A 69,306-nucleotide genomic window follows, 5' to 3' on the forward strand; every position below is an offset into this window, starting at 1 on the left:
CAGGAACAACCATATCAGAATTTTGAAACCGATTCCAATGGTGGCTTTCTTGGTTCCAAAACTAACAATCTTCCATACACGGTCAATTCAATAGGTCAAAACTTAGGTTTTCACTCTAGCCAAGTTGGACAAGTGGATGGTAGCATGAGTTTTGAGGGTCTGTCATCACATCTTGATGGCAATGATGCTATGTCATTAGAACATTCAAATACTGCTGAAAGCATTGGACATGACAAAGAACATTTGTCTGAGCTGAACCATAATCATCACTCAAATGAAGCTGTAAAGGTTAACTCCATGACAGGACCAAGCATTCCTCAAATTCTTCATATGGTGAGTTTAAAATTATTAAAAGAGTTACAGTTGTCTTTACAATTTTGTATTTTGGAATGAAGAAGATTTGATTTTGAGAGTTTGGTTATGAGGTAAGATAACTGTTTTAAGAACAGAAAAATACAGAAAATATAGAAAGTGAAAGTATCTATCAACGAAATCCCTTTTCAGAACATATGAAGAAATAAAGGTCATGTGCTTTAACCCATATGGTGGCCAAGAGCGCATGTTGAAGACATAATCAGAATCGTTGTTTAGAACTATAGCATCATGCTGCACCTAACTACACCAGCTAGAAGTGCTTATTTCATAAGCTTTCGGGAGTCTCATGCACTGGGATGCTGTTTCTATACTTATATTTCCCTGCTTTTAAAACGATATTTTATTTCTTTTGTGTAGATATGCAGTGGGGATGATGGTAGTTCTGTTTCAAGTAAGCAGACTGCACTTCAACAGCTCGTTGAAGCATCTATAGTAAATGATCCTTCTGTTTGGACACAGGTATGATTTGATAATACTTCCTTCATGGCCCCAAGTTATATGATTAATGGAATGGAAGTTTAGTTCATTGAACTTCATAATCATACCAGTGTTATTTTCCTGTTATCGTCTAAGGCTCAGTTTGGATAACCAACTTAATTAAGCTCCTTTTGATAAAATAACTTAAACAATAAATGACTCTGTTAAAAGTAACTTATAAATAAGTTATTTTGTGTTTGGATTTTTAACTCTAAAAGTGCTTATTTTATAGAAATACGATGAAAAGTAGAAGTATTATGAGAGAAGTCAATTTTTTTAACTTCTCTATAAGCTCCTAAATAGCTTCTTAGAAAGTTGCAATTTTTTAATACTACTACTTTTCATAAGTCAAAAGTTAAAAAAAGTTACTTCTAAAGTTTTCCAAACGGGCCCTAAGTGTTTTTGAATTCATTATGAATATTACTATTAAGTAATAATATATACATTTTCTATATTTGAAAACATATTGCATCTAAAGCTGGATATAATGATCATTTTTAATTCTTTGATTGCTGTATCAGCTATGACATTAGAAGTTACAGAAGTTTTGCTTGTGAAAAGTTTAAGTCCTAATTTTTTCATCATGTTAACCACCATTGCGGCATAGCACAGTATATTAGATTTTTCTTTTTTGTCTTTTGTGATGTTTGTTTCATCGTCATTGCAGTACTTCAATCAGATTCTGACAGTTGTGCTTGAGGTGCTGGATGATTCAGATTCCTCAATCAGAGAGCTTGCTCTTTCAATGCTTGTTGAAATGCTTAAAAACCAGGTTCTTACCCCCTTTTATGCACTCCACTTTGTTTTATTGCCCTTGCCTATATTGGTACATGCAACCATACATATTTCTTTTATGGGCTTTTTGGAATATAATAAGAGGTTGTTCTATCTTTCTGTTTATTCTTTCCAGAAAGATGCCATGGAAAGTTCAGTCGAAATTGTTATTGAAAAGCTGCTTAATGTAACAAAGGATAGAGTTCCTAAGGTATGCAACATTGCGATGTTCTTGTTTGTCTTCTTGTTAATTCTTCTCCTAATTTCAGCAAATTTCGTCCTTTTTTCAGGTCTCAAATGAAGCAGAGCACTGCCTGACTATTGTTTTATCCCAGCATGATCCATTCAGATGTTTAAGTGTATGTATTTCTTGAATTTTTCACTTGTTGGCTCTTCTTGCTTGTAAATGTATTTCAGATGAATGGGACTTGGGTTACTTTATTAACTTAATAATGATATCAATAATTAAAATATTTCAGGTTATTGTCCCCCTATTGGTTACTGAGGATGAGAAAACTCTTGTTACTTGCATAAATTGCTTGACAAAGGTAATGATCAAGTTTTGCTGCAAATGATGGTTTCCTATCAGTGATGTCTTAAATGAATTCTACTTTGGCATACTTATTTTTTAAAGCTTCTTTCTGCTTGGACTCTTAGTAGGAGCTAGGAAGTATCCCCATCCCTATGAAATGATGATGCTTCAAAATTGGGAAAAGTCCCCATTAAACTCATATCCAATGTCAATATGCTGGTGATACTTATAGAAAGGTTATCTTTGGACCGGGTTGATCTTATTTTTAATAAAAACATTATTTTAACCCTTTTTCTTTTATATTTATATATATTTGAAATTTTAAATCATGGATAAGTTAAACCAATACGTCATTGGTTTGACTTTGTCAAGAACGGCTGGATCAATATACTCACACAAGTTCCTGGATTCTTTTGTATGCGTCGAATTAAATATGTCCCGGTTTTAAATTTACGAAGGAAAAGATACATAATGTATCATTTAGTGATAGTAAGCAGAATTGTAGGTGGGTATCATATCACTAATACTAAAAAGTAATTCCCTTTTTCTTTCGAATTTGGATCCTCTAAATTTTAAATTTGTACTTTAGAGAGTAAAGTGTGATCTTCTACCCTTGAATGGTTTCTTTCTCTCTATTGTTGTATTGTGCTTGCTGCCCACTATTATTACATTTCATATTTTTCTAGAACTAGGTGGGTGCATATCGCGGACCCCACCTAGTGAGATAAGGCTTTGTTGTTGTTGCTATTTAGGTGGGTCCATATCAGACTAGCCAGTGACCTATCTTTTTGTGTGCATGAGCTAAATTTTCATAATGAACATATATATTGATTACCTGGACATCATTTTCATCAGCTTGTAGGCCAACTTTCTCAGGAGGAACTGATGGCTCAGTTACCCTCATTTTTGCCTTCTCTGTTTGAAGCTTTTGGAAACCAGAGTGCAGATGTTCGTAAGGTACCTCAATGTTTAATAGTATACGAAATGGATGGTAAACGTGACTATAAATGATTTCTTTGAATTAGAGGAATTGGTGTTACTTCTCTTGCTATTTATTTTTGGCACGTTTTCACGTGCCATTCTCTATCTAACTGTCTTTTTCATTGTTCTCATTTTTTTGTCTATGTTGATTGGTGCAGACTGTTGTTTTCTGTCTAGTTGATATCTATATCATGCTTGGCAAAGCATTCTTGCCATATTTGGAAGGGCTCAACAGCACGCAGTTGAAGTTGGTCACCATTTATGCAAATCGAATCTCGCAGGCTAGAACAGGAAAAGCAATTGATGCCATTCATGATTAGCTGGTTCGTCTGGAAGAAAATTGTGGGGCTTGGAGTGTTTTCTTATTCTTTGTGTTGTCTATTCTGTATATCTGCATTCGTGAAAATTTTTTGGTGTGTTTTCATTGTCTTTCCTTTCCTCATCTTTGTCTGATATAAATGTATTTTTGGTCTTCCGTTTTCCCTGCCATTGTTTGACTTGGAGAGTACTGGCGGGGGAATACAAAGCGCAAACTGTAATCAGCATTGAATTGATTGATTGTATTATATGGCTTTGGATAATGGATATGATCTCTTTTTCTTTGGTTCGGCTGCTTCAATATTTTGGTTTTGGTTTCTCATTTCCCAAGATTCAAGTTGCAATTCTTACATGAATGTTGTTGCATCTTTGCCTAATTGCCTGTAGCCCTAATCCGGGACTGGGTGTGTTACGCCTTTGACATGTAAAGATACAGCATAGTAATAGTTAACTTTTCTTAAATGGCTCATAGTTAAAGGTTTCAGCAGTTAGGACCTAATTTCTCCTAAGTCCTAATATTGAGTGGGTGGGTATGCTTTGCTGAAGAGCTATTCTTCGAATTGGGGTATGTTTAAAATCAGTCCAACCATTTTGTGCGCATTAAATGCGTCATTTTTTATGAACCATTAGATTTTATTAAATGAAAATCAAAGAATGTTATGAAAGGAGTACTGATAGACTTTATAAATAAAATCTAATGGTTCATAAAAAATAGCGTATCTAATATGCACAAAATGATTGGGCTGATTTTAGACATACCCTTTAAATTGCCTTATAAAATTCTTAATTTTAAGTACCAAGAAAAGAAAAGTTTATTTTTTTTTGTTGATAAAAGTTTAGTTTTTTATTACTGAAATATTTGAATTAACTTTACAAAAATCTTTTAACCCCTATATTATGGCAAATCTGTACCCCGACAAAATCAAAGGCACATTTATTTAAAAACGAACTAGATTTTAGGTTTTAATAAAATTTTACATCCAAGCAAAATACTTAATTAAGTTTAATTAAATTGTTATAACAACTTTTTAAATTATGTGTCTCCTTTCTCAAAGAATCATCTGAATAGATTGTGCATCATTGAACAGAGTGATAATATTTGTGTTATGTGTAACAAGAAAGTTGAATTAGTTCAACATCTGTTTGTTATGTGTGAGTTTACTTGACAGGTGTGGTGCGCATAGATTAATCATATGGGTCGGGTTTGGAGCATCCCAGGCTCCATAAAAAAGCACTTTGAGAGTTGGAGGACGATGCCTTTGACAAAAAACATGCAAAAAAATTGGTTAGTGAGTTTCTTATCAGTTATATGGAAATATCTAGCTGTATAGAAATGATTTCAATTTTTAGAACAAGACAACGGATGTGGTGGAGTGTGTTGGTAGGTCGTTTTGTTGCTCTAGGGAGTGGTGTGAAAGTTGACTCATGTTGTTGATGGCTATGCCGGAGATGACATAGGAGTTGCTTGGCTATAATTCTGTCTTTGTGCGCTCCACCGAGTGTGTTGAACTTGTTTTCTCTTTCAAAAAAAAAAAAAATCACGCGTCTCCTTCTCCTTATCCATCTCTGTTTCTTTCTCCTTCTCCTCCTCTTCCTCTTCCTCCTCTTCCTCTTCCTTCTTTTTCGCGCACGCAGGTTCTTCTTCTTCCTCCTTTTCCTCCTCCTCCTCCGCCCAATGTTGTGTCTTCTTCTTTTTCTTTTTCATTTTTGTTATCGTCATCACCAATAACACCAACATTTTGCTAAAATCTCTATTAGTTCTGATTTTCTCTGATGCCATCATTAAATAATTTCAATTCATTTTTTAGTTTGTTTCGGTTCATTTGTGTGTTAATTGAAATTCACTTGATGCTGCTGATAAGTATTGACTAAATTTTTTATTCTTTAAGTAATTTCGGTTTATTTTTTAGTTTAATTGAGGTTCTTTTGGATCTAAAAATGAATTTGATGTATTTTTGTTAATGATTGAGTCTTTTTAACTGTTTGTTCAAATTTAAACTAATTTCGGTTTATTTGTATACTAATTGAAGTTCACTTGATGCTATTGATAAGTATTGACCAAAATTTTTTAGTAAAAAAGAATAAAATTATTTATTATCACTTTATTCAATTGCATTAGATTCCATTACATTCCATTCAATTAGTTCAGTTTTGAACAAGCAGCCAAAAAGACTCAATCATAAACAAAAACACATCGAATTCATTTATGGATCCAAATGAAACTCAAATAAACTAAGAAATGAATCAAAATTATTTAAGAACTAAAAAATTTGGTTAATACTTATCAGTAATATCAAGTGAACATCAATTAATACACAAATAAATCCAAATTAATTCAGTTTTGAACAAGCAGTAAAAAAGACTCAATAATCAACAAAAACACATATAATTTATTTTTGGATCCAAATGAACCTCAATTAAACTAAAAAATAAACCGAAATTACTTAAGGAATAAAAAATTTAGTCAATACTTATCAGCAACATCAAGTAAACCTAATTTCAAGTCACAAATGAATTGAAATTAGTTTAATTTTAAATAAGCAGTTGTTACGTTGGGTAACCGGAGATTGATGGATTGGAAACGCGAGGTTGGCCCAATCGTCTTGGGAAGAAGGCCTTCAGGCTTGGTCCTGCGTTTGAGACCTTCGTCCGACTTGTATTCAAAGGAAGGAGAAGGGGGTGGTACCTGCAAAGACACTTCGATGCCTAAGTCAGTAAGGGTCTAAGCAAGTTTAGAGAGTATGGGAACTTAGAGATACCTGAGGGTTGTCAGTGTACTTATAGTGGTGAACCCATAACCACCGTTGGAGTGGTTCCACCTTTTAAGGATGATAACCGTCCCTTTATCTTAGGGAGGTTAAGATTTGACTCCTGGAAGTGGGTTGAGAGATTTTAGGGGCAGTTACTTATTTGAATAAGTGTTATCTGCCAACTAACCTTCGTCCTCGAGTTCTTTGTGGTAGAACCTATGTCGAACCCGACCTCTTACAAGGAGGTCAGTTTGCGGGGGTGGTGCACGAAATTGCAATCACACTTGCAATTCTGCACAACTAACCAGCAAGTGCACTAGGTCGTCCAAATAATATCTTACGTGAGTAAGGATCGATCCCACGGAGATTGTCGGCTTGAAGCAAGTCATGGTTACCTTGTAACTCTTAGTCAGGAGATTATCAATGAAAAGGATTTTGTTTGCAATAAAAATAAAAGAGCATGAAATAAAAGGTACTTGTGATTCAATAATGGAGAACAGGTTGGAGTTTTAGAGATGCTCTGTCATCTAAATCTCTGCTTTCATACTGTCTTCTTCTTCACGCACGCAAGGCTCCTTCCATGGCAAGCTGTGTGTAGGGTGTCACCGTTGTCAATGGCTACTTCCCATCATCTCAGTGAAAATGGTCCATGTGCGCTGTCCCCGCACGGCTAATCATCTGTTTGTTCTCAATCATGTTGGAATAGAATCCAGTGATCCTTTTGCGTCTGTCACTACACCCAACACTCGCGAGTTTGAAGCTCGTCACAGTCATCCCTTCCCAGATCCTACTCAGAATACCACAGACAAGGTTTAGACTTTCTGGATCCCAGGAATGGCCACCAATAATCCTAGCTTATACCACGAAGACTTCGATCTTTCGGAATGGAGGCTAAGAGATATACATTGAATCTAAGATAGAACGGAGGTGGTTGTCAGGCACGCGTTCATAAGTTGAGAATGGTGATGAGTGTCACGGATAATCACATTCATCATGTTTAAGTGCGAATGAATATCTTAGAACGGAAGCAAGCGTGATTGAATAGAAAACAGTGGTAATTGCATTAATTTATCGAGACACAGCAGAGCTCCTCACCCCCAACAATGGGGTTTAGAGACTCATGCCGTAGAGATACAATGTAAAACGTGAAAATGTCATGAGGTACAAAATAAATCTCTAAAAGTACTATTTATAATGAAACTAGTTACTAGGGTTTACAAAAATAGGTAAATGATGCAGAAATCCACTTCTGAGCCCACTTGGTGTGTGCTTGGGCTGAGCATTGAGCTTTACACGTGTAGAGGTCTTCCTTGGAGTTAAACACCAGCTTTGGTGCCAGTTTGGGCGTTTAACTCCAACTTTTATGCCAGTTTTGGCGTTTTGACGCTAGAAAAGGGGAGAGAGCTGGCATTTTGACGCCATTTTACGTCGTCAAAACTCATGCAAAGTATGAACTATTATATATTGCTGGAAAGCTCTGGATGTCTACTTTCTAACGCTATTAAGAGCGCGCCATTTGGAGTTTTGTAGCTCTAGAAAATATACTTCGAGTGCAGGAAGGTCAGAATCCAACAGTATCTGCAGTCCTTTGTCAGCCTCTGAATCAGATTTTTGCTCAGGTCTTTCAATTTCAGCCAGAAAATACCTGAAATCATAGAAAAACACACAAACTCATAGTAAAGTCCAGAAATATGAATTTTGCATAAAAACGAATAAAAACATCTCAAAAAGTAGCTAAATTCTACTAAAAACTACCTGAAAATAATGCCAAAAAGCGTATAAATTATCCGCTCATCACAACACCAAACTTAAATTGTTGCTTGTCCCCAAGCAACTGAAAAGAAAATCGGATAAAAAGAAGATAATAAACAATGAATCCCACAATATCAATGAAACTTAGTCCCAATCATATGAGCGGGGCTTGTAGCTTTTTACTTCTGAACAGTTTTGGCATCTCACTTTTTCCTTTGAAGTTCATAATGATTGGCATCTATAGGAACTCAAAATTTTAGATAGTGTTATTGATTCTCCTAGTTAAGTATGTTGATTCTTGAACACAGCTACTTTATGAGTCTTGGCCGTGGCCCTAAGCACTTTGTTTTCCAGTATTACCACCGGATACATAAATGCCACAGACACATAACTGGGTGAACTTTTTCAGATTGTGACTCAGCTTTCCTAAAGTCCCCAGTTAGAGGTGTCCAGAGTTCTTAAGCACACTCTTTTGCTTTGGATCACGACTTTAACCACTCAGTCTCAAGTTTTTCACTTGGACCTGCATGCCACAAGCACATAGTTAGAGACAACTTGATTTAGCCGCTTAGGCCTGGATTTTATTTCCTTGGGCCCTCTTATCCATTAATGCTCAAAGCCTTGGATCCTCTTTACCCTTGCCTTTTGGTTTTAAGGGCTATTGGCTTTTTCTGCTTGCTTTTTCTTTTTCTTTTCTCTTTTTTTTTGCCATTTTTTTTCACTAAATTTTTCTATTTTTTTTGCTTTTTCCTGCTTCAAGAACCAATTTCATGATTTTTCAGATTATCAATAACATTTCTCTTTGTTCATCATTCTTTCAGGAGCCAAAAATTTTAACATTCATAAACAACAAGATAAAAAATATGCACCGTTCAAGCATTCATTCAGAAAATAGAAAGTATTGCCACCTCATCAAAATAATTAAACTAATTTCAAGATAAAATTTGAAATCCAAGTACTTCTTGTTCTTTTGTAATTAAGCGCATTTTTCATTTAAGAGAGGCGAATGAGTCATGGAGTTATTCATAACTTTAAGACATAGACACTAGACACTAATGATCATGTAGTGAAGACACAAACATAGATAGAACATACAACATAAAGCCGAAAAACAGAAAAATAAATAGACAAGGAGATTAAGGAATGAGTCCACCTTAGTAAGGGTGGTGTCTTCCTCCTCTTGAAGAACCAATGGTGCTCTTGAGCTTCTCTATGTCTCTTCTTTGCCTCTGTTTTTTCATCCCTAGTAATTTTGGTGCTCCTATCCTTAGTTTCTCCCAATAGTTGTGTGGGAGAAAATGTATCCCTTGAGGTATCTCAGGGATTTCTTGATGAGGGAATTCCTCATGCTCTTGTTGAGGTCCATGAGTGGGCTCTCTTGATGTGCCGTCAAATGCTCTACTACTGAGCTATGGACCCTTGAGATGAATCTCTCCATCTCCCATGACTTGGAGGTGGAAGCTTTTGTCTTCCCTTTCCTCTTTCTAGAGGTTTCTCTGGCCTTAGGTGTCATAAATGGTTATAGAAAAACAAAAAGCAATGCTTTTACCACACCAAACTTAAAATATTTGCTCGTCCTTGAGCAAAAGAAGAAGAAAAGATATAGAAGAAGAAGAAAATGGAGGAGATGGATGGTGTATAAGGTTTGGCCAATGGTAGAAGAAGGTGTTTGTGATGTGTGAAAATGAAGGGGTGAAGCGGGGTATTTATAGGGAGAGTGGCCGAATGGTTTGGGTGGGTTTTTTTTGGGGAAGAGTTAAGGAAGTGATTGGTGAAGGGTATTTGGGGAAGAGTGTTGTAGAAAGGTGTGAAGAGAAAGGAGAGTGAGTTGAGGTTGGTGGGGATCCTGTGGGGTCTACAGATCTTGAGGGGTCAAGGAATTCTTCATCCCTGCTCCAATTGGGCGTTCACAACGCCTTAGAGTGCAATTCTGGCGTTTAAACGCCAGTCTGCTACCCTGTTCTAGTGTTTAAACGCCAGCTTTCCTTCCTGTTCTAGCGTCTAGACGCCAGTTTGTTGCCCTGTTCTGGCGTTTAAACGCCAGTCTGGTGCCCTATTCTGGCATTTAAACGCCCAAAAAGGTGCCAGATTGGGCGTTTAAATGCCCATTTTGCTACCCTTACTGGCATTTAAATGCCAGTAAGTCTTTCCTCTAGGGTGTGCTGTTTTCAATGCTGTTTTTGATTTTTTCCTTTATTTTTGTAATTGTCTTTGTGACTTCACATGATCATCAACCTAAAAAAAACAAAATAATATAGATAACATTAAAATAAAATTGGGTTGCCTCCCAATAAGTGCTTCTTTAATGTCAATAGCTTGACAGTGAGCTCTCATGGAGCCTCACAGATGATCAGAGTATGGTTGAGATCTCTCAACACCAAACTTAGAGTTTGGCTATGGCCTCCCAACACCAAACTCATAGTTTGAATGTGGGGGCTCTGTTTTACTCTGTATTGGGAGAATCTCTTCATGCTTACTCTCCATGGTTACAGATGGAGAATGTTGAGTCTTTACTACAAGGCATTCTTCATTCACATGAAGGATCAAGTCTCTTCTGTCAATATCAATTACAGCTCTTGCTGTGGCTAGTGAAAGGATCCTCTGCGCTTCTTCCCTAGACACACATCTACGGATTATTCCGTCTGCGCATCTCTTAAAGAGATATGGTTCATCCCACAAGTAGTACTTTGCATCAGAAATTAATTTTTTCGTTTGCTGCCTGCTGTACTCTTTGGGTATGAACCTTGCAGCCTTATAGTTTGCAATGTCTGCAAACCATGGTACTTCCTGAATGGCAAAGAGTTGCTCATCCGGAAAGGTTTTAGAGATCTCAGTGATGGGGAGGGACGCCCCTTCTACTGGTTCTATCCAGGACAGATGATCTGCCACTTAGTTTTCTGTCCCTTTTCTGTCTCTTATTTCTATATCAAACTCTTGCAGAAGCAGCACCCACCTTATGAGCCTGGGTTTTGAATCCTGCTTTGTGAGTAGATATTTAAGAGCAGCATGGTCAGTGTACACAATCACCTTTGATCCTACCAAATAGGATCTGAACTTGTCAATGGCATAAACCACTGTAAGCAATTCCTTTTCTGTGGTTGTGTAATTCTTCTGCGCATCATTTAGGACACGGCTGGCATAGTAAATGACATGCAGAAGTTTGTCATGCCTCTGTCCCAATATTGCACCAATTGCATGGTCACTGGCATCACACATAAGTTCGAATGGTAATATCCAGTTTGGTGTAGAAATGACTGGTACTGTGACTAGCTTAGCCTTCAGAGTCTCAAACGCCTGCAGACACTGTGTCAAATATAAATGGCGTGTCAGCAGCTAAAAGATTACTTAGAGGTTTTGCGATTTTTGAAAAATCCTTTATAAACCTCCTATAGAATCCTGCATGCCCCGGAAGGCTTCTGATTGCCTTAACATTGGCAGGTGGTGGTAATTTTTCAATTACCTCTACGTTAGCTTGATCCAACTCTATTCTCTTGTTTAAAATTTTGTGTCCAAGGATATTTCCTTCAGTCATCATAAAGTGACATTTCTCCCAGTTTAAAACCAGGTTGGTCTCTTGGCACCTTTTCAGAACAAGTGTTAGATGATCAAGACAGGAGCTGAATGAGTCTCCATATACTGAGAAGTCATCCATGAAGAATTCCAGAAATATTTTCACCATATCAGAGAAAATAGAAAGCATGCATCTCTGAAAGGTTGCAAGTGCATTACACAGACCAAATGGCATTTTCTGTAGGTAAATACCCTAGATGGACATGTGAATGCTGTTTTCTCTTGATCCTGAGGATCTACTGCAATTTGGTTGTAGCCTGAATAGCCATCCAAAAAGCAGTAATAGTCATGACCTGCTAGTCTTTCTAGCATCTGGTCTATGAATGGTAAGGGAAAATGATCCTTTCTGGTGGCTGTATTGAGTCTTCTATAGTCAATACACATGCGCCACCCTGTAACTGTTCTTGTAGGAACCAGTTTATTCTTTTCATTATGCACTACTATCATTCCTCCCTTCTTTGGGACGACTTGGATAGGGCTCACCCAGGGGCTATCAGAAATAGGATAAATAATTCCAGCCTCTAGTAGTTTAATGACCTCTTTATACACCACTTCCTTCATGGCTGGATTCAGCCGCTGATGAGCGGATAATTTATACGCTTTTTGGCATTGTTTTTAGGTAGTTTTTAGTAAGTTCAAGCTACTTTTAGGGATGTTTTCAATAGTTTTTATGTTAAATTTACATTTCTGGACTTTACTATGAGTTTGTATGTTTTTCTGTAATTTCAGGTAATTTCTGGCTGAAATTGAGGGACCTGAGCAAAACTCTGAAAAAGGCTGACAAAAGGAGTGCTGATGCTGTTGGAATCTGACCTCCCTGCACTCAAAATAGATTTTCTGGAGCTACAGAACTCCAAATGGCGCGATCTCAACGGCTTTGGAAAGTAGACACCCAGAGCTTTCCATCAATATATAATAGTTTATACTTTATTCGGAAATTGACGACGTAACTTGGCGTTGAACGCCAAGTACATGCTGTTGTCTGGAGTTAAACGCCAGAAACACGTCATGATCTGGAGTTGAACGCCCAAAACATGTTATAACTCGGTGTTCAACCCCAAGAAAAGCCTCAGCTCGTGGATAGATCAAGCTCAGCCCAAACATACACCAAGTGGGCCCTGGAAGTGGATTTATGCATCAATTACTTACTCATGTAAACCCTAGTAGCTAGTCTAGTATAAATAGGATAATTTACTATTGTATTAGACATCTTTTGACAGTTTAATCTTTAGACTGTTTAGTCTTTGATCATTCGGTCTTTTGATCATTCAGGGGGCTGGCCATTCGGCCATGCCTGAACCTTTCACTTATGTATTTTGAACGGTGGAGTTTCTGCACACCATAGATTAAGGGTGTGGAGCTCTGCTGTACCTCAAGTTTCAATACAATTATTATTACTTTCTATTCAATTCTCTTTTATTCTTATTCCAAGATATACGTTGCACAACACTTTGATGAATGTGATGATCCGTGACACTCATCATCATTCTCACCTATGAACGTGCGTGACTGACAACCACTTCCGTTCTACCTTAGGCCGGGCGCATATCTCGTAGATTCCCCAACAGAATCTTCTTGGTATAAGCTAGATAGATGGCGGCATTCATGGGGATCCGGAAAGTCTAACCTTGTTTGTGGTATTCCGAGTAGGATCCTGGGAATCCGGAAAGTCTAACCTTGTCTGTGGTATTTCGAGTAGGATTCCGGTATTGGATGACTGTGAGGAGCTTCAAACTCCTGAAGGCTGGGCGTTAGTGACAAACACAAAAGAATCAATGGATTCTACTCCAACCTGATTGAGAACCGACAGATGATTAGCCATGCTGTGACAGAGCATTTGGACCATTTTCACTGAGAGGATGGGATGTAGCTATCAACAAGGGTGATGCCTCCAGACGATTAGCCGTGCAGTGACAGCGCATAGGACCATTTTCCCGAGAGGATTAAAAGTAGCCATTGATGATGGTGATGCCCTACATACAGCTTGCCATGGAAAGGAGTAAGAAGGATTGGATGAAAGCAATAAGAAAGTAGAGATTCGAAAGAATTTTAGCATCTCCACACGCCTATCTGAAATTCCCACTATTGATTTACATAAGTATTTCTATCCCTTTTTTATTTTCTATTTATTATTAACTTTCGAAATCTATAACCATTTAATCTGCCTAACTGAGATTTACAAGGTGACCATAGCTTGCTTCATACCAACAATCTCTGTGGGATCGACCCTTACTCATGTAAGGTATTACTTGGATGACCCAGTACACTTGCTGGTTAAGTTGAACGGAGTTGTGGAAAGAAAGTGCTGAGTTAGTTTTTAGGCACATGCCAAAGAGCCATTATTGTTGATCACAATTTTGTCCACCAGCCGCCTTTGTGGTTGTACCATTGGCTTAGCATATACTCAAAGAGAATCTTGTGCATGTATCTAGCTGGGCTAATGCCCTTAAGATCACTTATGGACCACCCAAGAGCTGTCTTGTGTGTCCTTAGCACTTGAATCAGTGCCTCCTCTTCCTATGGCTTTAAGGTAGAGCTTATGATCACAGGAAAAGTGTTGTCTTCTCCCAGAAATATATATTTCATGGATGGTGGTAATGGTTTGAGCTCGGGTTTGGGGTGCTTTTCCTCTAATTGTGGAATTTTCAGAGGTTCCTCTATTTCCTCTGGCTCCTCCAGATCAGGCTGAACATCTTTAAATATGTTCTCTAGCTCTGATTCGAGACTCTCAGTCATATTGACTTCTTCTACCAGAGAGTCAATAAGATCCACTTCCATGCAGTCTTTTGGTGTGTCTAGATACTGCATAGCTTTGACAGCATTCAACTTAAACTCATCCTCATTGACTCTCAGGGTCACTTCCCCCTTTTGGACATCAAGGAGGGTGCGTCCAGTTGCTAGGAAAGGTCTTCCTAGAATGAGAGTTGCACTCTTGTGCTCCTCTATTTCCAGCACTACAAAGTCAGTGGGAAAGGAAAATGGCCCAACCTTGACAATCATGTCCTCGATTATGCCTGATGGGTATTTAATTGAGCCATCAGCAAGTTAAAAACAGATCCGGGTTGGTTTGATCTCTTCGGTCAAACCAAGCTTTCTGATAGTGGATGCAGGGATTAGGTTGATACTTGCCCCAAGATCACATAGAGCTGTCTTGGTGCAAATTCCTTCTAATGTGCATGGTATCATAAAGCTTCAGGGATCCTTAAGCTTCTCTGGTAAGCTTTTTAGAATGACTGCACTGCATTCCTCAGTGAGAAAAACTTTTTCAGTTTCTCTCTGATGCCAAGGCATCTTAGGCTAGTTTCACTAGCATTTTTCTGTTAGTTTTAGTTGTTTTATGCATTTTCTTGAGCTTAAAGTAACCAAGAATGGTTAAATGAACAACAAAGCAATGAACCATCCAAACAGTATGATTTTGATGCAAATTCCATGAGTTTTTAGTTATATTACTTGAATGCTATGAATGGATGATTTCTCATGAAATTTTGCAAGACTTTGATGCAATTGTTTGGATGATTTCAGGGAAGAAGAGGCTAGGCAAGGAAGTAACAAAATCAATAAAGGAAGCTTGAATATCAAATGTGGAGTTTAAGCTCCAGTTTAAGCCTAAACTGGAGCTTAAACGCCAGAATCATGAGAAAAGAGGAAATGCTGTAACTGGCGTTTAACCTCCAGTTTAACCTTAAACTGGAAGTTAAACGCCAGAATGAGAATTGAACTAAAGGAGCATTTCCACGTTTAACCTCCAGTTTAACCTTAAACTGGAGGTTAAACGTGTTCGACACTTTTTCTCACCAAGGAGCAATTCCACGTTTAACCTCCAGTTTAACCTTAAACTGGAGGTTAAACGCCAGAAGCAAGAGAGGCACCAGGAGCATTTCCACGTTTAACCTCCAGTTTAACCTTAAACTGGAGGTTAAACGTGTTCGACTATTTCTCTCCTCCAGGGTTGCCTTCTCATTTTCCACGTTTAACCTCCAGTTTAACCTTAAACTGGAGGTTAAACGTGTTCGACCCATTCACACTCCTGGGCTACTTTCTTCATTCCCACGTTTAACCTCCAGTTTAACCTTAAACTGGAGGTTAAACGTGTTCGACTCAAATTGCCTCCAGGGTTGCTTTCTTCAATTCCACGTTTAAGCTTTAGTTTAACCTTAAACTAAAGCTTAAACGTGTTCGACCATACCACAACCCATAGTTGCTTTCTTCCATTTCCACGTTTAAGTTTCAGTTTAACCTTAAACTAAAACTTAAACTTCAACTTAAACGCCACTTTTTGAAAGGGTTTCTGGGCCAAATATATTGAAGTTTAAGTTAGCTTTTGAGCACAAAGTTCAACTTAAACGTATTATGGTATGAAACCCAATTGAATATCATGGTTTATGGGATTGGGCCTGAAGAATTGATGAGTCTGGAACTTCAAATTGTTGAGTCTTGTGTCATTACTTGTTTATCACTAAGTTTGCTCAATGAATGTTACAGAATGGGATCACAGCCTCATCAGGATTATGGACCATAAACCCAAAGCAAAAGGAAATCAAGGAAAAGCCTCAAAGCCCAAGAAACACAACAGAAGCTCAATTTAGAAAGTGTATAAATAGGATAGAATTGAAGTTAGTTGGCACTTTTTTTGACACTTTGGAACTTTTGATCATTTTGCTATTTTTCATACTTTGTAATTGAATTCAGAGCTGTGACTCACTAAACCCCCTTCATTGGGTTAGGGAGCTCTATTGTAATTCAATGAATCAATAATAGTTTTATCTTCTTCTTCAATCTTTTCTCTTGAATTTTGTTAGAAAGCTTCTCGATCTAACTCCATTGGGTAGTTGTCTTGGGAAAGAAACTACCCATAATTGGAATCCTTCGGAACCTTGGGAAAGGAATGATGGATTCATGCTAGAGAAGCTTTCTCACAGTGAATTGGATTGGGGTTTGGATGGATATTGTGACATGTAATCCTACCAAATTGTGGTTCATGAAACTGTGTGGTATAATCAGTGATCGAGCATCATCTCTTCTTATGAACATTTAAACCAAGGGATTGGGAATTTGTTTGTTTTTAGAGAGAATTGGTGAGCCAAGGAATTGGGATCCAATCATATAAGATTGCCAAGCAAGATTCAATGAATGCATTGGTTGAGGAAGAGATGAAAATGTTTTGATTCGGAGATTTCAATATCTCCTGACCCCAATGAACCCCTCTTTCTGATCTACACTTTCTATTTACATTCTGCAAATTTCAATTCATGCAATCACCCCAATTCCCTTTTAATTTCAGCAATTTACTTTCTCGCACCTTAATTCTCGCAATTTAAGTTTATGCAATTTCAATTCCTTGCAATTTACGTTTCCTGCCACATTTACTTTATGCAATTCACATACAAAAGTTGATTCCACTCAACTAAACAAACTTCTAATTCGAATTGCTCATTCAACCAATCCTTGTGGGATTCGACCTCACTCTATTGTGAGTTTTTACTTGACGATAACCGGTGCACTTGCCGGAAGGAATTTTGCCGTTCGTGCAATTTCCTAAAATCGTAGCATAACAAGTTTATGCGCATCACTCTCCAATCCTTCTTATAGCTTAAGATTTCTTTCATGAACTTAGCATAAAAGGGTATTTGCTCAAGTGCTTCTGCAAACGAAATCTTTATTTCAAGTGTCCTGAGATAGTCTGCAAAGCGGGCAAATTGCTTATTCTATTCCGCTTGGCAGAGTTTCTGAGGATAAGGTATTTTGGCTTTATATTCTTTAACCTTGGTTGCTGCAGGTTTATTTCCTACAGAAGCAGGCTGAGATGCCTTCTTGAGGGAGTTATTATCAGCACTTGTGGGTGTCTGATCCCTTACTGGCATTTGAACGCCAAGATTGGGCGCTAGATTGGCATTTAACACCAGATTCCTACCCTATTCAGGCATTTGTACGCCAGAATTGAACATGGAATTGGCGTTTGACGCCAAATTTTCACCCTTATCTGGCCTTTGAACGCCAGAATTGGGCGTCCACTGGGCGTTTAACGCCAGTTTGTCACCCTTTTCTGGCGTTTGGACGCCAGAATCATTCCTCTCTGGGCTCTTACTGTCCTCAAAGGGATTTTGGGTAGTATTCTGTTCATCCTCTCTCAGCTGTTCTTTCCTTGGCTTTCTGCTGCTTTGAGTTGATGTATTTAATGTTTTTCCACTCCTTAATTGAACAGCTTGACATTCTTCTGTTATTTGTTTAGATAACTGTTGTCTTGTCTGGTCAAGTTATGCTTCCATATTCTTATTAGCATTCCGAGTATCTTGTAACATTTCTTTAAATTCTGCTAATTGTTTTGTCAGAGCAAGTAATTGCTGGTTGAGTTCAGCAACTCTTTCTGGAGGACTAAGGTCAGTAGATACTGCTTTAGCCTCTTCCTTCATGGAGGACTCACTGCTCAAGTACAGATGCTGATTTCTAGCAACAGTATCTATAAGCTATTGAGCCTCTTCAATTGTCTTTCTCATGTGTATAGATCCACCAGCTGAGTGATCTAGAGATATCTGAGCTTTTTCTGTAAGCCCATAGTAGAAGATGTCTAACTGCACCCATTCTGAAAACATTTCAGAGGGGCATTTCCTTAGCATCTCTCTGTACCTCTCCCAGGCGTTGTAAAGGGATTCATTATCCTCTTGTTTAAAGCCTTGGATGTCCAGCCTTAGCTGTGTCATCCTCTTGGGAGGGAAATATTGATTCAGAAATTTTTCTGATAGCTGTTTCCATGTCCTTATGCTGGCCTTAGGTTGATTATTTAACCACATCTTAGCTTGATCTTTTACAGCAAATGGAAACAGTAATAATCTGTAGACATCTTGGTCTACTTTCTTATCTTGTACTGTGTCAGTAATCTGTAAGAACTGTGCCAGAAAGTCAGTAGGTTCTTCCTGTGGAAGACCGGAATACTAGTAATTTTGCTGCACCATGATAATGAGCTGATGATTCAACTCAAAACTACTGACTCCGATGGAGGGTATACAGATACTATTCCCATATGAAGCAGTAGCGGGGTTAGCATATGACCCCAGAGTCCTTCTGGACTGCTCATTTCTACTTAGTTCCATGATGGAGAAAGGGAGATGATGTGGATTTATTTTATTTATTTTATTATATATATATATATATTTTGAAATAATAATAATGGTAAAAAAATTAGAAAATAAAAAATTAAAGTAAAAAAAGATTTGAAAAATTTTTGATGAGGATTTTCGAAAAAAATGAAGAAAGAGAAAGTGGTTAGGAAGTTTTGAAAAAAAAGATATGATTGAAAAACAATTTTAAAAGATTTGATTTTTAAAATTGATGACTAATTTAATGCAAAATTTTCGAAAATTTGAGAAAAAACACCAAGGAACACCAAACTTAAAATTTTTAAGATCAAAACACAAGAAGGACTCAAGAATATATAAAGAACACCAAACTTAAAATTTTTAGAAAAACAAAAATAAATTTTCAGAATTTAAATAAAAACTAACATGAAAACACCAAACTTAAAACATGCAACTAGACTCAAACAGAAAAATCTAAAAGCAAAATAATAATTATTTTTTGAAAAATTTTGAAAAGAAAATAAAAGACTCAGACCCAAAAGACAAAATTTTCCTAATCTAGGCAAAAAGATGGACCGTCAGTTGTTCAAACTCGAACAATCCCCGGCAACGGCGCCAAAAACTTGGTGTACGAAATTGCAATTACACTTGCGATTCCGCACAACTAATCAGCAAGTGCACTAGGTCGTCCAAGTAATACCTTACGTGAGTAACGGTCGATCCCACGGAGATTGTCGGCTTTAAACAAGCTATGGTTACCTTGTAACTCTTAGTCAGGAGATTATCAATGAAAAGGGTTTTGTTTGCAATAAAAATAAAAGAGCATGAAATAAAAGGTACTTGTGATTCAATAATGGAGAACAGGTTGGAGTTCTGGAGATGCTCTGTCATCTAAATCTCTGCTTTCCTATTGTCTTCTTCTTCACGCACGCAAGGCTCCTTCCATGGCAAGCTGTGTGTAGGGTGTCATCGTTGTCAATGGCTACTTCCCATCCTCTCAGTGAAAATGGTCCATGTGCACTGTCACCGCACGGCTAATCATCTGTTGGTTCTTGATCATGTTGGAATAGAATCCAGTGATCCTTTTGCGTATGTCACTACGCCCAACACTCACGAGTTTGAAGCTCGTCACAGTCATCCCTTCTCAGATCCTACTCGGAATACCACAAACAAGGTTTAAACTTTCCGGATCCCAGGAATGGCCGCCAATAATCCTAGCTTATACCATGAAGACTCCGATCTTTCGGAATGGAGGCTAAGAGATATACATTCAATCTAAGATAGAACGGAGGTGGTTGTCAGGCACGTGTTCATAAGTTGAGAATGGTGATGAGTGTCACAGATCATCACATTCATCATGTTTAAGTGCGAATGAATATCTTAGAACGGAAGCAAGCGTGATTGAATAGAAAATAGTGGTAATTGCATTAATCCATCGAGACACAGCAGAGCTCCTCACCCCCAACAATGGGGTTTAGAGATTCATGCCATAGAGATACAATGTAAAACGTGAAAATTTCATGAGGTACAAAATAAATCTCTAAAAGTACTATTTATAATGAAACTAGCTACTAGGGTTTACAGAAATATGTAAATGATGCAGGAATCCACTTCCGGGCCCACTTGGTGTGTGCTTGGGCTGAGCATTGAGCTTTACATGTGTAGAGGTCTTCCTTGGAGTTAAACACCAGCTTTGGTGCCAGTTTGGGCGTTTAACTCCAACTTTTATGCCAGTTCTGGCGTTTTGACGCCAGAAAATGGCAGAGAGCTGGCGTTTTGACACTATTTTACATCATCAAAACTCGCGCAAAATATGGACTATTATATATTGCTGGAAATCCCTGGATATATAATTTCTAACGCAATTGAGAGCACGCCATTTGGAGTTTTGTAGCTCTAGAAAATATACTTCGAGTGCAGGGAGGTCAGAATCCAACAGCATCTGCAGTCCTTTGTCAGCCTCTAAATTAGATTTTTGCTCAGGTCCCTCAAGTTCAGCCAGAAAATACCTGAAATCATAAAAAAATACACAAACTCATAGTAAAGTCTAGAAATATGAATTTTGCATAAAAACGAATAAAAACATCCCAAAAAGTAGCTAGATCCTACTAAAAACTACCTAAAAACAATGCCAAAAAGCGTATAAATTATCCGCTCATCAGGGGGAAGGCCAATCTTATAGATTGGGCCTTTACGTACTATTGGATCTGGGCCTTGTCATTGGGCCAGGATATGAACAGTGCCCCTACTCGAGTCCAAGTTCCTTTGCGAGTTGGGCTCGAGTATTCAACTCGGGGTTGTAGCCGACTTGGTGAAGAACCGACGTGATTCTTCAGAACTGATGTGATACGCAAATTTCTCAACAGTCGCGTCTAATCAAACGTCGTGTCGGTTAGGAATTTGCGTATTTACACATGGGGATCAGTTACCTTGGTAACAGCGCGCCCATTAATGACTGCCTCCGTTTTTACCATTATGCCCTTAACGTGTTTATAAATGCTTTCCCTCTTTTTCTTTGTTTCGTTTCTGAAAACTTTTCTCACTCACATACTCTGTTTTGGAGAAAGCTTTCTTTGGTCGACTGCTGTTGCACCCCTTAATTCGAAAGTAAAGGTCAGTTCTTTTCTCTTCTCCTCTTTTACAAATGCTTTTATTTGCATGTTTTTGCTTTGAGAGGAGTGTTGGTTGTAGGCTTAGTGATTCTGTTTTGTCGAGGATCTAACCCCAGGCCCCTTAGAGACCCTGTTTTTTATCCTTTTTCTTTTCCCTTTGTAGGTTTCGCAATCCTTTTCCTTTTTGAAAAAAGATGTCTTCTATAGAGTCCCTTACTCAGTGGGTGGATGTTACGGTTCTTGGGGAAGAACCTTTTGTGGATACTGACTATATTACTGACCTTCGTACGCATCATAGGATTTGTGCTTCTGATGAGGATGAGCCGAAGTATGAACTGGTGGCCCTGGGTCCGGAAGACCGTGTTTGTTTTGGGAGGGCTTCTGATGCGGACCCTCATTTCTTTTTTATGTATGACAGTCTGTTCACCCGTTTGGGTGTTTTTCTTCATTTTTCTGACTTCGAGATAGCCGTTTTATCTCATTGTCGCGTTGCCCCTACCCAGCTTCACCCCAATTCTTGGGGTTTTCTAAAAATTTATCAATTTGTCAGCCATGCACTAGATTTTCCGACCTCTTTGAAGATCTTCTTTTATCTTTTTCACATGACCAAGCCCTTTAGTGGGCAAAATAACAAACAGCAATGGGTGTCTTTCCGGGCCATACAAGGCTGGAGAGTTTTCACCCTCTTTGACGAATCCTTCCATGATTTCAAAAATTTCTTTTTTAAAGTGCAATCTGTAGAGGGTCACCACCCCTTTTTTCTGGACCAAAATTCTTCTCCTCGCTTTCCTTTGTACTGGTCGGCGTCTTCTCCCTGTGAAAAATATGGGTTGGATGACCTGGATGAGGTAAAGGCGGCCGTCGTGGGGTTCTTCCGAGAAGCATGGGGAAGAGCCCCTTATTTAGAGATGAAAAAGTTCCTGCAGGGGTCTTCGACCTTTGTGCAAGCCCAATTAGATAGCATTATATTTTTAGGTCTTTTTTGGCTAAAATTGAGGGGTTTGAGCAAAAGTCTGATTCAGAGACAGAGAAAGGACTACAGACGCTGTCAAGATCTGACCTTCGTGCACTTGAAAGAGCTTTCCTAGAGCTCAGAAGTCCAAATGGCGCGCTCTCAATGGCTATGGAAAGCTAACATTTAGGGCTTTCCAGAAATATATAATAGTTCATACTTTGCTTCGAAAATGAAGGCCCAAAACTCGCGTTCAAAGCAAGCCACCAGCCTCATTCTTGGCATCCAACACCCAGGATGAAGTCCCTAGACAGTGTTCAACGCTCTCAAAGGGTACTAGCTCATAGGAAACACTCAAGCTCAGCCCAAACACTCACCAAGTAGGCCTCAGAAGTGATTTTTGCACTACAAGACTAGTTTATCTTATTTTCTGTAATCCTTAGTTACTAGACTAGTATAAATATAATAAAGATCACGATTGTTGAGAACTTTTAGATCTTTGCCCATTCGAATATTTCATTGTATTTTTCTATCAGTATGAGTCACTAACCTCCTAAGGTTAAGGTTAGGAGCTCTGCTGAGTTTCATGGAGAAATAATATTACTGTTTTCTCTTATGCAACTTCGTTCTTTATCTTATGAATTAAAGGTGACCCGTGATAATTACCCTTGTTCTACATGGGTTCCGTGTGATTCCTGACCCGGATAGCATTGAACTAAAGCTAGAGATTGCATTGCAGATTCCAATAGAGCATCTGAGCAACTTTGGATATGTGACATATAATCCCGTTGACTATGGGTGCGTGAGGTCTCTGTGGCATTAAGGCTAGAGTCAAAGAAGCAGCACTTTCTAATCCAGAAGATCTGCCTTGTCTATTCTACAAGGTATCCACTGCTTGCTCAAACCAACAATCTCCGTGGGATCGACCTTCACTCACCTGAGGTATTACTTGGACGACCTGGTATACTTGCCGGTATATCTGTGCGAATTCTATAGAGCCAATTTTGTGCACCAGTAATAGTGTCTAATAATGTAAGATATAAAACCCCGGGATGCCAGAAGGATTCCTAGAGCTTCATATCAATAATAAGATTCAATTTAAAGCATAACTAAAAATTAAAACCATAACTTTAAAACCTTTATGAAACGGGGTAAACTAACTTAAGGAATTTCTAACTATCAGTTTACCGCTGTCCCACAGCCTTCACCAGCCTAACCGCCATGCGATCCTATCGCCACCGCCTTCCAAACCTCCTCAATCCCAATAGAAAACACAAGTAATAACAATGCAAGTAAAGCACAAGTATAGCATGTATATCAAGAAAGTAAAAAAACAATTAATCATGTTATACATTTAGGCATGCAATTCAAGTTGGCAAAGCAAACAAACATATAGAAGATGCACATGATGAATGCCTATCCTATTTGGCTGTGATATCACATTGTCGGTTCAACTGTCAACCCGACACATCTCGATGGAGATGTTGCCCTTCGGTCTAAGAATAGGAACCCCTGAGATATCGTGCCTGGAACACGGTCCAGGATATAATGCCTGCATACTCTAGTGATTCCGAAGGAATGTGAGCGGGATAATCTTGCCATAGACCTTACATCTCAACGTAAGCGGGATAAACCAATCGTCTTTATGCCGCCGCTGCGACCTCAACAAGCGGGATTAACCAACCATCCTTGCCAGGTGTATAGCGTCTCAATAATCTCAGCATAAATCAATAGTTTAGTAGTTTTTAGAAATCATTTTCATTATTTAGTCCACTCCGAGTCCCAAACTCCTCTCGAGCATCATAAATTCTTACTTCCACAGTTTACAATAATCATCATCAACATAATACTCCAATGGTTCACTCGCAAGCTTCAGAAACCTAAGCCTCCATCTTCTAAGCTTTTTACTAGAAAATACCTAATCAAACTTACCTAAAGCATCCTCTATGTTTTGACGCCTAAAAACAAGCTAAAAAAATCTTAGATAAGTGTTACGGAAGTTTACAAGCTTGTCGGGAAGGTAAAATAGTTAAAAATAAGGTTTTCATTGAAAAACAGGGCAATGTGCATACACATAGGGTTGTGCGTATTCACTTCCAGAAAAATTTTTGAGAAGTGTGCGTACGCATAGAGGTGTGGGTACACAGAAGGTAAAATTTTTTATTTTGAACACGCGCACAGATATGTGCAAATGCCCTCAATAGAATACACTTTCCAGCGTGTGCGTGCGCACGATGTTGTGCATATGCATAACTTGCACATTTCGCAGGGTGTGTGTGTGCGCACCAGAGTGTGTTAGCGCTCTCAATAGAATGCATCTCCCTATGTGTGCGTGCGCACAAGTGTATGCGTACACACGGTTTCAAAATTTTACAGGATGTGCGTGCACACAAATCTATGCGTACGCACAAGTCAAAACATAACCACTATTCAGAGCACGCGCACAGTAGTGTGCGTGCGCACACAAACCAGAAATCACAAATTCTTCAACATCACAGAATTTAGATTTTTGACACTAACTTCTAACGATCATATCTTTCTCTACAAAATTTAGATTTCTACAAAATCTATATCTTTTTAAAGCTATCTGAATTATCTTTAATTTGATATAAAATTCAAGCAATTTCAAAAATCGTAACTCAAGATATGATTCGTCGAAGTTCACCAAAAATCTATTTTTATGAAAAATCTCTAAACCTCAATTTTACCAAAATCTCAATCCAAAATCACCTATTGCACATTCAAAACAGTCATAATGAAGTCACAAAAAAAAAAACAGTCCTAATATGCCTAGATCATATTCACATATCCTCCAAGTCATTCCACAACCTAAAATTCACATTTTCAACTTTTTCATACCAAATCATCAATCAATTCATTAATCTCTCAAAAAATACACAACAACATCACACCTCAATAATTCCTCATGCACAAATCCATCACTTACTACCCATTATTATCATAATAGTTACCTAACACCAATCTTAACACGACATCAATAATCTAACATCATGCAACATAAACTCAAAGTCATCATACATCATAATCATCCACATTCAATTTTAATCTTATCCTATAATCCACTAGCCTAAGTGTCCAGAGATATTATGTAACACCCTACCATACAGAGTCTTATGCTTAAGTCATAATTCAGAGATGGCAAGGTATTACGACCTCTAAAATAAAAATTTAGAACGTATAGTAGTATGAATGATTGATTATAACTAGGAGCCTTTGTAGAAAAAGGGGTAAACAAAAACCGCAACTCAAAAGCGCAACACTCCGATCGTTAACGTAACGAACAAGGATAAACCAACGCGAGATTATATATATACAAAGGAGTGTCAAAAACAGGAATATCAAGACTCAAAATCCGGCTGCGAAGATAACCGGTCCGAGCATAGCAATATATACATATGATAAAATAAGGAAAACCCCAAAGGAAACCCAAAGGGACACAAATACATAAAACCTATTCTCCAAAATCTCCCATAAGAGGAGTCATCATAGTTTGTATTATTTAATGGAGATAAAAGTATCTAAGCAAAACATATAAACTAAACAGAGTCCCCAAGAACAAGGAATCTTCGCAAATCTAGAAGTCTCCAGCATGCCTCAGCGGGAAACCTCACGTCCTGCATCTGAAAACCACAAAATCCGCATGGGTGAGAACCAGAGGTCCCCAGCATGGTAACAGCTTCCACATATATAATACATAATAATGGAGGAAAGCCAAAGGCAATCCTAGAACTTCCTCTAGATAATTCAAAGCTTATAAACAAGCTAAACCATATAAGGGCATCTGACTAAAGATTCTTCAGTCTAACTAATACTTCCCTTTCCAATTCCTTCAAACCTCCCAACCACCAGCAGGAGTATATTGTAGCAAACACAGTTATATCAGACAAAGAATATACAAATAGGAGCGGTTAAGACATTTAGACAATTAGCAAGTAATATGCAGTCAAATAAGCAATCTCAAACAATTCACATAGTATGCATATGATGAATGCCTATCCCTAGTGGCTGATGATATCATCTGTCGGTTATAGAGCCAACCCGACAAGTCCTGGCAGCTAACCATTGGACTGTCCCTCTGTCGCGCATCCCCAACTCGAGTTATACTCATCATAAACTTGATCATAATCAAGATCCATATCCATCACCCTCACTAGTGAATATTTACGGGGGCGAGCTCATCCGGGCCTTTCACAGTGCCCGGCCACACTTACGACATAGGGTTAGCAGAGCTTCGAGTCTCAACCTGGAGCACGTGGTGGCTAGCCACTGCTACTACCCAGGGAAACCCTCATCTCCGATGGTGGAAGTGCAAACATTCACAATTCATTCAACAGCATATATGCATTTATACTTAGCCATAAACATGGCTCCGCCGTCACACGGCAATAATCTAGCCATCCGGCTCATGGTTAAATCCATAACCAGCCAATTCATAAACATTTACGGCACTTCGGCCCATGGCATAACAAGCACCTCCACCGCCATTCTCCGCATCTCACATAATCATCTTTGATCCTCAATGATCATACATATTTCCCCCTTGCTTCACTCGCAAGTTACCACATTCACTAGCCCTTTTTCTCATGCTATGTATATCATAATGATTTAAGACATAAATGGTGAGATCGGAGGCTTAGAAGTATGAGATTTGGCTTTTAAAACTCAAAAATCAGCTTTGGGATGAAAACAGGGCCACGCGTACGCGCACTCCACGCGTACGCGTGGATGGCCTCAAAAACTCATCGACGCGCAAGCGTCATGCACGCTAACGCGTGGATTCAAAATTTGCCAATCGACGCGCACGCGTCAACCGCGCGTACGCGTGGGTGTTCTCGTGCCCCAGGCACAACACTGGCACAGTTCTGGCATAACTCTCTGGAAAATAACTGGGCATTAGGTGCAGCACAATCGGCGCGCCCGCGCACATCACGCGCACGCGTGGATGGCGCTTTCTGGAAGATCGGCGCGTACGCGCCAGGTGCGCCCACGCGCAAGGGGTCATTCTGCTAAAAATTTTCTAAGTTAAAAGCTGCAGAATTCACAGACTCAAACCCCTATCTTCCAATGGACATAACTTCCTCATTTTAAATCATTTTTCATCCGTTCTTCGAACGGCATGGACATCCCGGATCCAATTTCATTTCTAAACAAATTTGGCACAAAATGGAGATCCGTAGTTCAAGTTATGTCCCACCAAATTATGCCCAAAAACCATGTTTTTCATAAAACCACAAAGTGCCATTTTCAAAACAAGCCATTTCCAACTCTTTTCAAAATCTATCAAAACATGCCAATCTCATCCCTTTTCTTTGAAATCAATCAAAATATATCAAATTCAACATCAAGCCTCCTCAACTCACACATTGACACTTTACCACAATTTACAAAATCACTATCTCATCATTTTAACCCACTTCACCCAAGTGGCTCAAACTCAAACATATTGACATATCATATACTATTCCTCATGCCAATTCTCAACAACACCAATCCCAATAAATCATTATTGTACACAACCAACATCATATTCACCATCAACATGGTTCAACCCACAATTCAACCATAACCAATCATCAAGCATATATCACAACATGCATATTTCTCATACATCATTCCACCAAGGCATCAAATATCATCATCACATATATGACCACATCATATATCTCAATCATTCAATAACATCAACAATTCAATGCCTATCTTAGGGCCTCTAGCCTAAGTATTTCCTACCACATTACATATTAGATACGGGAAACCGAAACCATACCTTAGCCGATTTCCCAAGCTCAATCGGAGCACTTCCAAACCACTTATCCACAAGCTCTCAAGGCCTCAAAACCTCCAAGAACATATTTTTCACCACCAAACCCTTTCCAAGCTTTTCAAAATCACCTATCAAGCTTCAATATTCACATATACACAACTTAAGCCACAATCATCACACCCATACACAACATCTCAAAACCCAAACATCATAGAACAATAAATCACACTAGGGTTGAGAATCTTACCACACCCTAGGTCCAAGGAGACAAGTTTAACCTTCTCCTTCAAGAGAGTTGGGTCCTATAACATCAAAGAACCCAAAATCTCAACATTTTACCCATGAAACTCGAAAATAGGGGCTGGAATTTCGAACAGAAACGCGTGGCTTACCTCAAGATTGATTGTATGGGTTTCGTAGAGCTCTCCGCGGTGAACGCGTGGCCACAAACGGAGCGGCAATCGGAGCTCTAGATCAAAAGTTATGGTGGTTTGAAGATCAAGTGAGAGAAAGAACTTGAGAGAGTGTTCTTCCTCCCCTCCCTTCAACTTTCAGCGTGTGTGTGTGTTGTGTGAGGAGAGAGAGTGCTGAAAACTAGGGTTTTGGTTTAGTTATGTTGGGCCAAGGGCCCACTTTGGGTCTGGTTGGCCCGGTTTGGCCCGTTCGGTCCAATCTTGGTCCGAATTCCATAAAATTGGTACCGAAATTCTTGTCTCAGTCTCCTCTATCACATATAGCCATAAAAATCACATTTTAGGCTTTCTAGAATAAATTCTCATTTGTGGGTTAATTAGCCGTTAATTAACCGGGTTTTACATTCTACCCACCTAATTGGGAATTTTGCCCACAAAATTCAAATGCAATTACCTGAGAATAAATGTGGATAATCCGTTCGCATCTCCGACTCAAGTTTCCAAGTGTGTTCCTCAGCACCGCCTCGACTCCAAGCCACTTTGACTAATGAAACCTCTTTTCTACGCAACCGTTTGATACTAGTGTCATCAATTCTAACTGGAGCCACTGGAAGCGTCAAATCTTCCCTTAACTGAACCGACTCAGGTTCTAACACATGGCTAGCATCAGGAGTGTACTTCTGAAGCTGCGACACGTGAAACACGTTGTGCAGGTTCGAAAGATGAGGTGGTAGAGCCATCCAATACGCCACCGGTCCAATCCTCTCTAGGATCTGAAATGGACCAATGTATCGAGGATTCAACTTCTTTGCTTTAATCGCCTTACCTACTCCCGTGGTCGGAGTAACCTTAAGGAAAACATGGTCTCCTTCCTCAAATTCTAAGGGCTTTCGCCTCTGATCGGCGTAACTCTTTTGACGACTCTGCGCCGTAAGCATTCTATCACGGATTTTCTTGACTTGTTCAGTAGTCTCAGCTATCATTTCCGCCCCCAACAAGCCTTTCTCTCCAGCTTCATACCAACATAGTGGAGATTGACATTTCCTCCCATATAAGGCCTCATACGGAGCCATTTCGATGCTCGCATGATAACTATTATTGTATGCAAACTCCACTAATGGCATATATCGATCCCAACTCGCCGGTTGGTCCAAAACACAAGCTCTCAACATATCCTCTAGTGTTTGGATCGTCCTCTCAGATTGACCATCTGTTTGAGGATGGTAAGCTGTGCTCAAGCATAGTCGGGTCCCAAAAGCTTTTTGAAATGCACCCCAAAACCTTGAAGTGAAACGAGGATCTCTATCAGAGATTATAGTAGCAGGTACACCATGGAGTCTCACAATCTCCTTTATGTATAACTGTGCTAGCTCCTCAAGGGTGTAAGTCATACGAATGGGTAAAAAGTGAGCTGACTTCGTCAGTTGGTCCACAATGACCTAAATAGCATCAAAACCAGCCCTAGTCCTTGGCAATCCTGACACAAAGTCCATTGCAATACTTTCCCACTTCCATTGTGGAATCTCTAAAGGTTTCAACATCCCGGAAGGTCTTTGATGTTCAATCTTTACTTTTTGACAAGTTAAGCACTTTGAAACATATTCCGCCACATCATTCTTCATACCCGGCCACCAGAACATCGCCCTTAGATCATGGTACATCTTAGTACTTCCCGGGTGAATGGAGAATCCACTTTTGTGTGCCTCCTTTAAAATATCTTGCCTCAAAGTACCAACATCCGGCACAATGATCCTACCCTTGAATCTCCATAACCCATCTTTTTCTTCCAACACTCTCCACTGTTTTCCTTGCTCAATGGCCGGTAACACCTTCCATAACGCTTCATCATTTTGATGAGCCTTTAGGAGTTCGGACTTAAAGTCACTTGAGATTTCTAATCGGCTCAAACACAAAGCTCCGGATACTTCTCGAGCACCAATTTTCAGACTCTCGAATCCCTTGAGCAACTTCTCCTCTTAGAGCATCATCCAAGCCGCATATAATGACTTCCGACTTAACGCATCCGCCACTACGTTCGCCTTTCCCGGATGGTAATGCAACTCAAAGTCATAGTCCTTCAACAATTCCATCCACCTTCTCTGCCTCATATTAAGCTCTTTCTGATCAAAGAGATACTTCAAGCTCTTATGATCGGAGAAAACTTGGAACTTAACCCCATAGAGATAAGGCCTTCACACCTTCAAGGCAAACACAACCGCAGCGAGTTCCAAATCGTGCGTAGGGTAACTAACTTCATGAAGTCTCAACGGTCGTGAGGCATACGCCACCACATTATGGTGCTGCATCAGCACGCACCCTAAACCCTTTAATGAGGCATCACAGTACACCTCAAACGGTTCGTTCGGCTCAGGTAACACCAACACAGGTACAGTTGTCAACTTTTTCTTCAATGTCTGAAAGCTCTCCTCGCACTCAGGAGTCCAAACAAACGAAGTGTCTTTGCGGGTTAACTTTGTCATTGGCAAAGCTATCTGTGAAAAGCCCTTGATAAACCTTCGGTAATAGCCAGCTAAGCCCAGAAAACTCCTTATCTCCGTTATGGTGGTTGGTTGTTTCCAATCCATCACCGCCTCCACCTTAGTTGGATCTACTGCTATTCCCTTCTTACTCACCACATGGCCCAAAAACTTCACCTCACTCTTCCAAAACTCACACTTAGACAGTTTTGCATAGAGTTTCTTCTCCTTTAGAATCTGCAATACGGTCCTCAAGTGTTCCGCATGCTCTTCTTCAGTCTTGGAATAAATTAGTATGTCATCAATGAAGACAACAACGAATTTATCCAGAAACAGACAGAAAACTCTATTCATGTAATCCATGAATACCGCAGGAGCGTTCGTCAACCCAAAAGACATTACAGTGTACTCGTAATGACCATAACGAGTCCTAAAAGTGGTCTTAGGGATATCCTCACCCCTCACCCTTATCTGGTGATAACCGGATCGCAAATCGATCTTGGAGAAAACTCCAGCTCCTTGCAACTGATCCATGAGATCATCAATTCTCGGCAATGGGTACTTGTTCTTTATTATAACCTTGTTCAGCTGCCTGTAATCCACACAGAGCCACATACTCCCATCCTTCTTCTTCACCAGTAACACTGGAGCACCCCATGGAGAGACACTTGGTCGTATAAAATTCTTCCCCAACAAATCCTCTAACTGAGACTTTAGCTCGTTCATTTCTAATGGTGACATCCTATAAGGAGCACTTGCGATTGGGCCTGTCCCAGGCACCAATTCAATAGCAAACTCAACCTCTCGGTTAGGTGAAAACTTATCAATATCATCGGGAATTACTTCTGGAAACTCACACACAACCGGAATCTGTTCTAACCTTTGATCATCACCCGAAACACCCGCGGTTAACAACAGGATACCCTGACATTCGGTTCCGGAATAGTTCACCATCATCAAATTCAAGTAATAATTATTCACCACGACCGGCCCTTCTGTATCTTCCGGCATAAAGTACACCGACTTTGTAGAACAATCTAGCAGAACATGGTTCTTAGATAACCAGTCCAATCCCAAGATAAGATCAAGACCGATCATCGGCAAACAGATTACATTATGAACAAAATCACGCTGCTTGAACCTAAAGGAAACTTTCGGGCATCCTAGCCTAGTTACCATAGCCTCATGGGTAGCATTATACACTCTTAGATCATAACCTAAAGTTACAATCTTCAATCCTAACTCATGGGCTTTCTCAAATACAATAAATGAACGCGATGCTCCCGAATCAAATAAAGCATTTAAAGTTTGACCAGCTATTTCACAGTTACCTCGAATGAGTGTTTCGGATCCCTCTGCACCCACAGCTGAGGTGGTGAACACCCGACCAGTTTGTTGTGCTTTCCCAGCACCTTGCTTCTGCCGCTCCGGACACCATGGGAGCTTATGTCCTGCCTTTCCACAATTGTAGCACAAACCCCATCCGGCCTTGCATGGTGTTCCCGGATGGTGACTTCCACACCTAGTACAAACTTGATCATTCTGAGGTTGCTTCCCCAACCTTTTCCCTTGGGAGTTGTTGTTGTTGGGCCTCCTAAAGGAACCTCTCCTCTTGAAAGGCGGACCTCTAGGTTCAATGCTCTTCCCTCGGTTCTGTGGGAATGATCCTTTGTGACTTCCCTTCTTAGCGGCTGCCCTCTTCACACACTCTTCAGCAACCCCACACTTGTTCACTAACACAACGAAAGTTCTAATCTCCATTGGTCCCTGAGCTCCATTTCTGTCGTTGCCATGTGGTGCGCGAAATTGTGATCACTACAACTTCGCACAACTAACCAACAAGTGCACTGGGTCGTCCAAGTAATACCTTACGTGAGTAAGGGTCGATCCCACGGAGATTGTTGGTATGAAGCAAGCTATGGTCATCTTGTAAATCTTAGTCAGGCAGACTCAAATGGATATGATGATGAACGAAAATAGCATAAAGATAAAGATAGAGATACTTATGTAATTCATTGGTAGGAACTTCAGATAAGCGCATGAAGATGCTTTCCCTTCCGTCTATCTGCTTTCCTACTGTCTTCATCCAATCCTTCTTACTCCTTTCCATGGCAAGCTCGTGTAGGGTTTCACCGTTGTCAATGGCTACCTCCCATCCTCTCAGTGAAAGCGATTGCATATGCCCTGTCACGGCACGCGGAATTCAGCTGTCGGTTCTCGGTCAGGCCGGAATAATATCCATTGATACTTTTGCGTCTGTCACTAACGCCCCGCCTGCTAGGAGTTTGAAGCACGTCACAGTCATTCAATCATTGAATCCTACTCAGAATACCACAGACAAGGTTTAGACCTTCCGGATTCTCTTGAATGCCGCCATCAGGTCCTGCCTATACCACGAAGATTCCGATTAAAGAATCCAAGAGATATTCACTAGAGCCTTGGTTGCTTGTAGAACAAAAGTGGTTGTCAGTCACCTTGTTCATGAGTGAGAATGATGATGAGTGTCACGGATCATCACATTCATCAAGTTGAAGAACAAGTGATATCTTAGAACAAGAACAAGCGGAATTGAATGGAAGAACAATAGTAATTGCATTAATACTCGAGGTACAGCAGAGCTCCACACCTTAATCTATGGTGTGTAGAAACTCCACCGTTGAAAATACATAAGCATAAGGTCTAGGCATGGCCGTGAGGCCAGCCTCCCAATGATCTAAGAACTAGATGTCCGAAGATGATCAAAGGATCAAAAACAATCCAAAGATGAAAATACAATAGTAAAAGGTCCTATTTATAAGAAACTAGTAGCCTAGGGTGTACAGAAATGAGTAAATGACATAAAAATCCACTTTCGGGCCCACTTGGTGTGTGCTTGGGCTGAGCAATGAAGCAATTTCGTGTAGAGACTCTTCTTGGAGTTAAACGCCAGCTTTTATGCCAGTTTGGGCGTTTAACTCCCATTTGGGTGCCAGTTCCGGCGTTTAACGCTGGAATTTCTGTAGGTGACTTTGAACGCCGGTTTGGGCCATCAAATCTTGGGCAAAGTATGAACTATCATATATTGCTGGAAAGCCCAGGATGTCTACTTTCCAACGCCGTTGAGAGCGCGCCAATTGGGCTTCTATAGCTCCAGAAAATCCACTTCGAGTACAGGGAGGTCAGAATCCAACAGCATCTGCAGTCCTTTTGAGTCTCTGAATCAGATTTTTGCTCAGATCCCTCAATTTCAGCCAAAAAATACCTGAAATCACAGAAAAACACACAAACTCATAGTAAAGTCCAGAAAAGTGAATCTTAACTAAAAACTAATAAAAATATAATAAAAACTCAACTAAAACTACCAAAAACACACTAAAAACAATGCCAAAAAGCGTACAAATTATCCGCTCATCACAACACCAAACTTAAATTGTTGCTTGTCCTCAAGCAACTGAAAATCAAATAAGATAAAAAGAAGAGAATATACTATAGACTCCAAATTATCAATGAAACTAAGCTCCAAATTAGATGAGCGGGACTAGTAGCTTTTTGCCTCCGAACAGTTTTGGCATCTCACTTTATCCTTTGAAATTCAGAATGAGTGGCTTCTTTAGGAACTCAGAATCCAGATAGTGTTATTGATTCTCCTAGTTAAGTATGATGATTCTTGAACACAGCTACTTATTGAGTCTTGGCCGTGGCCCAAAGCACTATGTCTTCCAGTATTACCACCGGATACATATATGCCACAGGCACATAATTGGGTGAACCTTTTCAGATTGTGACTCAGCTTTGCTAAAGTCCCCAATTAGAGGTGTCCAGGGTTCTTAAGCACACTCTTTTTGCCTTGGATCACAACTTTATTTCTTTCTTTTTCTTTTTCTTTCTCCCCTTTTTTTTTTCGTTTTTCTCCTTCTTTTTTTTTTTTTTGTATTCACTGCTTTTTCTTGCTTCAAGAATCATTTTTATGATTTTTCAGATCCTCAGTAACATGTCTCCTTTTTCATCATTCTTTCAAGAGCCAACAATTTTAACATTCATGAATCACAAATTCAAAAGACATATGCACTGTTTAAGCATACATTCAGAAAACAAAAAGTATTGTCACCACATCAAACTAATTAAGCTAGTTTTAAAGATGAATTTGAAATCCTGTACTTCTTGTTCTTTTGTGACAAAAACAGTTTTCATTTAAGAAGGGTGATGGATTCATATTCATAGCTTTAAGGCATAGACACTAAGACACTAATGATCATAAGACACAAACATGGATAAACATAAAGCATAATTTTCGAAAAAAACAGAAAATTAAAGAACAAGGAGATTAAAGAACGGGTCCACCTTAGTGATGGCGGCTCTTTCTTCTTCTTGAAGATCCTATGGAGTGCTTGAGCTCCTCAATGTCTCTTCCTTGTCTTTGTTGCTCCTCTCTCATGATTCTTTGATCTTCTCTAATTTCATGGAGGATGATGGAGTGTTCTTGGTGCTCCACCCTTAGTTGTCCCATGTTGGAACTTAATTCTCCTAGGGAGGTGTTCAGTTGCTCCCAATAGTCTTGTGGAGGAAAGTGCATCCCTTGAGGTATCTCAGGGATCTCTTGATGAGAGGGGTCTCTTGTTTGCTCCATCTTCTTCTTAGTGATGGGCTTGAGGTCATGCCTTCTCAGTTGAACCGGCTTTGGATGCCATAAATGGTTATGGAAAAACAAAGAGCAATGCTTTTACCACACCAAACTTAAAAGGTTTGCTCGTCCTCGAGCAAAAAAAAAGAAAGAAGAGAGTAGAAGAAGAAGTAATGGAGGAGAGGGAGATGGCTTTGTGGTTAGGCCAAAAGGGTAAGAAGTAGTGGTTTGAATTTGGATGGTGAGGTAAGTGGGGTTTTATGGAGTTGAGTGGTGAAGAGAGAGATGGGATTTGATAGGTGAGGGGTTTGTGGGGATCCTGTGGGGTCCACAGATCCTTAGGTGTCAAGGAAAAGTCATCCCTGCACCAAATGGCATCAAAAATCACGTTTTGAGCCAATTCTGGCGTTAAACGCCGGGCTGGTGCCCATTTCTGGCGTTTAACGCCAGGTTCTAGCCCTTTCCTGGCGTTTAACGCCAGTCTGGTGCCCCTTTCTGGCGTTAAACGCCCAGAATGGTGCCAGACTGGGCGTTAAACGCCCAACTGCTAGCCTCACTGGCGTTTAAACGCCAGTGAGTTCTTCCTCCAGGGTGTGCTGTTTTTCTTCCTGTTTTTCATTCTGTTTTTGCTTTTTCAATTGATTTTGTGACTTCTTATGATCATCAACCTAAAAAAAACATAAAATAACAAAAGAAAATATATAAAATGTAATCATTGGGTTGCCTCCCAACAAGCCCTTCTTTAATGTCAGTAGCTTGACGGATGGCTCTCATGGAGCCTCACAGATACTCAGAGCAATGTGGGAACCTCCCAACACCAAACTTAGAGTTTGAATGTGGGGGTTCAACACCAAACTTAGAGTTTGGTTGTGGCCTCCCAACACCAAACTTAGAGTTTGTCTGTGGGGGCTCTATTTGTCTCTGATTTGAGAGAAGCTCTTCAAGCTTCCTCTCCATGGTGACAGAGGGATATCCTTGAGCCTTAAACACAAAGGATTCTTCATTCACTTGAATGATTAGTTCACCTCTATCAACATCAATCACAGCCTTTGCTGTGGCTAGGAAGGGTCTGCCAAGGATGATGGATTCATCCATGTACTTCCCAGTCTCTAGGACTATGAAATCAGTAGGGATGTAATGGTCTTCAACTTTTACCAAAACATTCTCTACAAGTCCATGAGCTTGTTTTCTTGAGTTGTCTGCCATCTCCAATGAGATTCTTGCAGCTTGTACCTCAAAGATCCCTAGCTTCTCCATTACAGAGAGAGGCATGAGGTTCACACTTGACCCTAAGTCACACAGGGCCTTCTTGAAGGTCATGGTGCCTATGGTACAAGGTATGGAAAACTTTCCAGGATCTTGTCTCTTTTGAGGTAATTTCTGCCTAGACAAGTCATCCAGTTCTTTGGTGAGCAAGGGAGGTTCATCTTCCCAAGTCTCATTTCCAAATAACTTGTCATTTAGCTTCATGATTGCTCCAAGATATTTAGCAACTTGCTCTTCAGTGACATACTCATCCTCTTCAGAGGAAGAATACTCATCAGAGCTCATGAAAGGCAGAAGTAAGTCCAATGAAATCTCTATGGTCTCATTTTGAGCCTTAGATTCCCATGGTTCCTCATTGGGGAACTCAGAGGAGGTTGGTGCACGCCTATTGAGGTCTTCCTCAGTGGCGTCCATCTCCTCTCTTTCCTCTCCACATTCGGCCATGGTTATGGCTTTGCACTCTCCTTTTGGATTTTCTTCTGTATTACTTTGGAGAGTACTAGGAGGGAGTTCAGTAATTTTCTTGCTCAGCTGACCCACTTGTCCTTCCAAATTTCTGATGGAGGACCTTGTTTCATTCATGAAACTTTGAGTGGTTTTAATTAGATCAGAGACCATTGTTGCTAAGTCAGAAGTATTCTGCTTAGAACTCTCTGTCTGTTGCTGAGAAGATGATGGAAAAGGCTTGTTATTGCCAAGCCTGTTTCTTCCACCATTATTATTAGTGAAACCTTGTTGAGGTCTCTCTTGATTCTTCCATGAGAAATTTGGGTGATTTCTCCATGAAGAATTATAGGTGTTTCCATAGGGTTCTCCTAGGTAATTCACCTCTTCCATTGAAGGGTTCTCAGGATCATAAGCTTCTTCCTCAGATGAAGCTTCCTTAGTACTGCCAGGTGCATTTTGCATTCCAGACAGACTTTGAGAAATCATATTAACTTGTTGAGTCAATATCTTGTTCTGAGCCAGTATGACGTTCAGAGTGTCAATCTCAAGGACTCCTTTCTTCTGATTAGTCCCATTGTTCACAGGATTCCTTTCAGAAGTGTACATGAATTGGTTATTTGCAACCATTTCAATTAGCTCTTGAGCTTCTGTAGGCGTCTTCTTCAAATGAAGAGATCCTCCAGCAGAGCTATCCAAAGACATCTTGGATAGTTCAGAGAGACCATCATAGAAAATACCTATGATGCTCCATTCAGAAAGCATGTCAGAAGGACACTTTCTGATTAATTGTTTGTATCTTTCCCAAGCTTCAAAGAGGGATTCTCCATCCTTCTGTCTGAAGGTTTGGACTTCCACTCTAAACTTACTCAATTTTTGAGGTGGAAAGAACTTTGCCAAGAAGGCATTGACTAGCTTTTCCCAAGAGTCCAGGCTATCTTTAGGTTGTGAGTCCAACCATATTCTAGCTCTGTCTCTTACAGCAAAAGGGAATAGCTTCAGTCTGTAGACCTCAGGGTCAACCCCATTAGTCTTGACTGTGTCACAGATTTGCAAGAACTCAGCTAAAAACTGATGAGGATCTTCCATTGGAAGTCCATGGAACTTGCAATTCTGTTGCATTAGAGAAACTAATTGAGGCTTAAGCTCAAAGTTGTTTGCTCCAATGGCAGGGATAGAGATGCTTCTCCCATAGAAATTGGGAGTAGGTGCAGTAAAGTCACCCAGCACCTTCCTTGCATTGTTGGCATTGTTGTTTTTGGCTGCCATGTGTTCTTCTTCTTTGGAGAATTCGGTTAGGTCCTTTAAAGAGAGTTGTGCTTTGGCTTCTCTTAGCTTTCTCTTCAAGGTCTTCTCAGGTTCAGGGTCAGCTTCAACAAGAATGCCTTTGTCTCTGCTCCTGCTCATATGAAAGAGAAGAGAACAAGAAAATGTGGAATCCTCTATGTCACAGTATAGAGATTCCTTGAAGTGTCAGAGGAAAAGAAAAGTAGAAGAAAGAAGGTAGAAGAATTCGAACTTGATAAAGTTCGAATTGTGCTTTAAGAAGGAGTAGTACTCCGTAAATAGAAGGATGTGAGAAGGAGGGAAGAGGATTTTCGAAAATTAATTAAAAAGATGTCAAAACATTTTAAAAATTGATTGATAATTTTCGAAAATAAGAGTGGAAAAGAAATCAAGTGATTTTTGAAAAAGATTTTGAAATTAGAAATTAAAAAGATTTGATTGAAAACTTATTTTGAAAAAGATGTGATTAAAAAGATATGATTTGAAAACAATTTTAAAAGATATGATTTGAAAACAATTTGAAAAGATATGATTTTTAAAAATTAATGACTTGCCTAACAAGAAAAGATATGATTCAAACATAAAACTTTCCTCAACAGAAAAGGCAAAAAATGTTCAATCAAATCATTAATTGTTAGTAAGTATCTTTGAAAAAGGAAAGAAATTGATTTTGAAAACATTTGATTGAAAAGATATGATTTGAAAAAGATTTGATTTTGAAAAACTTTGAAAACTTGAAAAAAAATTGATTTGAAACAAAATCTTCCCCTTAGCACCATCCTGGCGTTAAACGCCCAGAATGGTATACATTCTGGCGTTTAACGCCCAAAATGCACCCTTTTTGGGCGTTAAACGCCCAACCAGGCACCCTGGCTGGCGTTTAAACGCCAGTCTGTCTTCTTCACTGGGCATTTTCGAATGCTCAGCTTTTTCTGTGTGATTCCTCTGCAGTATGTTCTGAATCTTCAATTCTCTGTATTATTGACTTGAAAAGACACAAATTAAAAATATTTTTGGATTTTTAATAATGAGGAATAATCAAAATGCAAATAAAATCAAATAACAATGCATGCAAGACACCAAACTTAAAATGAGACACTAGACTTAAACAAGAAATATTTTTGGATTTTATAATTTTATAAATTTTTTGTGCTTTTTCGAAAATTAAGTGAAAAGGAAAATAAAGGTATCAAAATTCTTAATGAGAATTCCAGGAATCATGCAATGTTAGTCTAAAGCTTTAGTCTAAAGGAATTAGACATGGCCGGCCAAGCTTTAGCAGGACATTGCATTCAAGAGCTAAATTGATGAGAATCAATCAGCCTTGGTGATGATAAGAACATCACCTTGAAACACTAGAATTCATTCTTAAGAACTCTGAAGAAAAATACCTAATCTAAGCAAGAAGATGAACCGTCAGTTGTCCATACACAAACAATCCCCGGCAACGGCGCCAAAAACTTGGTGCGCGAAATTGTGATCACTACAACTTCGCACAACTAACCAGCAAGTGCACTGGGTCGTCCAAGTAATACCTTACGTGAGTAAGGGTCGATCCCACGGAGATTGTTGGTATGAAGCAAGCTATGGTCATCTTGTAAATCTTAGTCAGGCAGACTCAAATGGATATGATGATGAACGAAAATAGCATAAAGATAAAGATAGAGATACTTATGTAATTCATTGGTAGGAACTTCAGATAAGCGCATGAAGATGCTTTCCCTTCCGTCTATCTGCTTTCCTACTGTCTTCATCCAATCCTTCTTACTCCTTTCCATGGCAAGCTCGTGTAGGGTTTCACCGTTGTCAATGGCTACCTCCCATCCTCTCAGTGAAAGCGATTGCATATGCCCTGTCACGGCACGCGGAATTCAGCTGTCGGTTCTCGGTCAGGCCGGAATAATATCCATTGATACTTTTGCGTCTGTCACTAACGCCCCGCCTGCTAGGAGTTTGAAGCACGTCACAGTCATTCAATCATTGAATCCTACTCAGAATACCACAGACAAGGTTTAGACCTTCCGGATTCTCTTGAATGCCGCCATCAGGTCCTGCCTATACCACGAAGATTCCGATTAAAGAATCCAAGAGATATTCACTAGAGCCTTGGTTGCTTGTAGAACAAAAGTGGTTGTCAGTCACCTTGTTCATGAGTGAGAATGATGATGAGTGTCACGGATCATCACATTCATCAAGTTGAAGAACAAGTGATATCTTAGAACAAGAACAAGCGGAATTGAATGGAAGAACAATAGTAATTGCATTAATACTCGAGGTACAGCAGAGCTCCACACCTTAATCTATGGTGTGTAGAAACTCCACCGTTGAAAATACATAAGCATAAGGTCTAGGCATGGCCGTGAGGCCAGCCTCCCAATGATCTAAGAACTAGATGTCCGAAGATGATCAAAGGATCAAAAACAATCCAAAGATGAAAATACAATAGTAAAAGGTCCTATTTATAAGAAACTAGTAGCCTAGGGTGTACAGAAATGAGTAAATGACATAAAAATCCACTTCCGGGCCCACTTGGTGTGTGCTTGGGCTGAGCAATGAAGCAATTTCGTGTAGAGACTCTTCTTGGAGTTAAACGCCAGCTTTTATGCCAGTTTGGGCGTTTAACTCCCATTTGGGTGCCAGTTCCGGCGTTTAACGCTGGAATTTCTGTAGGTGACTTTGAACGCCGGTTTGGGCCATCAAATCTTGGGCAAAGTATGGACTATCATATATTTATGGAAAGCCCAGGATGTCTACTTTCCAACGCCGTTGAGAGCGCGCCAATTGGGCTTCTATAGCTCTAGAAAATCCACTTCGAGTGCAGGGAGGTCAGAATCCAACAGCATCTGCAGTCCTTTTGAGTCTCTGAATCAGATTTTTGCTCAGATCCCTCAATTTCAGCCAAAAAATACCTGAAATCACAGAAAAACACACAAACTCATAGTAAAGTCCAGAAAAGTGAATCTTAACTAAAAACTAATAAAAATATAATAAAAACTCAACTAAAACTACCAAAAACACACTAAAAACAATGCCAAAAAGCGTACAAATTATCCGCTCATCACCATGGTTGTTCATTTGTTGACCAAGGGCCTCAGCAGTGGCTTGCATAGCAGCAGCCATGTTCTCCAACGCAGTCGTAAAGTTCACCGGGTCATTAGGGTTATTCTCCGGTGCACGAGCATTCGTACGACCTCTCACACTACCTCTACCGCGTCCACGAGGCGCCATATGGTTCCTATACACACCAAACAATCGATATTAAGTTGATCAGTCTCAATATCGGAAGTCTAGTGCTTCAAAGTCCCAAATGCATGCTCATGAACGTTTATGCCAATTATATCAAGCAGATATACTAATAGCACATAACACACATACAGAGAATGCACAAAAGCATAGTCAGTCCATCCCTCAGGCTCTACAGGAACGAACTGCTCTGATACCATAATGTAACACCCTACCATACAGAGTCTTATGCTTAAGTCATAATTCAGAGATGGCAAGGTATTACGACCTCTAAAATAAAAATTTAGTACGTTTAGTAGTATGAATGATTGATTATAACTAGGAGCCTTTGTAGAAAAAGGGGTAAACAAAAACCGCAACTCAAAAGCGCAACACTCCGATCGTTAATGTAACGAACAAGGATAAACCAACGCGAGATTATATATATACAAAGGAGTGTCAAAAACAGGAATATCAAGACTCAAAATCCGGCTGCGAAGATAACCGGTCCGAGCATAGCAATATATACATATGATAAAATAAGGAAAACCCCAAAGGAAACCCAAAGGGACACAAATACATAAAACCTATTCTCCAAAATCTCCCATAAGAGGAGTCATCACAGTTTGTATTATTTAATGGAGATAAAAGTATCTAAGCAAAACATATAAACTAAACAGAGTCCCCAAGAACAAGGAATCTTCGCAAATCTAGAAGTCTCCAGCATGCCTCAGCGGGAAACCTCACGTCCTGCATCTGAAAACCACAAAATCCGCATGGGTGAGAACCAGAGGTCCCCAGCATGGTAACAGCTTCCACATATATAATACATAATAATGGAGGAAAGCCAAAGGCAATCCTAGAACTTCCTCCAGATAATTCAAAGCTTATAAACAAGCTAAACCATATAAGGGCATCTGACTAAAGATTCTTCAGTCTAACTAATACTTCCCTTTCCAATTCCTTCAAACCTCCCAACCACCAGCAGGAGTATATTGTAGCAAACACAGTTATATCAGACAAAGAATATACAAATAGGAGCGGTTAAGACATTTAGACAATTAGCAAGTAATATGCAGTCAAATAAGTAATCTCAAACAATTCACATAGTATGCATATGATGAATGCCTATCCCTAGTGGCTGATGATATCATCTGTCGGTTATAGAGCCAACCCGACAAGTCCTGGCAGCTAACCATTGGACTGTCCCTCTGTCGCGCATCTCCAACTCGAGTTATACTCATCATAAACTTGATCATAATCATGATCCATATCCATCACCCTCACTGGTGAATATTTACGGGGGCGAGCTCATCCGGGCCTTTCACAGTGCCCGGCCACACTTACGACATAGGGTTAATAGAGCTTCGAGTCTCAACCTGGAGCACGTGGTGGCTAGCCACTGCTACTACCCAGGGAAACCCTCATCTCCGATGGTGGAAGTGCAAACATTCACAATTCATTCAACAGCATATATGCATTTATACTTAGCCATAATCATGGCTCCGCCGTCACACGGCAATAATCTAGCCATCCGGCTCACGGTTAAATCCATAACCAGCCAATTCATTAACATTTACGACCCTTCGGCCCATGGCATAACAAGCACCTCCACCGCCATTCTCCGCATCTCACATAATCATCTTTGATCCTCAATGATCATACATATTTCCCCCTTGCTTCACTCGCAAGTTACCACATTCACTAGCCCTTTTTCTCATGCTAGGTATATCATAATGATTTAAGACATAAATGGTGAGATCGGAGGCTTAGAAGTATGAGATTTGGCTTTTAAAACTCAAAAATCAGCTTTGGGATGAAAACAGGGCCACGCGTACGCGCACTCCACGCGTACGCGTGGATGGCCTCAAAAACTCATCGACGCGCAAGCGTCATGCACACTAACGCGTGGATTCAAAATTTACCAATCGACGCGCACGCGTAAACCGTGCGTACGCGTGGGTATTCTCGTGCCCCAGGCACAACACTAGCACAGTTCTGGCATAACTCTCTGGAAAATAACTGGGCATTAGGTGCAGCACAATCGGCGTGCCCGCGCACATCACGCGCACGCGTGGATGGCGCTTTCTGGAAGATCGGCGCGTACGCGCCAGGTGCGCCCACGCGCAAGGGGTCATTCTGCTAAAAATTTTCTAAGTTAAAAGCTGCAGAATTCACAGACTCAAACCCCTATCTTCCAATGGACATAACTTCCTCATTTTAAATCATTTTTCATCCGTTCTTCGAACGGCATGGACATCCCGGATCCAATTTCATTTCTAAACAAATTTGGCACAAAATGGAGATCCGTAGTTCAAGTTATGTCCCACCAAATTATGCCCAAAAACCATGTTTTTCATAAAACCACAAAGTGCCATTTTCAAAACAAGCCATTTCCAACTCTTTTCAAAATCTATCAAAACATGCCAATCTCATCCCTTTTCTTTGAAATCAATCAAAATATATCAAATTCAACATCAAGCCTCCTCAACTCACACATTGACACTTTACCACAATTTACAAAATCACTATCTCATCATTTTAACCCACTTCACCCAAGTGGCTCAAACTCAAACATATTGACATATCATATACTATTCCTCATGCCAATTCTCAACAACACCAATCCCAATAAATCATTATTGTACACAACCAACATCATATTCACCATCAACATGGTTCAACCCACAATTCAACCATAACCAATCATCAAGCATATATCACAACATGCATATTTCTCATACATCATTCCACCAAGGCATCAAATATCATCATCACATATATGACCACATCATATATCTCAATCATTCAATAACATCAACAATTCAATGCCTATCTTAGGGCCTCTAGCCTAAGTATTTCCTACCACATTACATATTAGATACGGGAAACCGAAACCATACCTTAGCCGATTTCCCAAGCTCAATCGGAGCACTTCCAAACCACTTATCCACAAGCTCTCAAGGCCTTAAAACCTCCAAGAACAGATTTTTCACCACCAAACCCTTTCTAAGCTTTTCAAAATCACCAATCAAACTCCAATATTCACATATACACAACCTAAGCCACAATCATCACACCCATACACAACATCTCAAAACCCAAACATCATAGAACAACAAATCACACTAGGGTTGAGAATCTTACCACACCCTAGGTCCAAGGAGACAAGTTTAACCTTCTCCTTCAAGAGAGTTGGGTCCTATAACATCAAAGAACCCAAAATCTCAATATTTTACCCATGAAACTCGAAAATAAGGGCTGGAATTTCGAACAGAAACACGTGGCTTACCTCAAGATTGATTGTATGGGTTTCGTAGAGCTCTCCGCGGTGAACGCGTGGCCGCAAACGGAGCGGCAATCGGAGCTCTAGATCAAAAGTTATGGTAGTTTGAAGATCAAGTGAGAGAAAGAACTTGAGAGAGTGTTCTTCCTCCCCTCCCTTCAACTTTCAGCGTGTGTGTGTGTTGTGTGAGGAGAGAGAGTGCTGAAAACTAGGGTTTTCGTTTAGTTATGTTGGGCCAAGGGCCCACTTTGGGTCTGGTTGGCCCGGTTTGGCCCGTTCGGTCCAATCTTGGTCCGAATTCCATAAAATTGGTACCGAAATTCTCGTCTCAGTCTCCTCTATCACATTTAGCCATAAAAATCACATTTTAGGCTTTCTAGAATAAATTCTCATTTGTGGGTTAATTAGCCGTTAATTAACCGGGTTTTACATATTACATATTACATAGAGGAAACCGAAACTATACCTTGGTCGATCTCCAATATGTGCAAAACACCAAATATGTGCCCAACATGATTTTAACCACAAGCAAGCCACCAACTCAAATCCAAATGCTCCCAATATCTCAATAATCAAGCTATACACAATTAATTCATAAAAATCAATACTTAGGGTTCCATATATTCATAAAATCACAAGTGATTTGGAGTTTCTTACCTTGCCTAACAGTTTTGGGAGCAAAATCCAATAGCAACCAGTGCTAAAGTGTACCTTAACAACCAAAACACACAATTTTACTCAAAACCAAAACCCAAAAATTTGAATTTCTTAGGGATGAGAACTGGGCAGAGATTTTCGAGAATCTGACCATAATACTTTGTTAGAAGTGACGGACTTGGCAAGAATTTGAATTTCTTATTTGGTTTTCTTAGCCACTGACAGCACGCGAATCGGAGTAGCATAGCTCGAGATATAGCCAAAAGAGTGAGGAAATGTTCTTCCTCTCTTCTCTTTCAACTCATGCAGCTGGTATATGTGGTGTTTGAGGATGAATGTGGCTAAAATGGGTTCATTAATGAACTTATATATGTTTGGTTTGGGCCTAACTTGGATATGGTCCAACCCGTTAGTATTTTTGGTCCGTTTGGCCAACTTTAGGCCAAATCTTTAAAATTAGTGCCCAATTTTTAATTCTAAATGTTTTCCGAAGGTTTTCTACTGTTTTTATTATTCTCGCACAGTACCAGACAGTTTAAGCCAGTACGACTGGTTAATTTACTGGTTCGCATTTTTGTGCGGTTTTTCGTAGAAAATTATATTTTCCAACTCAAAAAATACACTAAGTCCAAAAATCATATTTATATTTTCTAATTAATATTCTAAATTTTTGGAACCTATTTTGGGCCATTTAATTCTTTAATTAAACAGTTAATTAATCGCGGTTCTTACAAAAACAGAGGGGGACTCTCGCGTACGCAGGTGATGAGCGGATAATTTATACGCTTTTTGGCATTGTTTTTAGGTAGTTTTTAATAGGATATAGTTACTTTTAGGGATGTTTTCATTAGTTTTTATGCTAAATTCACATTTCTGGACTTTACTATGAGTTTGTGTGTTTTTCTGTGATTTCAAGTATTTTCTGGCTGAAATTGAGGGACCTGAGCAAAACTCTGATAAAAGGCTGACAAAGGACTGCTGATGCTGTTGGATTCTGACCTCCCTGCATTTGAAATGGATTTTCTGGAGCTACAGAACTCCAAATGGCGCGCTCTCAATGGCGTTGGAAAGTAGACATCCAGAGCTTTCCAGCAATATATAATAGTCCATACTTTATTTGTGATTAGACGACGTAAACTGGCGCTCAACGCCAATTCCATGCTGTATTCTGGAGTCAAATGCCAGAAACACGTCACGAGCCAGAGTTGAACGCCAAAAATACGTTACAACTTGGCGTTCAACTCCAAAAGAAGCCTCTGCACGTGTAAAGATCAAGCTCATCCCAAACACACACCAAGTGGGCCCTAGAAGTGGATTTCTGCATCAATTACTTACTTCTGTAAACCCTAATAGCTAGTCTAGTATAAATAGTACATTTTACTATTGTATTCAGGGTCTTTTGACTGATCCTGGATCGGGGATTTTATTTTTGATCCTATGATCACGTTTTGGGGGCTGGCCATTCGGCCATGCCTGAACCTTCATCACTTATGTATTTTCAACGGTAGATTTTCTACACACCATAGATTAAGGGTGTGGAGCTCTGCTGTACCTCGAGTTTTAATGCAATTACTACTATCTTTTATTCAAATTCAATCTTATTTCAGTTCTAAGATACTACTCGTACTTCAATCTGATGGATGTGATGATCCGTGACACTCATCATCATCCGTCCCTATGAACGCGTGCCTGACAACCACTTCCTTGTACAAGCGAAAGCTAGAGTGTGTATCTCTTGGATTCCTGATGCACAATGCATGGTTGCCCTCGCCTGACAACCGAGCCTTCCATTCTGTGAGATCAGAGTCTTCGTGGTATAAGCTAGAATTGATGGTGGCGTTCATGAGAATCCAGAAAGTCTAAACCTTGTCTGTGGTATTCCGAGTAGGATTCCGGGATTGAATAACTGTGACGAGCTTCAAACTCGCAATTGTTGGGCGTGATGACTGACAAACCCCAATTTGACAGTTTGTTTTGTATTGAATTTAGAGCATATTGATAGCCTTTTGTCACATTTAGCCTAGGAATTATCATGATTTCGTTATCTCTCCCGTATTCGTGCTTAAGTGGAAAAACATGCTTTTTAAGCCTTATTGTGATGAATTCTATTTTCTCTTTGATTCCATAAGATGCCTTGATATGTTTGTTAGTAATCTCAGGATGAAATAGGCTAGGCATGGATCAAAGGAAGCAAGGAAGGAAGCATACAAGTGGAGAGAAGCATTAAAAGTCAAAGAGGCAAAATCAGCCATGCACTCGCACGCGCACAAGGCGCTCACGCGCACATTGCGGAATCGGCCAAGGACGCGCACGCGAACCATGCGCGCACGCGCCGATGATGGCACATGACCTCACTAATGCAACACGTGCCTGGCGATTTGAGAGGGTTTCTGAACCCATTTTTGGCGCCAAAACTGCTAAGGGAAAGGAATAAAATGATGAAGGATTAAGGGGAAGGGGAGAGGATTATGCTCATCATAACTTTTGACCATTAGTTTAGTTTAGTAGTTAGAGTTAGTTTCTAGAGAGAGAAGCTCTCTCTTCTCTCTAGAATTAGGATTAGGAATAGGTTTAGTTCTTAGATCTAGATTTTAATCTTTGCTTTCTTCTACTTCTACATCTCAATTCCTTGTTGTTACATTCATTCTTCTTCCATTCTTTTATTGCAATTTCCTTTATGTTGTTCTTATATTTTGTTGTAGATCTAGTATTGTTTCTTCTACTTTCTTCCAATTCTATAAAAGGTAATTCATAATAAATGTGTTTCTTTTGATTGTTGTTGTTAATTCCTTTCAATAAATGTTGTTAGATTCTATTCTTGTTGTCAATTTGCTTTGCTTTTCTTTTGTGCCTTCCAAGTGTTTGATGAAATGCTTGGTGGGATTTTAGTGTAGGTTTTGTTCCTCTTGGCCTAGGTAGAGTAATTAGTGACTCTTGAGTTATCTAATTCCTTTGTTGATTGATAATTAGAAGTTGCTAATTGATTTGAATGCCTCTAAAGCTAGTCTTTCCTTTAGGAGTTGATTAGGACTTGAGGAATCAAATTGATTCATCCACTTGACTTTCCTCCATGGTTAGAGGTTAACTAAGTGGGAGCAATGGACAATTTGTTATCACAATTGAAGAGGATAACTAGGATAGGACTTCTAATTCTCGTATCTTGCCAAGAGCTTTGTTAGTTGTTAGTTTATTTTCTTGCCATTTATATTTCTTGTCCAAAATCTTAAAAACCCCAATCATAACTCACAACCAATAACAAGACACTTTATTGTAAATCCTAGGGAGAACGACCCGAGGTTTAAATACTTCGGTTTATAGATTTTAGGGGTTTGTACTTGTGATAAACAAATTTTTGCATGAAAGGATTATTGTTGGTTTAGAGACTATACTTCAACGAGATTTCATTAGTGAAATTCTAAACCGTCAAAAATCCATTCTTCAAAATGGCGCCATTGCCGGGGATTTGCAATGGTGTTGTGTTATTGGTTATTGTACATATGTGAATATTGTGAATAGGTTTATCTTTTGTTTGTTTCTTAATTTCTTGTTAGTTTTATTTTGTTCTCTCACTATGAATTCTCACTTTGGTTTTGAGTTTGGTTCTAATTGTGTTGTAGGAAATGTGAACTTTAATGGCAACATGTACCATGGATGGAACCAACAAAGATGGGAGGAGCCTCAAGGAATTGATCACTTCTATTGGCAACAACCTCCGGATACTCATAGGTATAATTTCCATCCTAATGCATGCCAATTTAACGGCTATGATGATTCTTTTTGTGACACTCAACAACCACCATCATATGCCTATGAATCCTATCCTCAACATGAACCTCAACCATTCTCACGAGCTTTTCATTACCAAACACCACCCTATGATCCATATCCATCATATGACCAATCATCCATACCATACTCTTATGACCATTATGAGCAAGAACCCTTAGAACAACCACAACCCTATCAAGATTACTCCCAAGAACCACCTCAATACACACAATCTCCACAACCTTACCAAAAAGAACCACCTTCCTATTATGAACTCTCTCTCCAAAACGATGAACCTTCCTACCCACCACAAGCCCCAATAGACGATTCTCTCACTTTGTTACTTCAAGGACAAGAGGCCATGAAGCGGGATACACTTGAGTTCGTGACCAACTTGACTAAGGTAGTGCACTCTTTAGCCTACCAATTCTTAAACACTCAAGGTACTTCTGTGACCACATGTGCGAAGTCACAAGAAGAGCGAAGCATGAAGGAGAAATTGGAAAATCCGGTGGAGAAGGGGGAGTTGAATTTTGTGTTGGAACAATTGGAGAAGCCTATGATCATTGAAGAAAAGGAAGACGTGGTTGAAGAGTTAGGAGATGTTGAAAGTCCATGGGAATGTAGCATCATGGAGCACTCTTCCAAGAAGCTTGATATCAATGTTGAGGAGGGTGCACAACCTCCAAGGCATATCATCGTTGGAGACTTAGAAGAGGCTTTTAAAGAGATGGATTCAATCATGGATGAATTTCTCTCTACAATGGAATCCTCTCCCATTGGACATGAAGCTGAAACTATAGAAGAGTGTGCACAACCTCCTAAGGAAAACGAGAATGGCATGGTGTATATTGAAATCGAAGAATATGAAGAGGTTGATCAAGAGATGAACTCATTCATCAATACATTTCTATCCAAAATTGAATCGCCTCTCATTGGACAAGATGAAGTTCTTGAAGATAACACCAAGCCACGTAACAAAGAGGATGAGGTTGAAATTGAAGAAAATTGTGAAGAGGTGGAAACAACTAAAGAAGAGCACAAGAAAGAGGACCTTGCATTGTCTAAGTGTGGGGAAGCCTCTCTCCCCAAATTACCATCCAATACAACATTTAAGTGGGTAAAATCTCTATCCCTAAGCTTTAATTTCTCACTTGAATATGGTTTAATTGAAAATGATGGTCAACTTAGAACTCTTTGTGGAATTAAAAGTGAAAATGAGTTGTGTAGTGGTTGGAAAGTAGGTGTTAAGCTTATCAAGGTCAAGGCCCCAAGGTATAGGGATGATGGTTGGACAAGGATCACTGTGTATGGGCCTAGAAGGAAGCATTGGTGGAATAAAGAGAATTCTATGTGTCAATCACCTTTATGTCAACCGTTCATCCGACAAAACCATGAAACTCAACTAACGGATGGGTGTGAAGACAAGATATGGGATCCCGGTTCGCTATGTGAAAACCAACTATGGGGACTCATATCTTGGGTGGAACTTTGCCCAAGCTTGATGAAGATGGTTAGAAATTCTGTCAACCAATTGAGAAGCAAAGATCCTTGGAGATTCAAGGATGAGTACAAGCATAAGCCACCATGACAAGGAGCTTCTCAAAATGTCCAACTTAAGGACTTAAACCAAAAGTGCTAGGTGGGAGACACCCCACCATGGTAAACTCTTTCCACTCTTCTAAATTTACTTAATAAGTGATTTGAGTTACCATTGTAGGTAGATGTTTCATACAAATTTGTTTGTACAACTTAATTGTTAGCTTAGTCACATGCATGTTATGTTTAGTAGTAGATGAATAATATCAAAAATTGTATTTTTGTGAATTGTATGATGGTTGAGTGAATAAGAGTTGTCAACATTGAGGGGAGCACCCAGCAATTTGTTTTCTGAAAAAAAAAAGAAAAAAAGAAGAAGAAGGGGGCTGGACGCGCGCGCACCATGTACGCGCCCGCGTCCCTGTATGGACGCACCATGAGCCACACACCCGAGAGTTGGGCCTCCCTTGGGCAAACATTATGCCTTGAGCCCAACGCAATACACGCGGACGCGCACAACGTGCGTGCGCGCCGTCCTTAAGCACATGGACGTTCATGCGGACGCGCACTTGCCGCGCCTGCGCCGATTTGCTGTTGCAACGATTGAGCCAATCCACAGAGAGTTGAGCCATTTCTGGGCCAACCTTAAGCCCCTGGCCCAACTTGCTTCGCGCGGACGCGCACTTGCCGCGTGCGCGCCATCTTGTCATAAATCATCAACTTACGCGTGCGCGCACGGTACGCGCACGCGCCCTTACCTATTCTGCCATCCCACGATAGAGCGCACTGCACGCTTACGCGTGGACCTCCAAATTTTCTCACTGCACGCGGACGCGTACATACCGCGTGCGCGCCGATCTGATAGCGCGACTCCCAGGCCATTCCCCAGAGAGTTAGGCCTGAGTTGGGCCAACTCTAAGCCCCTAGCCCAACTCCATGCTCGCGTGCGCGCACCGTACGCGCACGCGTCCTTTCCCATTTTGCTCATCCACGCTTAAGCGCACTGTACGCGCGCGCGTAGGGATTACGTTCTCTCAATGGACGCGGACGTGCAGTGTGCTCGCTCGCGCCGATTCAAAAAATGGGAACCCTAAGACGCGAAGAACGTTGCGCCGCAGCGCACTTCTTTCTTCTTCCCCCCCCCCATTTTCTTTTTCTCTTTCCTCCCCACCATCTCCGCCGCGGGCCCACCATCACCGCCGGCAACTCTATTCCTCTACCCACTCGACGTCCTCTTCCTCTCATCTGCTCTCTGCCCCGTCCCTCACCTTCACAGCACCGTCAGCCACCACCGCCGCTCCTTTTCGGCCACTCCCCGCCACCGTCAACGGCGGCGCGACTCCTGACCTTACCCTCCCTAGTTCCCTTTCCATTCTTAGTTCTTCTCTGCTCCCAGGTTCCTGCTCCATTGCTGTTATCTCTTTTTTTTTTCTGTTTTTTTTCCTTTTTATTACTCTGTTTTTCTGTTTTTCTGTAGTTGCATATTAGTTAGTTAGACTTAGAACTTAGTATGTTAGGTTAGATAGAAATAATTGCGGTTAGGTAGCTAGGGCTGGATAAAGGATTCTAGGCCTGATAATTGCTCCGTATGTGCTTATTTGCTGTTTGCTTCCTTAGGTACTGTATGTTGGTTTTGGGTTGTTGTTTCATGCAAAATGTGTTGCCCAATAAGATCTGACTGCTGTTGTGCTTGTTTGGTATTGTTTTCTATGCTTATTGTGCTAGTTTGCTATCCGGGAACGTCCAATTTTAAGCCGGAATGCTGCCCGATTTTCAAGGAAATTAGTTCATTTTGGTCTTCAATTCAATTTTGGGCAAAATTCCGTTTCTTTTTGACTTCCCGGATTTGCACAATCATCGTGAACATAAACCACAACTTTTCTTTTCATTGCGCATAAATATCTTCATATCACTAACCTACTTTTCTAACTTACTAATTTCGTTAACCATCTAACTTCCACTCACCTTTAACCATCTTTAACAATTCTTTCAAGTATATGATGATATTATTGCCTTTTGATTAGGAGTTGTTGACTTTAATAGAGTTTGCATTTGTCTTGGTTCACTTGTTCACTTTTGCATATTCGTTGCAACATCATGATTGTTCTTTGTCCATTATATCCTGAACATGCCTTCTTTGTTACATGCTAAATGTTTTATATATTCTATCATATTTTTCAGGATGTCGGATAAAGGCAAAGCCATAGCCACTGCCTCTAAGAAGAGAAAACACTCTACCCCCTCCATTCCTTCCATCTACAAACATTATGCTAAGAATCCGTTAAGTGAGGAAGAAAAAGAAAATCAGCAGTTGCCTTCTCCCAATCCAGAAAAATTCCCCAACCTCTACTGTGAGCTTCGGTTTTCTAGATATCGGACAATTAAGCTAAATATTGAGAAGAAGTTGCTCCTACCTAATGATGTGAGACGGTCCATTACTGGTCGGATCCTTGACTTAGGTATTGACTTTGTTGACCGAGAGTTGGGTGACATCAATATATCTTGGGTGAAGGAATTCTACTGCAACTTTTTTCCGTCCGACATTGGATTCGGTTCAGGTGCGGGGTAGGGAGATCATGATCACTGAGACCGCCATTGGGGAGGCATTACAGTGTCGGCATATTCCGGATGACATGTGTGCCCATCAGCAGGCTGAGATTGCCATCCATACCATGACTTTCGATTATGAGGCGCTTCGGCGCGTGATTGGGATACCGGACGCTACATGGGTTATGGATGCGGGCAACACCAAGCCGAAGGGGATGTTGTTTACTCATTTGACTAGGGAGGCTAGGACTTGGCAGATGATCTTCGCCCACTATGTCCTGCCTACCACCCACTTTTTTGAGATCCCCATGGAGATGCTCCTGCTGATTGGTTGCGTCATGGAGGGGAGGGATGTCTCTTTCCCTAGACTTATTAGACAGTGCATGTGGCGGGCGCATATTCGTGGCCTACTCCCATTTCCTACCTTGGTCACGAGTATGGCAGCCCTAGCTGAGGTCCCATGGTTGGACGATGATGTGCGACCACCACCCCCTGATGCTGATGACAGCGAGGTTACTATCCCCTGGGGTGGTTGGGTGCACGAGAGGCCACCTGCTAGACGCTGCTCGCGGGCTAGAGCTGTCATTGGGACACCTTCACCATCAGCCCCTACAGCTGGCCCATCATCTTCTACAGCCACAGCTCCTTCTTCATCTACAGACCCTCCAGCAGCACCTGAGCCTACCTATCTCCTGGTCCAGCGTCTTTTCCGGTTCTTAGAGCGAGAGCGACGCCATGTCAGACGCCGATTAGATCGGATGGACCAGGCACTTATCTCTTTGGGCGCTGAGCTACCTCCGCTTCCCGATTCTCTGACCTCCGATGAGCAGGATCATCAGGAGGAGGACGCGGAGGCACTGGTTCAGCAGGATGCCCCTGACACTACAGAGCCGCCACAGACTCAGGAGGCACCGGTCCCACAGCCACAGTCAGAGCCAGAGCCTATCGTTGTACCTCCCACTGATCCTCCGGTGTAGCATCGAGGACGATACTTGATTTTAAGTGTGGGGAGGGCACCGGTAGTATTATTTGGGAACCGGTGAACTCTTCGGCCTAGTTATCTTATTTTGCACATCTTTGTATATATTTTGATGCATTTCTAGTTTGCTTTGGATACTTTTATTGCTTATTTTGGATTTTAGATATTTTGATGCTTTTGGATATTTTTAGATGTTTTTTGATGCTAGATTTCGTACTTTTAGTTGGATTTTTCTTTATACATTTTGTTTATCTTTATTTTTAGTTGTGGTTGTGATTAGAAATCATACTTTGAATTGCAAATACTTAGTCACCCTTTTTGCATAAGAAATTGACTTTGAGAAAAAAAAAGAGAGAAGGGTGAACTAAGAAAATCTTTGAATTTTCCAATCACAACAATGCTTAGTTAAACATTGAGATTTTGCAAGAAAAAAAGTTTAAATATAGGGAATTAACCCAATTGATTGAAAGAAAATTTTTGGTGAGACTTGCTTGAATTTCATACTTTGTGAAGCATGTATTGAACTAAGAACACAAGCTTGTGAGACTTGAGCTTATTAATGTGGTTACATTTTATAACCACTTGTTTTCCATTCTTGTGTGAAATTGTTCTCTTTCTATGATTGTGATCCTTGATTTGCTTGATTCTATATGTCCAATTATTTCTTGTATTTATGCATTTGTGTGATTGAGGCCATCACTTCATTAGCCACTTACCCAAATGGCCAACCCTTTTGTATTCCTTTGTTAGCCAATTTGAGCCTATGTTCAACCAACTTATTCTCATTTTAGCTCATTACAAGCCCAAGGCGGAAAACCAATGAAAAGTCCTTGTTTGGATCTTTGATTAGCCTAGGCTAGTGAGAGTGTTTATTATTCAAGTTGGTGAGGCTTGGGAACATGGGATGGGATAAAAGGGGTAGTAGACTTTCATGTTTAGGAATTGGGTACATATTCATGTATTGATTAAATGTAGGGACCTTATGCATTGATATTCTTGTATATAGTTGAAAGAAAAAAAAAGAGAAGTATATAAAGAAAAAAAAATGAATGGAAAAAAAGAGAAAAAAATATAAAGAAAAAATATATGATGATGAAAAAGAAAAAAATATATATGTAATAAAGAGGGGACAAAATGCCCCAGGGTGAAGTCAATAAAAAGGGAATCAATGCATAGGTGTTATAAATCAAATAAGAATGCATGAGTACGTAAGAAAAAGTGAAGAACGGGTGGTTAGAGTAGTTTGAATTTGTATAGGTCATTATGTAGGTTAGGTGGGAAAGTCTATGCTAATCAAAGATTCAAATCCTAGTCCACTTAACCATAAATGATCCTACCTTGACCCTAACCCCATTACAACCTAAATGAAAGACCTCATGATGAATGTATGCATGCATTGAATAAGTGTTGATTGTTAGAAGAAAATCAAATTTTGGAAAACATGATTAGAAGAGAATTGAGTGAATTAACCCTTAAACACTTGAGTGAATAGAGCGGATACACATCCGGTGAGGGTTCAAAAGTTCAAACACATGCATTCACCCATATTATCCATATTCTTGCAAGTTGAACTCCTTTTGATAATTCAATACAATTGTGGTTTGGACTTAGTTCCTATATGCCTAGCTCTTGTGCTTATGCATGCTCTCTTGGAAATTGATTTGTTTGAACTAAGCACTTCCAATTGCTTTAGGTAGTTGCATGTAGATAGGATTCACATAGTTTAGTTGCATCCAAATAAATGTCATAACCCTTAGTTCCTTCTTATTTTAGCATGAAGACATGCTAAGGCTTAAGTGTGGGGAGGTTGACAAACCCCAATTTGACGGTTTGTTTTGTATTGAATTTAGAGCATCTTGATAGCCTTTTGTCACATTTAGCCTAGGAATTAGCATGATTTTGTTATCTCTCCCGTATTCGTGCTTAAGTGTAAAACCATGCTTTTTAAGCCTTATTGTGATGAATTCTATTTTCTCTTTGATTCCATAAGATGCCTTGATATGTTTGTTAGTAATCTCAGGATGAAATAGGCTAGGCATGGATCAAAGGAAGCAAGGAAGGAAGCATACAAGTGGAGAGAAGCATTAAAAGTCAAAGAGGCAAAATCAGCCATGCACGCGCACGCGCACAAGGCGCTCACGCGCACATTGCGGAATCGGCCAAGGACGCGCACGCGTACCATGCGCGCACGCGCCGATGATGGCACATGACCTCACTAATGCAACACGTGCCTGGCGATTTGAGAGGGTTTCTGAACCCATTTTTGGCGCCAAAACTGCTAAGGGAAAGGAATAAAATGATGAAGGATTAAGGGGAAGGGGAGAGGATTATGCTCATCATAACTTTTGACCATTAGTTTAGTTTAGTAGTTAGAGTTAGTTTCTAGAGAGAGAAGCTCTCTCTTCTCTCTAGAATTAGGATTAGGAATAGGTTTAGTTCTTAGATCTAGATTTTAATCTTTTCTTTCTTCTACTTCTACATCTCAATTCCTTGTTGTTACATTCATTCTTCTTCCATTCTTTTATTGCAATTTCCTTTATGTTGTTCTTATATTTTGTTGTAGATCTAGTATTGTTTCTTCTACTTTCTTCCAATTCAATAAAAGGTAATTCATAATAAATGTGTTTCTTTTGATTGTTGTTGTTAATTCCTTTCAATAAATGTTGTTAGATTCTATTCTTGTTGTCAATTTGCTTTGCTTTTCTTTTGTGCCTTCCAAGTGTTTGATGAAATGCTTGGTGGGATTTTAGTGTAGGTTTTGTTCCTCTTGGCCTAGGTAGAGTAATTAGTGACTCTTGAGTTATCTAATTCCTTTGTTGATTGATAATTAGAAGTTGCTAATTGATTTGAATGCCTCTAAAGCTAGTCTTTCCTTTAGGAGTTGATTAGGACTTGAGGAATCAAATTGATTCATCCACTTGACTTTCCTCCATGGTTAGAGGTTAACTAAGTGGGAGCAATGGACAATTTGTTATCACAATTGAAGAGGATAACTAGGATAGAACTTCTAATTCTCGTATCTTGCCAAGAGCTTTGTTAGTTGTTAGTTTATTTTCTTGCCATTTATATTTCTTGTCCAAAATCTTAAAAACCCCAATCATAACTCACAACCAATAACAAGACACTTTATTGTAAATCCTAGGGAGAACGACCCGAGGTTTAAATACTTCGGTTTATAGATTTTAGGGGTTTGTACTTGTGACAAACAAATTTTTGCATGAAAGGATTATTGTTGGTTTAGAGACTATACTTCAACGAGATTTTATTAGTGAAATTCTAAACCGTCAAAAATCCATTCGTCAATGACAAACGCAAAAGAATCAAGGGATTCTATTCCAACATGATCGAGAACCGACAGATGATTAGTCGTGCCGTGACAGAGCATTTGGACCTTTTTCACTGAGAGGATAGGATGTAGCCATTGACAACGGTGATGCCCTACATACAGCTTGCCATGGAAAGGAGTAAGAAGGATTGGATGAAGGCAGTAAGAAAGCAGAGATTCAGAAGGAGCACAATATCTTCATACGCCTATCTGAAATTCCCATCGATGATCTACATAAGTATTTTTATCTTTATTTTCTGTTTATTTATTATTATTATTCGAAAACTCCATAACCATTTATTATCCGCCTGACTGAGATTTACAAGATGACCATAGCTTGCTTCATACCAACAATCTCCGTGGGATCGACCCTTACTCACATAAGGTTTATTACTTGGACGACCCAGTGCACTTGCTGGTTAGTTGAGCAAAGTTGTGAAATTATGTTTAGACCATGGTATTGAGCACCAAGTTTTTGGGGCCATTACCGGGGAATCAATTTCGAACAACAATTTAAGTATGAATCACAATTTCGTCCACCAAGTTTTTGGCGCTGTTGCCGGGGATTGTTCAAGTATGGACAACTGACGGTTCATCTTGTTGCTCAGATTAGGTAATTTTCTTTTCTTTTCAAAAAGTTTTCAAAAATATTTTTCAAAATTTTCCTTTTGTTTTCGAAAAATCCTTCAGAGTTTTTAAAAATGAATTCTAGAGTTTCAAAATGGTATGCTGAAGCTTGGCTGGCCATCATGCTTTAGACTAACCTGGTATGATTCCTGGGATTTTGATTGAGGACTTTGAATTCATTACTTCCTTTTTCCTATATGTTTTTCGAAAAATATAAAATAAAATCCAAAATTTTTTTTTTATAAAATCATAAAACCAAAATATTTTGTGTTTCTTGTTTGAGTCTTGTGTCATGTTTTAAGTTTGGTGTCAATTGCATATTCATCTTGTTCTTGCATTTTTCGAAAATTCATGCATTCATAGTATTCTTCATTATCTTCAAGTTGTTCTTGGTAAGTCTTCTTGTCTGATCTTGATGTTTTCTTGTTTTGTGTCTTTTATTGTTTTTCATGTGCATTTTTGCATTCATAGTTTCTAAGCATTAAAGATTTCTAAGTTTGGTGTCTTGCATGTTTTCTTTGCATTAAAAATTTTTCAAAAATAAGTTCTTGATGTTCATCATGATCTTCAAAGTGTTCTTGGTGTTCATCTTGACATTCATAGTGTTCTTGCATGCATCATGTGTTTTGATCCAAAATTTTCATGTTTTGGGTCATAATTGTGTTTTCCTCTCTCATAATTAAAAAGTCAAAAATAAAAAATATCTTTTTCTTTTTTCTCTCAAAATTTAAAAAATTTGGGTTGACTTAGTCAAAAAATTTTTAAAATTAGTTGTTTCTTGTAAGTCAAGTCAAATTTTCAAATTTTAAAAATCTTATCTTTTCAAAATCTTTTCCAAAAATCAAATCTTTCTTACTTTTATCTTATGATTTTTGAAAATTTAAAACTATTTTTCAAAATCTTTTTCTTATTTTATTTCAAATTTTCGAAACTTAACTAACAAATAATGTGATTGATTAAAAAATTTGAAGTTTGTTACTTTATTGTTAAGAAAAGTTCAATCTTTAAATTCTAGAATCATATCTTTTAGTTTCTTGTTAGTCAAGTAATTAATTTTAATTTTAAAAATAATCTTTTCTAACCATATCTTTTTAATCATATCTTTTTATCATATCTTTTTTTTTTAAATTTTATCTTTTTTTCAAAAATTTGATTTCAAAATATCTTCTTATCTTCTTATCTTTTCAAATTTGATTTTCAAATCTTTTTCAAACTAACCAATTAACTGTTGTTTGTTTCTTATCTTTTTTAAAACCACCTAACTAATTTTCTCTCTCTAATTTTCGAAAATACCTCACCTCTTTTTCAAAATTCTTTTTAATTGATTAATTGTTTAAATTTTAATTTTAATTTTATTTCTTATCTTAATTTTCGAAAATCATAAACTCCTTTTCAAAATTATTTTCGAAAACTTCTGTCTCTCATCTTATTCTACTTATTTATTCATTTACTAAGACTTCTCTTCATCTCAAATCACTGCCCCTATCCTCACCCTTGTGTTTGAATTATTCATTCTTCTTCACTCTTATTCCCTTTCTTCTTCTACTAACATAAAGGAATCTCTATACTGTGACATAGAGGATTCCTCTTCTTTTTCTGTTCTCTTCTCTTTCATATGAGCAGGAATAAGGAAAAAGGCATTCTTGTTGAAGCTGATCCTGAACCTGAAAGGACTCTGAAGAGAAAACTAAGAGAAGCTAAATTACAACAATCTAGAGACAACCTTATTGAAATTTTCGAACAAGAAAAGGATATGGCAGCTGAACCCAACAACAATAATACAAGGAGGATGCTTGGTGATTATACTACACCTACTTCCAAGTTTGATGGAAGAAGCATCTCAATTCCTGCCATTGGAGCAAACAATTTTGTGCTGAAACTGCAATTAGTTGCTCTAATGCAACAAAACTGCAAGTTTCATGGACTTCCATCAGAAGATCCCTACCAGTTTTTAACTGAGTTCTTGCAGATCTGTGAGACTGTTAAGACTAATGGAGTAGATCCTGAAGTCTACAGGCTCATGCTTTTCCCTTTTGCTGTATGAGATAGAGCTAGAACATGGTTGGACTCTCAACCTAAAGATAGCCTGAACTCTTGGGATAAGCTGGTCACGACCTTCTTGGCTAAGTTCTTTCCTCCTCAAAAGCTGAGCAAACTTAGAGTGGATGTTCAAACCTTCAAACAAAAAGATGGTGAATCCCTCTATGAAGCTTGGGAAAGATACAAGCAGATGACCAAAAGATGTCCTTCTAACATGTTTTCAGAATGGACCATGATAGATATATTCTATTATGGTCTATCTGAGTTCTCTAAGACGTCACTAGACCATTCTGCAGGTGGATCCATTCACCTAAAGAAAACACCTGCAGAGGCTCAAGAACTTATTGATATGGTTGCAAATAACCAGTTCATATACACTTCTTAGAGGAATTCCATGAATAATGGGACGCCTCAAAGGAAGAGAGTTCTTGAAATTGATGCTCTGAATGTCATATTGGCTCAGAACAAAATGTTGACTCAGCAAGTCAACATGATTTCTCAAAGTCTGAATGGATGGCAAAATGCATCCAACAGTACTAAAGAGGCATCTTCTGAAGAAGAAGCTTATGATCCTGAAAATCCTGCAATGGCAAAGGTAGATTACATGGGTGAACCTTATGGAAACACCTATAATTCTTCATGGCGAAATCATCCAAATTTCTCATGGAAGGATCAATAAAAGCCTCAACAAGGCTTTAATAATTGTGGAAGAAACAGGTTTAGCAATAGCAAGTCTTTTCCATCATCTTCTCAGCAACAGACAGAAAATTCTGAGCAAAATACCTCTAACTTAGCAAATATTGTCTCTGATATGTCCAAGGCCACTTTAACTTTCATGAGTGAAACAAGGTCCTCCATTAGAAATCTGGAGGCACAAGTGAGCCAGCTGAGTAAGAAAGTCATTGAAACTCCTCCTAGTACTCTTCCAAGTAATACTGAAGAGAATTCAAAAAGAGAGTGCAAGGCCATTGATATAATCAACATGGCCGAACCTAGAGAGGAAGGAGAGGATGTGAATTCTAATGAGGAAAACCTCATGGGATGTCTCTCAAGCAAGAAGGAGTTCCCTATTGAGGACCCAAAGGAATTTGAGGCTCATATAGAGACCATAGAGATTCTACTAAACCTCCTTCTACCATTCATGAGCTCTGAGAACTATTCTTCCTCTGAAGAGGATGAAGATGTAACTGGAGAGCAAGTTGCTCAATATCTAGGAGCCATCATGAAGCTGAATGCCAAATTGTTTGGTAATGAGACTTGGGAAGGTAAACCTCCCTTGCTCATTAGTGAACTAGATACATGGGTTCAGCAAACTTTACCTCAAAAGAGACAAGATCCTGGCAAATTCTTAATACCCTGTACCATAGGCACCATGACCTTTGAGAAGGCTCTGTATGACCTAGGGTCAGGCATAAATCTTATGCCACTCTCTGTAATGGAGAAGCTGGGGATCATTGAGGTACAGTCTGCCATATTTTTTTTGCAAATGGTAGACAAGTCAGTAAGACAAGCTTATGGATTGGTAGAGGACATGTTGGTAAAAGTTGAAGGCCTTTACATCCCTGCTGATTTCATAATCTTAGACACTAGGAAGCAGGAGGATGAATGCATCATCCTTGGAAGACCTTTCCTAGCCACAGCAGGAGATGTGATAGATGTTAACAGAGGAGAATTAGTCATTCAATTGAATGGGGACTACCTTGTGTTTAAGACCCAAGGGTGTCCTTCTGTATACATAGAGAGGAAGCATGAAAAGCTTCTCTTAGTACAGAGTCAAACAAAGCCCCCACCATCAAACTCTAAGTTTGGTGTTGAATCCCCACATCCAAACTCTAAGTTTGGTGTTGGGAGTCTACAACATTAACCTGATCACCTGTGTGGCTCCATGAGAGCCCACTGTCAAGCTATTGAGATTAAAGAAGCGCTTATTGGGAGGCAACCCAATTTTTATTTATCTAATTTTATTTTTATTTTTATTTTTATTATTCTTTTATGTTTTATTAGGTTCATGATCATGTGGAGTCACAAAATAAATACTAAAATTAAAAATAGAATAAAAAACAACAGAAGAAAAAGCATACCCTGGAGGAAGGACTTACTGGCATTTAAACGCCAGTAAGGAGCATCTGGCTGGCGTTCAACGCCAGAACAGAGCATGGATCTGGCGTTAAATGCCAGAAACAAGTAGTATCCTGGCGTTTGAGTGCCAGAAATATACCTTGAGGAGAGCTGGTGCTGAACGCCAGAAACAAGCATGGAACTGGCGTTCAACACTAGAAACATGCTGCAATTGGGCGTTGAACGCCCAAAATAAGCATCACTTCGGCGTTTAAACGCCAGAATTGTATGCAAAGGCATTTTACATGCCTAATTGGTGTAGGGATGTAAATCCTTGATACCTCAGGATCTGTGGACCCCACAGGATCATCCCAAGGTCTGTGGATCCCACAGGATCCCCACCTTCCTCAACCCACCTTCTCTCCTCTTCTTCACATTTATCCTCTCTTCCCCATAAACTCTCTTCCCCATAAACACTCTTCCCCAAAACCCTTCACCAATCACCTCCATCTCTCTTCCCAATTATCCTCCTTCACCACTCACATCCATCCACTCTTTCCCATAAACCCCACCTACCTTCAAAATTCAAAATTTCTTTCCCACCCAAACCCACCCTAAATAGCCGAACATACTCCCTCTCCCCTCACTATATAAACCCCTTCATCCTTCTTTATTTTCACTCAACACAACCCCCTCTTCTATACCTTGGCCGAATACACCTCCCTCACACTCTCCTCCATATTTCTTCTTCTTCTTCTTCTTTTCTTTCTTCTCTTGCTCGAGGGCGAGCAACATTCTAAGTTTGGTGTGGTAAAAGCATAGCTATTGTTTTTCCATAACCACCTATGGCACCTAAGACCGGAGAAACCTCTAGAAAAGGGAAAGGGAAGACAAAAGCTTCCACCTCCGAGTCATGGGAGATGGAGATATTCATTTTCAAAGCCCATCAAGACCACTTCTATGATGTTGTGGTCAAGAAGAAGGTGATCCCTGAGGTCCCTTTCAAACTCAAGAAAAATGAGTATCCGGAGATCCGACATGAGATTCAAAGAAGAGGTTGGGAAGTTCTAACCAACCCCATTCAACAAGTCAGAATCCTAATCGTTCAAGAGTTCTATGCCAATGCATGGATCACTAGGAACCATGATCAAAGTATGAACCCGAACCCAAAGAATTATCTTACAATGGTTCGGGGGAAATACTTAGATTTTAGTCTGGAAAATGTGAGGTTGGCATTCAACTTGCCCATGATGTAAGGAGATGCACGCCCCTACACTAGAAGGGTCAACTTTAATCAAAGGTTTGACTAAGTCCTTATGGAAATATGTGTGGAAGGAGCTCAATAGAAAAGAGACTCCAAAGGCAAGCTGATTCAATTAAGAAGACTGGACCTCAAGCCTGTGGCTAGAGGATGGTTGGAGTTCATCCAATGCTCCATCATCCCCACTAGCAACCGATCTGAAGTTACTATGGATCGGGCTATCATGATTCATAGCATCATGATTGGAGAGGAAGTAGAAGTTCATGAAGTCATCTCCCTTGAATTCTACAAAATAGCCGAAAAGCCCTCTACCTTGGCAAGGCTAGCTTTTCCTCATCTTATTTGCCATCTATGTTACTCAGCTGGAGTTAACATAGAAGGAGACATCCCCATTGAGGAGGACAAGCCCATCACTAAGAAAAGGATAGAGCAAACAAGAGAGCCCACTCATGGAACCCAAGAGACGCATGAGGAAGCTCATCACCAAGAAATCCCGGAGATGCCTCAAGGGATGCACTTTCCTCCCAACAACTATTGGGAACAACTCAACACTTCTCTAGAAGATTTGAGTTACAATATGGATCAATTAAGGGTGGAACATCAAGAGCACTCCATCATTCTCCATGAAATTAGAGAAGATCAAAGAGCAATGAGGGAGGAGCAACAAAGGCATGGAAGAGACATAGAAGAACTCAAGGACATTATTGGTTCTTCAAGAAGAAAGCGCCACCATCACTAAGGTGGACTCATTCCTTGTTCTTATTTTTTCTGTTTTTTTGTTTTTATGCTATATGTGTGTTTATGTTTTGTGTCTCTACCTCATGATCATTAGTATTGAATAACTATGTCTTAAGGCTATGAATAATTCCATAAATCCTTCACCTCTCTTAAATGAAAAATGTTTCTAATTCAAAAGAACAAGAAGTACATGAATTTTGAAATTATCCTTGAATTTAGTTTAATTATATTGATGTGGTGACAATACTTTTTATTTTCTGAATGAATGCTTGAACAGTGCATAATTTTGATCTTGTTATTTGTGAATGTTAAAATTGTTGGCTCTTGAAAGAATGATGAACAAAGAGAATGTTATTGACAATCTGAAAAATCATGAAAGTTGATTCTTGAAGCAAGAAAAAGCAGTGAATAGCAAAAGCTTGTGAAAAAAAAAGAAAAAGCAAGCAGAAAAAGCCAATAGCCCTTAAAACCAAAAGGCAAGGGTAAAAAAGATCCAAGGCTTTGAGCATCAATGGATAGGAGGGCCCAAGGAACTAAAATCCAGGCCTAAGCAGCTAAAGTCATGATCCAAAGCAAAAAGAGTGTACTTAAGAGCTCTGGACACCTCTAACTAGGGACTTTAGCAAAGCTGAGTCACAATCTGAAAAGGTTCACCCAGTCATGTGTCTGTGGCATTTATGTATCCGGTGGTAATACTGGAAAACAAAGTGCTTAGGGCCACGGCCAAGACTCATAAAAGTAGCTGTGTTCAAGAATCAACAAACTTAACTTGGAGAATCAATAACACTATCTGAAATTCTAAGTTCCTATAGATGCCAATCATTTTAAACTTCAAAGGAGAAAGTGAGATGCCAAAACTGTTCAGAAGCAAAAAGCTACAAGTCCCGCTCATCTAATTAGAACTAATATTCATTGATATTTTGGGATTTATAGTATATTCTCTTCTTTTTATCCTAATTGATTTTTAGTTGCTTGGGGACAAGCAACAATTTAAGTTTGGTGTTGTGATGAGCGGATAATTTATACGCTTTTTGGCATTATTTTTAGGTAGTTTTTAATAGGATATAGTTACTTTTAGGGATGTTTTCATTAGTTTTTATGCTAAATTCACATTTCTGGACTTTACTAGGAGTTTGTGTGTTTTTCTGTAATTTCAGGTATTTTCTGGCTGAAATTGAGGGACCTGAGCAAAACTCTGATAAAAAGCTGACAAAGGACTGCTAATGCTGTTGGATTCTAACCTCCTTGCATTCGAAATGGATTTTCTGGAGCTACAGAACTCCAAATGGTGCGCTCTCAACGGCGTTGGAAATTAGACATCCAGAGCTTTCCAGAAATATATAATAGTTCATACTTTATTCATGATTAGATGACGTAAATTGGCGCTCAACGCCAGTTCCATGTTGCATTCTGGAGTCAAACGCCAGAAACACGTCACGAACCAGAGTTGAACGCCAAAAACACGTTACAACTTGGCGTTCAACTCCAAAAGAAGCATCTGCACGTGTAAAGCTCAAGCTCAGCCCAAACACACACCAAGTGGGCCCCGGAAGTGGATTTCTGTATCAATTACTTACTTTTGTAAACCCTAGTAGCTAGTCTAGTATAAATAGGACATTTTACTATTGTATTCAGGGTCTTTTGTCCGATCCTGGATCAGGGATTGTATTTTTGATCCTGTGATCACGTTTTGGGGGCTGGCCATTTGGCCATGCCTGAACCTTCATCACTTATGTTTTTTCAATGGTGGAGTTTCTACACACCATAGATTAAGGGTGTGGAGCTCTGCTGTACCTCGAGTTTTAATGCAATTACTACTATCTTTTATTCAAATTCAATCTTATTTCTCTTCTAAGATACTACTCGTACTTCAATCTGATGGATGTGATGATCCGTGACACTCATCATCATCCGTCCCTATGAACGCATGCATGACAACCACTTCCGTTGTACAAGCGAAAGCTAGAGTGTGTATCTCTTGGATTCCTGATGCACGACGCATGGTTGCCCTCGCCTGACAATCGAGCCTTCCATTCCGTGAGATCAGAGTCTTCGTGGTATAAGCTAGAATTGATGGCGGCATTCATGAGAATCCAGAAAGTCTAAACCTTGTCTGTGGTATTCCAAGTAGGATTCCGGGATTGAATGACTGTGACGAGCTTTAAACTCGCGATTGTTGGGCGTGATGACAAACGCAAAAGAATCAAGGAATTCTATTCTAACATGATCGAGAACCGACAGATGATTAGTCGTGCCGTGACAGAGCATTTGGACCTTTTTCACTGAGAGGATGGGATGTAGCCATTGACAACGGTGATGCCCTACATACAGCTTGCCATGGAAAGGAGTAAGAAGGATTAGATGAAGGCAGTAGGAAAGCAGAGATTTAGAAGGAGCACAATATCTTCATACGCCTATCTGAAATTCCCATCGATGATCTACATAAGTATTTTTATCTTTATTTTCTGTTTATTTATTATTATTATTCGAAAACTCCATAACCATTTATTATCCGCCTGACTGAGATTTACAAGATTACCATAGCTTGCTTCATACCAACAATCTCCGTGGGATCGACCCTTACTCACGTAAGGTTTATTACTTGGACGACCCAGTGCACTTGCTGGTTAGTTGAGCGAAGTTGTGAAATTATGTTTAGAACATGGTATTGAGCACCAAGTTTTTGGGGCCATTACCGGGGAATTAATTTCGAACAACAATTTAAGTATGAATCACAATTTCGTCCACCAGCAGGCATCCAAATTTTCAAGTCTGCGTACGCGAGACCATGTTCGTGTACGCGAGATATCAAGGCAGTGAATGAATCTCGCGTCGTGTGTGGATGCTCGCGTACGCAACTCCTCCTTTTTCTCAAAAAGCTGCTAAGTCATAAAAACCAATTTTCTACACCTAATTTCTGACATTCATAACTTCCTCTACAAAACTTTAATTTTCACAAACTCTAAGTCATTTTAAAGCTCTTGAAATTATCTTTAATTTGAATCAAATTTCATTTAAATCCAAAATTCGAAACTCAAGTTATGATCTGTAGAAGTTGGTTAAAAATCACTTTTTTCCAAAAACTTAAAACTCAAGTTTTCCAAACCAAATTCAACCCAATTGATGAGCGGATAATTTATACGCTTTTTGGCATTGTTCTTAGTATGTTTTTAGTATCTTTTAGTTAGTTTTTATTATATTTTTATTAGTTTTTAGTTAAAATTCACTTTTCTGGACTTTACTATGAGTTTGTGTGTTTTTTGTGATTTCAGGTATTTTCTGGCTGAAATTAAGGGATCTGAGCAAAAATCTGATCCAGAGACTCAAAAGGACTGCAGATGCTGTTGGATTCTGACCTCCCTGCACTCGAAGTGGATTTCTGAAGCTGAAGCTAACGGCGTTGGAAAGTAACATCCTGGGCTTTCAGCAATATATGATAGTCCATACTTTGCCAAGATTTGATGGCCCAAACCGGCGTTCAAAGTCACCCTCAGGAATTCCAGCGTTAAACGCCGGAACTGGCACCTAAATGGGAGTTAAACGCCCAAACTGGCATAAAAGCTGGCGTTTAACTCCAAGAGGAGTCTCTACACGAAAATGCTTCATTTGCTCAGCCCAAGCACACACCAAGTGGGCCCGGAAGTGGATTTTTATGTCATTTACTCATCTCTGTACACCTTAGGCTACTAGTTTCCTATAAGTAGGACCTTTTACTATTGTATTATCATCTTTCAATCTTAGAAATCTTTTGATCATGTTTTTATGATTGAACCCTCTTTGGGAGGCTGGCCATTCGGCCATGCCTAGACCTTGTTCTTATGTATTTTCAACGGTGGAGTTTCTACACACCATAGATTAAGGTGTGGAGCTCTGCTGTACCTCGAGTATTAATGCAATTACTATTGTTCTTCTATTCAATTCCGCTTGTTCTTTGTCCAAGATATCACTTGTTCTTCAACTTGATGAATGTGATGATCCGTGACACTCATCATCATTCTCACTCACGAACAAAGTGACTGACAACCACTCTGTTCTACAAAGCAACAAGGCTCTAGTGAATATCTCTTGGATTCTTTAACCGGAATCTTCGTGGTATAGGCGAGAACTGATGGCGGCATTCAAGAGAATCCGGAAGGTCTAACCTTGTCTGTGGTATTCTGAGTAGGATTCAATGATTGAATGACTGTGACGTGCTTCAAACTCCTAGCAGGCGGGGCGTTAGTGACAGACGCAAAAGGATCGATGGATTTTATTCCGGCCTGACCGAGAACCGACAGCTGATTACCCATGCTGTGACAGAGCATAGGTAACGTTTTCACTGAGAGGATGGGAGGTAGCCACTGACAACGGTGAAACCCTACATGAGCTTGCCATGGAAAAGAGTAAGAAGGATTGGATGAAGACAGTAGGAAAGCAGAGAGACGGAAGGGAAGGCATATTCGCTTATCTGAAGCTCTCACCAATGATATACATAAGTATCTCTATCTTTATCTTTAGCTTTATTCGTTTATCACTATACCCATTTGAGTCTGCCTGACTGAGATTTACAAGGTGACCATAGCTTGCTTCATACCAACATCTCCGTGGGATCGACCCTTACTCGCGTAAGGTTTATTACTTGGACGACCCAGTGCACTTGTGGTTAGTTGTGCGAAGTTGTGTTTATGCCATGGTATTGAGCACCAAGTTTTTGGATTCATTACCGGGGATGTTTAGTGTAAAAGTAGTGATCACAATTTCGTGCACCAAGTTTTGGCGCGTTGCCGGGGATTGTTGTGTTAGGACAACTGACGGCTCTCTGTTGCTTAGATTAGGTATTTT

At 39.6% G+C, this 69,306-nt stretch overlaps 1 protein-coding gene and 2 non-coding genes across 3 annotated transcripts in view; 2 read left to right on the top strand and 1 right to left on the bottom strand.

Annotated features, from left to right (window-relative positions):
* The window catches only part of LOC130960874 (CLIP-associated protein-like), a 13,579-nt gene extending 9,836 nt beyond the window's left edge, over positions 1–3,743 (top strand). Inside the window, exons 14-21 of the mRNA XM_057886375.1 lie at positions 1–333; positions 733–834; positions 1,520–1,624; positions 1,763–1,837; positions 1,917–1,985; positions 2,106–2,174; positions 3,014–3,115; positions 3,298–3,743. The exon at positions 1–333 is cut by the window's left edge and continues 1,466 nt beyond it. Coding sequence (XP_057742358.1) covers positions 1–333; positions 733–834; positions 1,520–1,624; positions 1,763–1,837; positions 1,917–1,985; positions 2,106–2,174; positions 3,014–3,115; positions 3,298–3,459 — 1,017 coding nt within the window. The 3' untranslated portion in view covers positions 3,460–3,743. The remainder of the gene's footprint in view (positions 334–732; positions 835–1,519; positions 1,625–1,762; positions 1,838–1,916; positions 1,986–2,105; positions 2,175–3,013; positions 3,116–3,297) is intronic.
* A 34,171-nt stretch (positions 3,744–37,914) lies between these two features.
* On the top strand, positions 37,915–38,018 carry LOC130964053 (small nucleolar RNA R71). The gene has a single exon (XR_009080165.1). It is a non-coding gene; the product is annotated as a small nucleolar RNA R71 (small nucleolar RNA).
* Positions 38,019–60,540: 22,522 nt separating this feature from the next.
* Positions 60,541–60,649, bottom strand: LOC130964637 (small nucleolar RNA R71). Its single transcript, XR_009080723.1, has one exon. It is a non-coding gene; the product is annotated as a small nucleolar RNA R71 (small nucleolar RNA).
* Between the last annotated feature and the right edge of the window lie 8,657 nt (positions 60,650–69,306).

This window comes from Arachis stenosperma, chromosome 2 (assembly GCF_014773155.1).
Source record: "Arachis stenosperma cultivar V10309 chromosome 2, arast.V10309.gnm1.PFL2, whole genome shotgun sequence".
NCBI classification, from domain to species: domain Eukaryota; kingdom Viridiplantae; phylum Streptophyta; class Magnoliopsida; order Fabales; family Fabaceae; genus Arachis; species Arachis stenosperma.